The sequence below is a fragment of the Olea europaea genome, unplaced genomic scaffold, assembly GCF_002742605.1.
Source record: "Olea europaea var. sylvestris unplaced genomic scaffold, O_europaea_v1 scaffold977, whole genome shotgun sequence".
Taxonomy (NCBI): Eukaryota; Viridiplantae; Streptophyta; class Magnoliopsida; order Lamiales; family Oleaceae; genus Olea; species Olea europaea.
Window position 1 is genome coordinate 1 of NW_019268276.1, and position 64,375 is coordinate 64,375.

The 64,375-nt window shown below is 33.6% G+C and overlaps 2 protein-coding genes across 3 annotated transcripts; one reads left to right on the forward strand and one right to left on the reverse strand.

Moving 5' to 3' along the window:
• Positions 1-3,266: 3,266 nt before the first annotated feature.
• LOC111392775 (40S ribosomal protein S9-2) lies at positions 3,267-7,222 on the forward strand. Of its 2 annotated transcripts, none has more exons than XM_023018170.1 (3): positions 3,267-3,343; positions 3,929-4,310; positions 6,833-7,222. In XM_023018170.1, exons 1-3 carry the CDS (start codon positions 3,316-3,318, stop codon positions 7,014-7,016), a joined length of 594 nt encoding a protein of 197 aa, XP_022873938.1. In that variant the 5' UTR covers positions 3,267-3,315; the 3' UTR covers positions 7,017-7,222. The 2 variants fall into 2 exon arrangements, with proteins under 2 accessions (XP_022873938.1, XP_022873939.1); XM_023018171.1 differs by having other exon boundaries at positions 3,929-4,307; positions 6,830-7,219.
• A 13,215-nt stretch (positions 7,223-20,437) lies between these two features.
• On the reverse strand, positions 20,438-44,901 carry LOC111392774 (F-box/kelch-repeat protein At2g43270-like). Its single transcript, XM_023018169.1, has 2 exons — positions 44,654-44,901; positions 20,438-21,005 (listed from the first exon to the last, which is right to left on the reverse strand). Exons 1-2 carry the CDS (start codon positions 44,899-44,901, stop codon positions 20,438-20,440), a joined length of 816 nt encoding a protein of 271 aa, XP_022873937.1.
• Positions 44,902-64,375: the final 19,474 nt, after the last annotated feature.

The window sequence follows — 64,375 nt, forward strand, 5'->3', positions numbered from 1 at the left end:
ATATGAACCCATGCCTCCTCAAGTTGAGCGAAGGAAGACAAGCGGCTAAGGTTTTCTTCCTCGGTAATACACTAAAAATTGGGGGCAATTTAATGTGAAGGAGAAGCAAAAAGGGAGAAATATTTATCATCCCTAGCACCAAATTATCTTGTGTTGCAGTGATTTCTACTCAACATCTCTCTTCATACGTAAAATGTGTTTTTTTTTTTTCAGTTTCTGCCATGGACTACTAATTAAATCCAACATAACATAAATCCATTTCTCAGGGGTGGCCGTAAGCTATCGAAACAATAAGGGTGTGTTTGATAGGGTGGAGATTTCATGGAAAATGGAATTGCAATTTCATCTTTTCATTTTTTTGGTGTTTGATTGGCAAAAATTTTTTTGGAACTCATTTTCCACAATTTTATACCACATAGATATTTTCCTTGTTTTGGAGGAAAATGAATTCTAACCAAAATGGGTGATAATCCATTTTCCCGGATTACTGTAGCATTTATATTTTTTTGTTTATTTATTATTATTTGTTTTTTGACAATGAAAACAAATTCTAAGAATTATTGTAAAAAAAAATATTTCCCTTTAATTGGAAATTTTTATGTAAAACAAAGTCAAACGAACATAAAAAGATAGATGATTTTCTTGAAAAAAATTTTATTTTTTATTTTTGCAATGGAAACAAATTTTATCTCCAATACCAATAAAATATACCATTTAATTGATAATTTTCATGTAAAACAAAGTCAAACGAATACCAAAAAAACACTTTTATTTCAACAATTTTCACGTGGAAAATTATACCAATCAAATACAATAATTTACAATTTTCAGGAAAACAATTTCTAAACAATTTAATTCCACGGAATTAGTTTTTTTTACATCCAAATTCCATCTTTACAATCAAACAGACCATAAATGTTAAATGTCTCAATTTAAAAAAAAAAAAAAACGCATATAATATATACATGTTACAATTCGACCAAAAGTGTTTAAAAGCATATGCATTTATGTTCATTAGCTAGATATGATTCATGGTGTGATACAAAGTTACTTCATTCAGTATTTTTTATTTTTATTAAAAGACATCATTACATCAAATTCTATTATCTCGTTAATGAGTAAGTAAATTGGATATAGCTAGTTAACTTCTTTCAAATGTTTAAGTCCTCCACCAACTCAACGCCATTTCATCGATTCAAAACACAACACTGTTGAAAATAAATTTTAATCATGCTAAAAATCAAGAATCGCAAAATCATAAATTGATAAATCGAATTCATACCTACGGAAGCCATCGTTAATATGAATAATAGTAGCCAGATCTTCCCCTCTTTGCTCTTCACAAAAGTGTTGACCATCAATGGGGCAAACTAATAAAATCATATGGAGAGGAGAGGAGACATAGCCTTTATATAGGAATTTATTGAGTCTTCCCATTATCGACTTAAACCCTAATTAGGGTTTACGGCATATTCTCGAAATTACCATATTATATCAAATAAAGCCCGTAAGGTGTAAAACGGTCCAAGTTGATCACTTAATGTAATTGGCCTAATCATAATGTCATTGTAAGCCATACATCTAACTCGTAAAATTTACAATCGAATGTGAAGCTCATATTTGGAATTATTCCAACATTCTCCCATTTGGACAGATATTTGATTATTAAAACAAAACTTTTAACACCTAGGTTAGACTACACAGGTGGCCACTAAAGTATAGCTCCAATGTTGACACCTTACGTAACATGATCCGATCCAACAAGAATATTAACATCGAACATGGAAGTCATTAAACCAATTAAGCAATGTAAGACAATTACACAGCTACAAATACCAACATCTTTATCGACATGGATCTCCATCTTCCAACCAATGTGGTAGTATGTGGCATGAACTTAACTCCAAATGTGATAAAAAAAAAAAACTATGCTAATTCATATCGGTCATCATAATGCTTCAGATCAAAATGAAGTTATATGTCTCAAAAAGAAACTCATCTTATGTCTTTATCTAGCATATCTCTAGATCCCAATAATATCACAATAAAAAGATATAAGTCAAATACATGCTCAAAATAGTTCATGGATAGATGAAAATATATTTTATTATTAATAGAGGGGCTTTTTCCGAAAATATATGGGTTGCTTACGTACCCCCACAAAGAGATTAAGCCCAAAACATAGTTCTTTTGTAAAGCCCCGTTCTATAAACGTAGCGGGCTTCTTGAAATAATATTGAACCTGTACAAATTTAATGAAATTTCTTGAAATTGAATCGACTATACATACCATGAATAATATGAGTAGCAAAGCAGAACCAGAGTAATCGGTTCTAATGAAAAACGGAAACTGAAAAATAACTTTTGATCAATGGGATACAAAATAGTTTAATTTCCACTTTTGTCACTATCAAGTTAAAGGACTTAGTCTCTCCCACTTGGTGAAGGTTCTCTTAGCTAAATAACATGTTATAAATAACTCTCTTATAAATAAATGTAGATTATAGATTTTAGATAGATATGTTTTAACTTGTTTAGTTGTTTATTAATTGATAATTATATATCGCAAGGTAGGCTATAATTTAAAATAAAATCGGACTGTAAAATTTTAGATTTCAAAATTAGTCAAAAGTTGTCAAACTTCAAATGTGTTCGTCGTCTACCTCAAAGTGATATCACAATCCTAGTTATCAACATATAATGGAACATGTCACCATTTTGAATGAGTAGTTTGATTAAAAAAAATGCTATAGGTAGAGAAATTTTTTTACAGAAATCATACAGATGAACACTTAACAGATTATCATTGGAAGATGACAAAAATACGGAAAAAAAAGCAATTCTTTTTCCGTACTTGCAGAAAAATTCTTGATAAAAAGTAAGAAAGGAATAAATAAAAAATTAGATGAAAACACAAATGATTTATCACCCTATCAAAACATTTATTGTTGTGTATGAGTTGGGTGGCCCAATTGGAAAAGGTAAGAGAAAAATGAATTTTTTTTTGTTTTTTTTTCCCCTTCATTTTCTAATTTTCGTCTTCTAAATTTTGAGGTCAATTTTGTCTTGTTAAACGAATCTAACGGCAATGTTGATGGAAGAGTAAGTATGGACGGTGACAGTCAATTTATCAAAGATTGATGATGACAATATCAAGATACAAAGATAAAGGATCCAATTGCAAAACGAAAATAAACGTATGGTTGTGGCTGCAAATTACCCTGATAGAAAAGGGTTTAGGGTTTACCTATAAAATGAATCGTCCTCTCAATTTTGTATTTCTTCTTCTTCTTCCAGCCGACGTAGCTTGCAGCCATGGTTCATGTCAGTTTTTACCGCAACTGTGAGCCCCCCTCCCTCTCTCTCTCTCTCTCTCTCTCTCTCTCTCTCTCTCTCCGTGTTCATGTTTGCGTGGGGGTTGCGAGTGTGAGATTAAGTTCCGTGATCTTCATTGTGACATACGAATCAAGCTTCAAATTTGACTCAAATTGTTAAACTGTCTTTGTGCATCACTTATTTTGTTATACTATATATATTTGTTGGTTAATAATTCTGGGGTTTGGTTTAGAGATCCTGGGACAGTACTCAAAATAAAGAAACGTTTATCTTTTATTTTATTCAACATTTTTTCAGGTGGATTTGGTCCAGAATCTTGGCAAAAAAGAGTAATTCTACGGTCAAATGGAGCTTTTGGCTCCAATGTTCTAGTAATAAGAATCTCGACGATTAATTTTTTAGTTTAAATATGTCCTGTGTCTTTCTAACAACCAATGCCAAAGAATTGTTTCTCTTTGTCCTGTATTATTTTTATTTATTAGGTTTTATCTCTTATCAATTTGCATAAACAAATTTAAATAGTTGCTTTACGCAGTGGTAGAGTATGTTATAGAATATTTATCCTTTTTTTTGCAACTGTGGCTTGTAACAGATGGGAAAACATTTAAGAAGCCTCGTCGTCCATACGAGAAGGAGCGTTTGGATGCAGAGCTGAAGCTTGTTGGTGAATATGGTCTCCGATGCAAGAGAGAGCTCTGGAGGGTGCAGTATGCATTGAGTCGTATTCGTAATGCTGCTAGAAATCTTCTCACCCTAGATGAGAAAGACCCTCGCCGAATCTTTGAGGGTGAAGCCCTTCTACGCAGGATGAACAGGTACGGGCTTTTGGACGAGAGCCAGAATAAGCTCGATTATGTCTTGTCGCTTACTGTGGAGAACTTCCTCGAACGCCGCCTCCAAACTCTTGTGTTCAAGGCTGGTATGGCCAAGTCAATTCATCATGCCCGAGTGCTTATCAGGCAGAGGCATATTCGGTATACATTCTATTCTGCTAAATTGATAGAATGCATAGTTTATTGTGTTTCACATCTTAATTTTCCTTGCGTGTGAATGTTAACTCAAATGGTTTATTTTTATAGAGGATTATGAATGCAGCTTTTCTTAGTAGTTTGTTTTTAAATGTGATCAACAGAAAATCAACTGAACAATCACTTCCATTCTTCATATTTCAGCCTTCACTTTGTTATCCTCTGGGTTAGAAGGCTTTCTTTTTTTTAATTCATTTTGAAAACAATAATTTTTGAATTTTGTGCACTGAATTTTTAGAAAATGTACAAGATAATGAAAAATGCATTGAATTGATACTTAATTAATTAATTAAGAAATTGAAGGGCATCTGTGTTGTGTTATTTAGAGTTTATTTTATTAGTATGCTGATTTCAGAGACAAATATTGATTTTAGATATTGATTCACACTGCTACCGTGCACATGGTGATTCTGTTTTTCCTTTTTCCATAATAGTGGTTGTAGATCACTTAATTAAACACCTCCAGGCTTCAGTATCGTAGCTACAGAGGTTTCATAGACCAACACCGAACAATGAGTAGAGATACTCTTAATGTTTATTTGTATTGATTTGGCAAATGCGTTGACATGATAAACTTCATTCAATTCGTGTAATCACATCATTACTTGTTTTCACTAGTGTATTTGTCATGTTTCAAGGCACATGTTTCTCGTTTGTTTATACTTCATATCCTAAAAGCCAGCATTCAAGTATGTCAACTTTAAACTTTGATTTTCTTTAGCACTAGACTTAGGAGTGGGCGCGGGTCGATTCGGTTCTAAAGAGAACCGAACCGAACCAAAATTTTCAGGTATTTAGTAAATGGAACCGTCGTGTCCAAATATAATTATAGAACCGTTCAGGTTCGGTTCGGTTCTATACTATAATTAAATTTTTTAACATTTATAACAACATTATATAAATACAACTAATGACATATTCAATGATTTTAAAATGTCAGAGACTAGTAGACTATCTTGTTCAAATGATCGCTACGATCAAAATTTCGGTTGGCGGAGGTCACAGCGTCAGTCGACGATTGTGTAGGTTTTGGAATGTCAGCGAGGCTGCGAGAGTGGAGACAGTGTTATGCACTTTAGTGTAGGTGTTTAGGGTTATTTAGTGGGTTGGATCTTGTTGAGCTAAGAAATGAGACAAAAATGGGTAATTGGGCCAAAAATTAAAAAATTAGAAATGAAACAAATTATTGGGCCAAAAATTTGGATTTAGAAATTGTTAATTTGTTAAGAAAAAATTAAAATTAAAATTAAAATTAAAATAATTTGATTTATTCAATATAAAAAAAAAAATTAGAAAGATTCGGTTCTTATTTGATTCTTCGGTTCTTGGTCTAGAATCGAGAACCGAACCGTACCTGTCGGTTCCCAATTCAGATGCCCGTTCGGGTATTTAATTTGACAAGAACCGTCGGGTTCGGTTCGGTTCGGGAGATTTGCCTAGCCCTAACTAGACTATTCTCTTCACTTCCTTTAGCACATTAAGTGTTACAGGCTTTTCTGTTTTTTAGATGTCTCCCCTTATTCCTTTGACAAATCTTAAATGGCAGCCGTTCTTTGACTGTGCAATTTGAGATGGATTCCTGAGTTTCTAGGTTACGCAATACGTCTTTCCTGTGAACCTGCCTCCCCATCAATTGGATGCATAAGCGCTGTGCATTTTCCTTTATCTGCATGTTGTTATTAGGTAATATTTAAACCAGAGTTGATAGCTGCTGGAGATTGTGTCCCATATTTCTATGATGTGTCGAGAACTAGGAGTTGCTAGAAAGAGAAATCGAGAGGAGGGAGAAGAGGAGAAGAACCAGGGGAAGAGAGGGGAGGGAGAAAAACGGCTGCAAGCCAAACAATACTTCAATTCTAATTCATCATCGTCTATTGAAATTACAACTGAAAAACCATATAAATAGTAAAAGCATAACCCTACCAGTGATGGGCTTGGGCCAAACCAATAATACAAGCCCAATAACTAGAAAAAGTAAAATAGTGCGATAATAATATAAGTGATGTCCGCATCAAAATGTCTGGGAAATTGTTTATGATAAGGGGGCCGACTTTTACATTAGGGCAATGATATATGTATCTCCAGTTATAATTTCACCTTTGTTTAGAGCTCCATATTCAAACTAGAAATTACTGTATTTAATATCCCAGAATTCATTCTGGCAATCAGTTCTTAAAATATAAACATGGGGTCTTTTATGTTAATGCATCACAGCCTCTGTTTCTGAAGCCTAAAAATCAGATTTAAGTAAATTTTGATAAAAGTTGATGAAACGTGTTTGTGTTAAAAAGTTGTGGATCCCTATGGTTAAAATTAATTTTTGACATTATTTAATCTAGATTTTTAGTGGAACCAAACATGGCCGAAAGAGAGTTTATTCAGATAGGAGAAATGTTGACTGGTGAAGACATTTTCAACTGAATTGTTTGTATAATGATGATGATGGGTTTTACGTTCATTCCTGCCAGGGTTGGGAGGCAGGTGGTTAATGTTCCATCCTTCATGGTGAGAGTCGACTCGCAGAAGCACATTGACTTCTCCCTCACTAGTCCTTTCGGTGGTGGTCGACCTGGAAGAGTGAAGCGAAAGAACCAGAAAGCTGCTGCCAAGAAGGCATCTGGCGGTGATGGTGATGAAGATGACGAGGAATGAACATTTTCAACAATTAGAAAACTGAAGCACCATGTTCCTTGAAATGTGGTTTTCGTTCTAAACCGAAACTCTCTGAATTTTGTCTTGACAAATGGTAGCGTGTGTTTTGCTTGTGTTTCACTAATGGACTGTTTTCTCTTTTATTTTTTTGGTTGGGATTGTATGAAGATGGATTTATATAATTTCATTTCATCCACTTTTCATCATTTAGTACTTTCTTATCGTCTTTGTTATCTCTCAATTTGATTATGTGACAAATGTCATGTACATTTTCATTAACATTTGAAAATAATTCGATCACGGCAATCCTGCACAATTTTGCTACTTCAAAATGTGGATCAACTTCTGAAATCCTGAACCTAGATAAACATATAAAACACAATTATCATTGTCGTTTTAGAAAATCCATCCTTAAAATTAAGTTTCAACAGACTCTACATTTTATACTTTATAAAATAAAAAATCTCCAATCTCTATTTGTAGTTTATAACGATGTTATTTAGAGTCTATTTGACAATTATTAATTTATTTTATGATTTATTATATGGTTATTTTCAACCACACATTCAAATAGTAAAATATTTTACACGTATGTCAAAAAAAAATTCTTATTATTATTTTTTTTTACTACCCTTTCTCCTAAAAATTTCTAATCGAGACTTTTTCTACAATAATGATTGTCAAAAAGGCTCTTAATAAAGGTACAAATTTCACTGGCTCACCTCTTGGATTACTCAAACCATATGTGATTGGCCATTGACATCTTTAAATATATGTATTGAGTAAAAATGAGAAAAAAAAAAGATTAAATATTATTTATTTTTATTTTTTTGAAAAAACGTAAAATAAAGAGTTAAAAATTGAGAATTTGTAGGAGTCTGCTAAAAATTTATTCTTTAAATTTAAAGGTACTTCTTGTTGTGCCCTTATTTAAACCCAATTTTTTCCATCAAAATATATTTTTGAACAGTGATTTGACTAAATTTCACCCACATATTCTTAGTCGAATAATATTACATGCAATTTCAAAACTCTCATATATTTTAACCATACATTATTCATCATAACACTATTACAAAATGCATTTTTTTGAGGAAGGGGATTAAAAAAAAAAAAAACCCATATATAATATGCTCTTTAAATTTAAAAAGCATTCTTGAAAAATGTTCTTAGTATATTACAGATCATAGCTAATAGCTAGGACGTGCTTATTCAGGTCAATTTTATAACATTTTTGTAATTCGTTAAACAATTGGACGTGCTTGTTCTGGTGTTTTTTGCTACTCTGATAAGCCCCACAAAAAAGAGGCTGGGGTTTTCTTCCTCGTTTTACCTCTAACGTGTGAATTCGAGATGGTTTGTAGATGAATGGTTTAAAGAATTGTGAGAAAAAATGGTAGAAGATTTTTTTTTTTTTTTTTTTTTTGAAGAAAAGAGTGTCCCCATACCTAGCATGTGTATGAGGTATTTATGGGTGCTTGGCATCGTGCTAGGCAATTATCATCCACATGTCCAATACAGCACATCTACTCATCAAACGGTTCTCACCCACTTATTAAGCGGTAACCTCCGTCTACGAATTGGATAATGGACTTAATGATAACCGTCAAACGGTTTTAAATTAGTTCCAAGGAATTTTGGGAGGTTTAGGTAGTAGTGTTCAATCTAGCGTAGCAACAATCGGGCCAATATAGCAGTAGTCAGGCTAATATAACAATAGTCGAGCTATCATAGTAGTAGCAATGGTCAGGTTTGCATAGCAGCAATCGCCCTATTATAACAAAAGTCATCAGACATAGCAAGAACTCCAAGTGATTCTTCATGAAATTGATGCCGAAGGGATGATTTTGAGTGAAACTTTTCAAATGTATGCAATTATTGAAAAATTACCCCCCGCATGGGAAAATTTCGAGAATTATTTGAAACACAAGCGAAAGGAAATGAACGTCGAAGAACTAATTGTTAGATTTTAAATTGAAGAAGACAACAAGAGTTTCGAAAATAAGTGGTTCAATCCTGGTGCTGCTAAAGCTAATGTTGTGGAGCATGGTCAAAGTAGTAAGACCTACAAAAATAAGTCTGGGTCATCCATTGGCAAAAGGACCAAGCAAGGACCGAAAGGCGAAATTTCTAAGAAGAAATTTTAAGGAAAATACTTCAATTGTGACAAAGTGGGCCACAAGTCTTCGGAGTGCAGATTTCCAAAGAATAAGAAAGAAACAAATGTGGTTGACTACATGGCACAAGACGTGTCAAAGCTGAATCTCTCAGCTGTCATTTTTGAAGCGAACATGGTGGGTTCAAACCCTAAGGAGTGGTGGATTGACACCGGTGCTACTAGGCATGTGTGCTATGATAAGGAGCTGTTTGCTGCAGCGTTTGAAGTAATTGAGAATGGGGAGAAGTTGTTCATGGAAAATTCAGCAACTTCGAAAATCAAAGGTCAAGGAAAGGTGGTTTTGAAGATGACCTTGGAAAAAGAGCTGACTCTCAACAATGTGCTATATGTGCCGAAATTCGCAAAAAACTAGTGTTCGGGTCACTTTTGAATAAGCATGGCTTTCGCATTGTATTTGAGTCGGACAAAGTTATTTTATCAAAAAGTGGAATGTTTGTTGGAAAAGGATATGTTTCCGACGGTATGTTTAAGCTCAATAAAATGAATAAAGCAAACTCTTATGCTTATTTGCTTGAGTCTTCCAATTTGTAGTATGGTAGATTAGGATACGTTAAGTATGATATTTTACAAAGACTAGTTAACTTGAATTGCATACCTGAGTTCCACATTGATTCAAAACATAAGTGTGAAACTTGTATTGAGACAAAATTGACAAGGTTATCGTTTAAATCAATTGAACGGAATACAAAATCACTTGATTTAATTCACAGTGACGTATGTGACTTAAAACTTGTACAAACAAGAGGTGGCAACAAGTATTTCATTACTTTTGTCGACGATAGTACCAAATACTGTTATGTGCATTTGTTAAAAAGTAAAGATGAAGTTATAGAGAAATTTGTTCTCTATAAGAGTAAAGTTGAAACTCAATTTAATAAGAAAATTAAGGTGTTAATAAGCGATCGAGGTGGTGAGTATGAATCACCATTTGCGAAATTTTGTGCACAACTCGGAATCATACATGAAACCATCGCACCTTATTCACCACAACAAAACGGTGTTGCTGAACGGAAAATCGTACTTTAAAGGAAATGATGAATGTAATACTAGTAAGTTCTGGGTTACTTCAGAACATGTGGGGGAAAGTTGTGTTATCAGCAAATTACCTTTTAAATAAGGTGCCCCGAAAGAAAATAGAAAAGATCCCTTATGAGTTATGGAAAGGACAAAAATCTTCCTATAAATACTTACGAGTGTGGGGGTGTCTTGCTAAAGTGGCTGTTCCAACATCAAAGAAGGTAAGGATGGGGTAAAAAATGGTAGATTGCATCTTCATTTGCTATGCACACAATATTAGTGCTTATCGGTTTCTTGTGTATGATTCTAAAATCCCAGACATCCACAAAAATACGATATTGGAATCAAGAAATGTTTCATTCTTTGAACATGTATTTCCGTAGAAGTCCAAAGAGGAAGCAAGCTCCTCCAAACGAACATATGAGACTATGACTGAAAATAGTTATAAGGAAGAAATGGAAGATGAGACTGAGGTTAGACGTAGCAAACGAGAAAGGACAGAAAAATCGTATAGTCCTGATTTTCTAACCTATATGCTAGAAAGTGAACCTCAAAGTTATCAAGATGCTGTGAATTCCTTGGAAGGACTTCAATGGAAGGAGGCCATTAAAAGTGAGATAGATTCCATACTGCAAAATCATATATAAGAGCTAGTGGATCTTCCTCTATGAAGCAAACCACTAGGCTATAAATGGATTTTCAAAAGGAAAATGAGAGCAGATGGAACTATTAAAAAGTACAAGGCCAGATTAATAATAAAATGTTACAAACAAAGGGAAGGCCTTGATTACTTTGATATGTATTCTCCAGTGACGAAAATAATATCCATTAGGTTGATACTTGCGATTGTTACTTTGCGAAATCTTGAAGTACATCAAATGGATGTTAAAAGTGCTTTTCTAAATGGAGATTTTGAAGAAAAAATCTATATAGAACAACCCAAGGGGTTTTCGTCACCAGGGCAGAAAAAAAAGTTTGTAAATTGGTGAAGTCACTATATGACTTGAAACAAGCACCCAAACAATGACATGAAAATTTGATGATGTCATGATAGAGAGTGGATTTAAAATCAATGAGTGTGACAAATGTGTTTACGTTAAAGATACTAAAGATGGTTTTGTCATTTTGTATCTTTACGTTAATGACACACTTATTGTGTTAGTGACAATAAGATGATTGAATCCACTAAAAATATTTTCAATTCAAGATTTGACATGAAAGATATGAGTTTAGCTCATGTTATACTTGGAGTCAAAATCTCAAGAATATCAGATGAGCTTGTTCTAAGTCAGTCACATTATGTGGACAAAATTTTGGAAAAGTTCAATAAAGATGATAGTGGCTTGGCTAGAAAACCAATAGATATAAGTTAACATCTATCTAAAAATAAAGGTGAAAGTGTCTATCAAATATAATACTCGAGAGTTATTGGAAGTCTAATGTACTTGATGAGTTGTACAAAACCGGATATAGCCTACACAATCAGTAAACTGAGTAGATACACGAGTAATTCAAGAGCTGATCACTGGAAAGGAATAGTAAGAGTACTAAGGTACTTAAGATATACTCGTGACTATGAACTCATTATACCAAATATCCAGCGGTCATTGAAGGATACAGTGATACTAATTGGATATCTGATATAAAAGACTCAAAGTCTACCAGGGGATTTGTGTTCACATTGGGCGGTGCTGCCATATCGTGGAAATCCTCTAAGCAAACAGTTATAGCTAGATCTACGATGAAATCTGAGTTTATAGCTCTAGATAAATGTGGTGAAGAGGCCGAATGATTGCACAACTTTTCAAAGAATATTCCAAGATGGTTAAAACCTGTGCCAGCAATTTGCATATATTGTGACAGTCAATTAGCAATAGGAAGGGCACGGAGTAACATGTACAATGGTAAGTCTAGATATATACGTCATAGATACAATACCATAAGACAACTATTCTCAACTAGAGTTCTCACTATTGACTATGTAAGGTCAAAAGATAACATTGCGAATTCGCTAACCAAAGAGTTAAACAGAGAGTTAGTTGGAAAATCATTGAAAGGAATGAGACTTAAGCCCTTGAATGAATAAGTCATTACAAAAGAAACCCAACTTAGTTGACTGGAGATCCCAAGATCTAGGTTCAAAGGGACAACCTAATTGTAAAGACTTAATAAAATCACTGTGGGGGTGTCTCCTCCTATCCATTCCTATAATGTAACAATGATGCCCGTGAGGATGAAGGATAAGCAATAGGCTTTTAATGATTCTTATGTGTCGAAGTTCGAGCCAAGTAATGCTGGTTACTTGTAATAAGAAATCATCTATGTGAGAGAGAAGTGGAGTTGCTTCTAAGAGAATTGTGTAGGGCTCAATTCTTAAGAACTCTCATAGAACTAGGCATATGTTCATGGCCAAAACGAACATAATAATGAGAACTGAATTGTGTTAGGAAGAATCTTGTGTGGAGTATATCATTGTTTACATAAACGGCAGAACAGTTCAAGGACAATATGTCTACTAGTCAGCTAGTAAAGTAAATATGCTTTCACAAGGGAAGGTTCAACCGTTGAACTTTATCACCTAGTCTTTTGTCTCACGGTCACCAAGTCTCGTGTCTCACGGTCTTATATCTCTCCCAATTTTCATTCATATGGGGGATTGTTGGAAAAAATGAGTAAATGACTCACTTTTGACAAAATTTTCGGTGGGACCTGTTGGTCCAATTTGGAAGATTGAAGTTGATCCTTGTTCTCCTTCGTGAGAGCATCGAAACCATTTTATTTATTTGCCAACATTGATGAATGAGAAACTGCAGCTCAAAGATGACCATTGGAAGATGGTTATGTGGGAGAAATTGAAGTTTGTCCCACATAAGAAAAATATGAAAGTAAGAACCACTTTAAATATGGTTGCACATTGGAAGGGTGTAATCATGTGTAGCAAAGACGCTCTCTCCACATGCGCGCATAGGGGGATGCGAATCTCGGTCCGAAATTGCCTTTGAACCTTGAACTTGTATGCGGACGCGACCTGTATACAAGAATGTCCGACCAAACAGAGCAAAAATTGGCCCCTCCGGAGAGCCCACGTTTTGCCATTTTTTTTTGCTTTCTCCACTGACTTTTGAGTTTCTAAAACATCCAAAACTCTCAGAAATGGAAGTGACTCCAATGTTAATTGCCATAGAGTTAATGACAGATTTATGCTATATTAAATCTCAAGTTTTTCAGCAATAAAACATATGAAAAATCTCACCACACGAAATTCTCTCTGTACAAAAGTTCTCAGATTTTGTCGTCGTCTTCTTTCTGTCCAGTGAAGTCGTGGTGGCGGTGATACTGTTTAGATGCTAAATCGGTTTGCCGAAGTAGTTTCTGTAATGCTCAGATTTTGCTGATTTTGTCGTTGTATCCTGAAAAATAGACACTCGGACAAGACCTCAAGCACTTACAGTGAGGGGGCAAATCTATTTTAAGGAAATTGTGTTCGCATAGGTCTCGGATTGAAAATTTATCTGCTATTTATTTAGTTTACATTTTATTCTTACAGATTTATTTATTTAGCGATTTACATGTCTCATATATTGTTTGTTAAATTTATGTTAGAAATAGATTTCTAAAAGGAAAATTCGTTATATGTGTGAAAAATAGATTTCACATATCGGTATTTCTATTTGTAAGTGAAAAATTTGTGTTATTTTAGTTAGTGTATGAATAAAAACACTTTATGCAAGTTTTGTGCAAATATGATGAGCTTTGCCTACAAATACAATGAGCTGCCATAGACGATGAACTTTCTACAAATACGGTAGACACCATATACGGTAAGTTGCAAATAAGGTAAAGTGCAAATACGGTAAGTTGCCTGACATATACGGTAAGCTGTCTGGCGTATATGGTAAGCTGTCATATACGGTGAATTGAACTGCCAAATACGGTAAGCAATTGCCAAATACGGCAAGCGTGAATCCGGTGTGTAAATCACATATACAGTATATGAGAACCCGATTCCACTCCATACACTACTAATTAAACTTACTAATAAACTTAAAACAGATTCCTAAATGAAAAATTGGTTTCTTATATTGTTAATTTTAGAAATTAATTTTTTTGTTTGATTTTCAAAAATGGAAAATGAATCGATCAACATGGATGTGACCCAAACTGTGCCTACTGAAAATCAGGCTATGGGCTCAACTGTGGCTCAAGGGCCAAGCTCTGTTGTAGCTCAAACTGTGACTAGATTGCCAAGTCATGTCGTGAGTCAAACTGTGGCTCCAACAACTGGCCATATCATTAATGTTCCGGTTAATCATGGAGAAAAATTGGAGAAATTTAATGACGTGAATTTCAAAAGGTGGCAGTAGAAAATACTATTTTATCTGTCCACTTTGAATTTTGCAAGATTCTTGATTGAGACTGCTCCAAAACTCAATGAGGGTGAAGGAGATGTTCAAGGAATCAGTGCATGTTCAAGCAATCAGTGCACTCGATGCTTGGAACCACTCGAATTTTCTGTGCCGAAACTATATTATGAACAGTTTAGCAGACACGCTCTACAATGTGTATAGTACTATGAAAACTGCTAAGGAACTGTGGGAGTCTTTGGATAGAAAATATAAAATTGAGGATGCCGGGGCTAAAAAGTTCATTGTTGGTAGATTCCTAGATTATAAAATGATGGACTCCAAAACAGTTATCAGTCAAGTGCAAGAACTCGAAGTGATTTTTCACGAAATTCATGCTGAAGGAATGATTTTGAGTGAAACTTTTCAAGTGACTGCAATTATTAAAAAATTGTCCCCCGCATGGAAAGATTTCAAGAATTATTTGAAACACAAGCGAAAGGAAATGAATGTCGAAGAACTAATTGTTAGACTTCGAATTGAAGAAGACAACAAGAGTTCTGAAAAGAAGTGATTCAATCCTGGTGTTGCTAAAGCTAATGTTGTAGAGCATGGTCAAAGTAGTAAGACCTACAAAAACAAGTCTGGGTCATCAATTGACAAAAGGACCAAACAAGGACCGAAAGATGTAATTTCTAAGAAGAAATTTCAAGGAAAATACTTCAATTGTGACAAAGTGGGCCACAAGTCTTCGGAGTCCAGATTTCCAAAAAAGAAGAAAGAAGCAAATGTGGTTGACTACATGGCACAAGATGTGTCGGAGCTGAATCTCACAGCTGTCATTTCTGAAGTGAATATGGTGGGTTCAAACCCTAAGGAGTGGTGGATTGACACCGGTGCTACGAGGCATGTGTACTCTGATAAGGAGCTGTTTGCTACATTTGAAGTAATTGAGAATTGGGAAAAGTCGTTCATGGGAAATTCAGCAACTTCTGAAATCAAAGGTCAAGGAAAGGTGGTTTTGAAGATGACCTCGGAAAAAGAGCCGACTCTCAATAATATGCTATATGTGCTGAAAATTCACAAGAAACTGGTGTCTGGGTTGCTTTTGAATAAGCATGGCTTTCGCATTGTATTTGAGTCAGACAAAGTTATTTTGTCAAAAAGTGGAATGTTTGTCAGAAAAGGATATGTTTCTGATGGTATGTTTAAGCTCAATGTAATGGTTGTTAAAATAAAAATGAATAAAGTAAACTCTTCTGCTTATTTGTTTGAGTCTTCCAATTTGTGGCATGGTAGATTAGGACATATTAACTATGATACTTTACGAAGACTAGTTAACTTGAATTGTATACCCGAGTTCCACATTGATTCAAAACATAAGTGCGAAACTTGTGTTGAGACAAAATTGACAAGGTTATCGTTTAAATCAATTGAACGGAACACAAAATCACTTGATTTAATTCACAGTGGCGTATATGACTTAAGACTTATATAAACAAGAGGTGGCAACAAGTATTTCATTAATTTTGTCGACGATAGCACCAAATACTATTATGTGTATTTGTTAAAAAGTAAAGATAAAGTTATAGAGAAATTTGTTCTCTATAAGAGTGAAGTTGAAACTCAACTTAATAAGAAAATTAAGCTGTTAAGAAGCGATCGAGCTGGTGAGTATGAATTACCATTTGCGAAATTTTGTGCACAACACGGAATTATACATGAAACCACCACACCTTATTCACAACAACAAAACGGTGTTACTGAACGAAAAATCGTACTTTAAAGGAAATGATTAATGCAATGTTGTAAGTTCTGGGTTACTTCAGAACATGTGGTAGGAAGCTGTGTTATTAGCAAATTACCTTTTAAATAAGGTGCCCCAAAAGAAAATAGAAAAGACTCCTTATGAGTTATGGAAAGGAAGAAAATCTTCCTTTAAATATTTACGAGTGTGGGGGTGTCTTGCTAAAGTGGCTGTTCCAACACCAAAGAAGGTAAGGATAAGACCAAAAACGGTAGATTGCATCTTTATTGGCTATGCACACAATAGTAGTGCTTATCGGTTTCTTGTGTATGATTCTAAAACCCCAGACATACACAAAAATACGATATTGGAATCAAGAAATGCTTCATTCTTTGAACGCGTATTTTCGTACAAGTCCAAAGAGGAAGCAAACTCCTCCAAATGAACATATGAGACTATAACTGAAAATAGTCATAACGAAGAACTGGAAGAGGAGACTGAAGTCAGACGTAGCAAACGAGAAAGGACAGAAAAATCGTATAGTCCTGATTTTCTAACCTATATGCTAGAAAGTGAACCTCAAAGTTATCAAGAGGCTGTGAATTCCTCGGAAGGACTTGAATGGAAGAAGGCCATTAAAAGTGAGATAGATTCCATACTGCAAATCATACATGAGAGCTAGTGGATCTTCCTCTATGAAGCAAACCACTAGGCTATAAATGGATTTTCAAAAGGAAAATGAGAGCAGATAGAACTATTGAAAAGTATAAGGCTAGATTAGTAATAAAAGGTTACAAACAAAGAGAAGGCCTTGATTACTTTGATACGTATTCTCCAGTGACGAGAATAACATCCATTAGGTTGATATTTGCGATTGTCGCTTTGCGAAATCTTGATGTACATCAAATGAATGTTAAAATTGCCTTTCTAAATAGAGATTTAGAAGAAGAAATCTATATAGAACAATCTAAGGGGTTTTTGTCACCAAGGCAAGAAAAGAAAGTTTGTAAATTGGTGAAGTCACTATATGACTTTAAACAAGTACTTAAACAATGGTATGAAAAATTAGATAATGTCATGATAGAGAATGAATTTAAAATCAATGAGTGTTACAAATGTGTTTACGTCAAAGACACTAAAGATGGTTATGCCATTTTGTGTCTTTACATTGACGACATACTTATTGTTGGTAGTGAGAATAAGATGATTGAATTTACTAAAAATATGTTAAATTCGAGATTTGACATGAAAGATATGAGTTTAGCTCATGTTATACTTGGAGTCAAAATCTCAAGAACATCAGTTGAGCTTGTTCTAAGTTAGTCACATTATATGGACAAAATTTTGGAAAAGTTCAATAAAGATGATATTGACTTGGCTAGAACACTGATAGATGCAAGTCAACATCTATCTAAAAACAACGGTGAAATTGTCTCTCAAGTAGAATTCTCGAGAGTTATTGGAAGTCTATTGTACTTGATGAGTTGTACAAGACCGGATATAGTCTACACAGTCAGTAAACTAAGTAGATACACGAGTAATCCAAGAGATGATCACTGGAAAGGAATAGTAAGAGTACTAAGGTACTTAAAATATACTCGTGACTATGAACTCATTATACCAGATATCCAGCGGTCATTGAAGGATACAGTGATACTAATTGAATATATGATATAAAAGACTCAAAGTCCACCAGTGGATTTGTGTTCACATTGGGAGGTGTTGCTATATCAAGGAAATCCTCTAAGCAAACAGTTATAGCTAGATCTACGATGGAATCTGAGTTTATAGCTCTAGATAAATGTGGTGAAGAGGCCGAATGGTTGCGCAACTTCTTAGAGAATATTCCAAGATGGTCAAAACCTGTGCCAGCAATTTGCATATATTGTGACAGTCAATTAGCAATAGGAAGGGCATAGAGTAACATGTACAATGGTAAGTCTAGACAGAAGACAACTATTCTCAACTAGAGTTATCACTGTTGAGTATGTAAGGTCAAAAGATAACATTGCGATCCGCTAACCAAAGGGTTAAACAGAGAGTTAGTTGAAAAATCATCGAAAGGAATGAGACTTAGTCCTTGAATAAATAAGTCATTTCAAAGGAAAGCCAACTTAGTTGACTGGAGAACCCAAGATCTAGGTTCATAGGGACAACCTAATTGTAAAGGCTTAATAAAATCACTGTGGGGGTGTCTCCTTCTGTCCATTCCTATGATGTAACAGTGATACCCGTGAGGATGAAGGATAAGTAATAGGCATTTAATGATTCTTATGCATCAAAATTCGAGTCAAGTAATGCGGGTTACTTGTATAAGAAATCACCTATGTGAGAGAGAAGTGGGGTTGCTTCTAAGAGAATTGTGTGTGGCTCAATTCTTAAGAACTCTCATAGAACCAGGCATATGTTCATGGTCAAAACGAACATAATAATGAGAACTGAATTATGTTAGGAAGAATCATGTGTGGAGTATATCATCGTTTACATAAACGGCAGAATAGTTCAAGGACAACACGTCTACTGGTCAGCTAGTAAAGTAAATATGCTTTCACAAGGGAAGATTCAAAGGATAATACCTACCTATCCTATGCAAGTTTCAACCGTTGAACTTTATCACCTAGTCTTGTGTCTCACGGTCACCAAGTCTCGTGTCTCACGGTCTCATGTCTCTCCCAATTTTCATTCATGTGGGGGATTGTTGGGAAAAAATGAGTAAATGGCTCACTTTTGGCAAAATTTTCGGTGGGATCCGTTGGTTCTATTTGGAAGATCAAAGTTGATCCTTGTTCTCCTCTGTGAAAGTATCGAAACAATATATTTATTTGCCAAAATTGATGAATGGGTGAACGCGAAATTGGAGCTCAAAAATGACCATTTGAAGATGTTTATGTGGGAAAAATTGAAGTTAGTCCCACATAAGAAAAATATAAAAGCAAGAACCACTTTAAATATGGTTGCACATTGGAAGGGTGTAATCATGTGTAGCATAGAGACTCTCTCCACATGTGTGCATAGGGGGTGCAAATCTCGAATCGAAATTGCCTTCGGACTTTGAACTTGTGTGCGGGTGCGACCTGCGTACACGAATGTCGGACCGAACATAGCAAAAATTGGCACCTCCGGAGAGCCCACGTTTTGCAATTTTTTTTTGCTTTCTCCACTGACTTTTGAGTTTCTGAAACTTCCAAAATTCCTAGAAATTGAAGTGACTCCAATGTTAATTGCCATAGAGTTAATAGTAGATTTATGCTATATTAAATCTCAAGTTTTTCAGCTATAAAATATATGAAAAATCTCACCAGAAAAACACACGAAATTCTCTTTGCACGAAAATTCCCAGATTCTGTCGTCGTCTTCTTTCTGCCCAGTGAAGTCATGGTGGTGGTGATACTGTCAGATGCTAAATCGGTTCGCCGAAGTAGTTTCTGTAGTGCTTAGATTCTATTGGTTTTCCGTTGTATCTTGAAAAACAGACACTCGGACTAGACCTCAAGCACTTACGATGAGGGGGCGAATCTGTTTTAAGGAAACCGTGTTCGCACGGGCCTCGGATTGAAAATTTATTTGCTATTTATTTAATTTGCATTTTATTCTTACAGATTTATTTATTTAGCGATTTACACGTCTCATATATTGTTTGTTAAATTTATGTTAGAAATAGATTACTAAAAGGGAAAAAAAATACACATTTTTTTTTTCAATTCGTTATATGTGTGAAAAATAAATTTCACATATATGATATTTCTATTTGTAAGTGAAAAAATTTGTATTATTTTAGTTAGTGTGTGAATAAAAATACTTTATGCAAAATTTGTGCAAATACATTGAGCTTCGCCTGCAAATACAGTGAGTTGCCATATAGGTGAGCGTTCTGTAAATACGATAGGCAGCATATACGGTAAGCTATAAATACAGTAAGGTACAAATACGGCATGCTGCCTGGCATAGACGGCAAGCTGCCAAATACGGTGAGCTGCCTGATATATACGATAAGCTGCTATATACGGTGAATTGAACTGCCAACTACGGTAAGCGTGAATCCGGTGTCTAAATCACATATTCGGTAAATGAGAATCCGATTCCACTCCATACACTACCAATTAAATTTACCAACAACTTTTGCATTGATTTCTCTCTAGGAATCAGTACTTAAATTGTATATCTCATATTTGGGGCCGTTGTCGTTCCAATACTCATCCTCATCATTATTTACAACTTCCAACATTCTAAAAACTTTGTAGTCATTAGTACATGGATCGAAGCCAAACCCCATCCCGAATACTATCGGTCTAAAACCATGCGAGCAAGGAAAAGGACAATCGGGGGATAAGCAAAATTCTTGTAAGACGGGATTACACAGCATGATGGTGTAATAATTAGTAATGCAAATCAAACCATTGCATGGACCCAAAATTTGCAGTTGTGTTCGCGCATCAAAATATGGAATTCTCACATTTGTTGATACTTGGCTAAGAGAATCCTCATTTGAATGCAAGGAGATCATATGTTGGTTCTCTTTTTGCATGTAACTGCAGATGACGACTATTTCATCTTTGTCATGTTCCAAATGCATGGCAATGAACTTGGTGCTCCTTATGAGTTCTCTCCAAGTTTTAGAAACACATCTAAATCGAATCAAAGATTTCACAGACAACATGAGAAGAGTTTCTATAAGCAAATCTTCGGCAATTCTTTCCAATTTGCTATTTTTACATCACACATAATTGCACCTTCCTTAAAATTTTTCATTTCTTCATTTATTGATTTTTTTTCCCCTTTGCATTTCGTTTAAAACATTTAAAATCTTACCTTATATTACTCTTCTTATTTAATATGAAATATTCTTCTGCCTAATCATTAAATTACAATTATCTAATTTCCTAAATATTCAATATTATTCATCACGCTGAATTGCTTGTGGGAGTAAATTTCAATAGGTCCATTCTTAACTCCTAGATATTTTCATATTTTATACTACGTATTATTCATATTAAATGCTGGATTAGATCAATTTTAATCTTTATCAGATGGAATTCCAGCGCCAAACACACCCATGATGAATCGAGTATTTTAATTAACGGTAGGTATGGACAAAAATGCACAGTGTCATTAAATTCGACCAAGCCTGTTCAGAATGGAATTTTTTGAAATGGAATCAACAATACCATGACTAATATGGTATTTATTGCGTCCAATTCTCTGATTCAGTTTTCCATCTGAAAATTCTAATTTTATTTTTACAATTGGAATAGTGGTCCAACTGCAAAGGAGATTTCTTATTGTTTTAGCTTTAATTATTTATGTTGACATACCCATCCAGGGTAAAGTTAGGGTGTAACTAAAGAATAAATTTTAATAGTAAATTATGGTTTCTTAAATTTCAATACCATAAAATCCTAGAAATGATAACTGAATCATCGAAGGCGATAATTATGGATTTTCACGATTATAAGAAAAAATGTGGTTTTAGAGAGAGGATTGGTAATGTTTTGGTTGGGTATTAATGATCATGTGGTTTCTTCACGTAAATGATTACTCATACATATTTCTTTGAGATATACTAAATAAAAAGTTAATAATTGAAAAACCTTTTATATATGTTAAAATTTTGAAGGTTTTTTATTCTTACATTAATAAGTAACTTTCTTGACAACTCTATCGTCTTAATATGTGCATTTGTAATTAGCTATTTTTTTCTCCCACTTAATCTTTTACGGATATTTTTTGGCTGAAATAATTAGTGATTAAAATTCACGCTTCAATAACGTCATTGTGCACAGACATATGTTTTTTCTTCATCATTTTAAGAAGTAATTTCATTTATGGTAACTGTTAACATCATATTTAATGGGGCATTTTCTTGTTAATTTTTTCTGCATTAAAACCATCAATATCACGAGCATGCTTTATCATTAAAAGTTGAGGGGGGCAACTGCTCTTACTTTCATGTATAAGACGTGATAGTTTGGTCGAGAAGTGATTCAAATGCAACTTCAATAAATTTGAAAATTTACTAAGTTAATTTAATTAATTTGAATAGGGCTGTGGTCCAATTCGGTTGGATTTTAAAGAGAATTGAACCGGACTCGAAATTATAGGGTAGTTAGTAACTGGAACCGTCGGATCCAAATTTAATTATGAAACCGTTCAAGTTCGATTCCATTCGATTCGGTTCGGTTCGATTCGGTTCAATTCTCGAGTTCCGTACTATATTTAATTTTTTTTAATATTTACAAAGCTACATTAATTTAACAATGATATGTTCAATCTTAACTCTTAAGAAAATAACGTAATCTAATCTTAAGTGTCTTTTGCATCTCTATTTGCTAAATTCTTCATAAATTTTATTGTTTTTAAAATCACAGGCTCAGAATAATTAAAGGAGATGCTATTGAGTTTCAAGTCGATTTCTTCAAAATGATAGGAGCAACACTACAGTAGAGTAATAGATTTGGATAAAATTTAAGTCAATTTGATTATGTTGGGTTTGGATTGAAAATTAGAAATAGGAAAATCATATCTTTCGGATTTGAGCTAAATTATATTCCACTTCAGGAGTCACATACAATCATTGCACCTATTGAAGAGTTATTCCAATACATACATTTAATCGATGTGTACTGTAAATTCTAATAATCCCTCACATGAATGGAAGAAATCGACCTAGAACAATGAAGACGAGGAATAGTACTTTCTAAAAGATTATGCTTTATGACTTTTACTTTGAACTTTCTTTAGTAAAACTTTATCGAACTTGTTTAGCTAATCAATGAATGCAACATTTTGAACTATTAGCCTTTATTGCAAGCCTAGACAATAGATCAAACATATTATCTCTGATATCAAACTTTGGTACTCTATCATGTTCATTAGTTTGGCTTTTGAACCTTCTTAGGTTCAATAAGTATGTTGAAAATTCGTCAAGTGAAATTCTGAAGGGCCGGTCAAGTTCATACTAATCAGTGGAATATCCAGTCATCAGGGTAGGTTTCCATTAACTTGACTCATTAGTTTAGGCTTTAAACCAATTTCTCTTGATGTGTAGTCTTTTCTCTCTAGATAACCTATTGGTAAATCCAATAAATTATTCTTCAATAAAGCAATCGAAATTGTTCCATTTGAGAGTAACAGCTGATAGTTAATATTTAAGAAAGGTATATGTTCAGAACTACCATTATACATGACATGCTGTGTAGCTAGCTTCTTAATTAAATCACATAACAAGCATGAATTATCACCAATTAGGAAATCCTTCGAAAAATTTGAAGCTGTCGTACTTTCTTCTAGCTTTATTTAAAGCTCTAACTTAATTTGAAATTTTCAAATTGTATGGAGAATTTTCACGAAACTACTACACTCCAATGGTATGTTTATTTACTGGTAGATTTTGAATCCTTACATTGGATATCTAATTTATAACATCGTACTAGTTTTAAGTTTAACAAGGTTGTTGGTTTTCACACCTAATAAATATGGACGATGATGTTAAAATGTTATTGGATTATTTATACATCAACATCAAAATCAATTGGCTTAACCTAAGGACAAATTGGAGCAACTGGAAGCAACCATTAATTTGTGCTGCTCCTAATCCGTTGCTTAGTTCAATGACCTTTTAATTGAGTTAGACCACTTCTCTATAGTTTGTTGGCTCATATTTTATATTGTTACTTGGTCTAATAAGTCATGTCTTGGCCAATCTTTTGCCTATCCATAAAATTATAACCAGAGCCTCTTTCTTAGAAGGAAAGGTGTGCTGTAATATTGACTATTTGATATTTGATGGGGCATTTTCTTGTTTATTTTTCTGCATTAAAACCATCAATACCACGAGCATTCTTGATCATTGTTGAGGGCGCAACTGCTCTTACTTTCATGTATAAAACGTGATAGTTTGGTCGAGAAGTGATTCAAATGCAACTTCAATAAATTTGAAAATTTACTAAGTTAATTTAATTAATTTGATTAGTGTTGGGTGTGGTCCAATTCGGTTGGATTTTAAAGAGAATTGAATTGGACTCGAAAATTTCGTTTAGTTAGTAACTTGAACCGTCGGTTCAAATTTAACTACGAAACCGTTCGAGTTTGATTCCATTCGATTCGGTTCGGTTCAGATCGATTCGATTCGATTCGATTCGATTCTTGGGTTCCGTACTATATTTAATTTTTTTAATATTTACAAACCTACATTAATTCAACAATGACATGTTTGATCTTAGCTCTTACAAAAATAACGTAATCCAATCTTTAGTCTTTTGCGTCTGTCTTCGCTAAATTCTTCATAAATTTTCTTGTTTTTAAAATCACAGGCTCACAATAATTAAAAGAGGTGCTATTGAGTTTCAAGTCGATTTCTTCAAAATGGCAGGAGCGACACTATGATAGAATAATAGATTTGGATAAAATTTAGGTCAATTTGATTATGTTGGATTTGGATTGAAAATTAGAAATAGGATCATATTTTTTTGGATTTGAACTAAATCATATTCCACTTGAGGAGTCGCACACAGTCATTGCACCTATTGAAGAGTTATTCCAATACATACATTTAATTGATGTGTACTGTAAATTCTAATAATCCCCGACATGAATGGAAGAAATCGGCCTAGAACAATGAAAACGAGGAATAGTACTATCTGAAAGATTACACTTTATGACTTTTGCTTTGAACCTTCTTTAGTAAAAATTTATTGAACTCGTTTAGATAGTCAATGAACGCAACATTTTGAACTGTTAGCCGTTATTGCAAGTCTAGACAATTGATCAAACATATTATCTCTGATATCAAACTTTGGTTCTGTATCATGTTCATTAGTTTGGCCTTTGAACTTTCTTAGGTTCAATAAGTACGTTGAAAATTCGTCAATTGAAATTCTGATAGAACCGGCCAAGTTCATACTAGTCTATGGGATATCTAGTCATCAGGTTAGGTTTCCATTAACTTGACTCATTAGTTTAGGCTTTAAACCAATTTCTCTTCATGTGTAGTCTTTTCTCTCTAGATAACCTATTAGTAAATCCGGTAGATTATTCTTCAATAAAACAATCAAAGTTGTTCCATTTGAGAGTAACTGCTGATAGTTATTATATGTGAAAGGTATATGTTCAGAACTACCATTATATGTGACACGCTGTGCAATGCATATGTAGCTAGCTTCTTAATTAAATCACATAACAAGCATGAATTATCACCAATTAGAAAATCCTTTGAAATATTTGAAGCTATCATACTTTCTTCTAGTTTTATTTAAAGCTCTAAATTTGAAATTTTCAAATTGTATGAAGAATTTTCACGAAACTACTATACTCCAATGGTATGTATATCTACTAGTAGATTTTGAATCCTTACATTGGATATCTAATTTATAAAATCTTACTAGTTTTAGGTTTAACAAGGTTGTTGGTTTTCACACCTAATAAATATGGATGATAATGTTAAAACGTTATTACATCAACATCAAAATCAATTGGCTCAACCTAAGAACAAATTACAACAACTGGAAGCAACCATTAATTTGTGTTGCTCCTAATCCGTTGATTAGTTCAATGACCTTTTAATTGAGTTAGAACACTTCTCTATAGTTTCTTGGCTCATATTTTATATTGTTACTTGGTCCAATAAGTAATGTCTTGGCCAATCTTTTGCCTATCCCTAAAATTATAACTGGAGCCTCTTTCTTAGAAGGAAAAGGAGTTTTGTAATATTGACTATTTGATAGGAGGCGGTTCTCTTTTGTCCAATGTTGAAGCTTTGTGGTAAATTGCTAAGTTATTCTTCCTCGTTTGTGAGTTTGCATCCACCATTATTCTTGATCCTTTGTGGGTTAATTGTTTAGGAAAGAAGGCGACCATAGTAAAGTTTGGTTTTTGGGATGAACAATTGATTAGTTGGTGTTTGATTGTTGGTTTAAATTGAGCTCGATGTGGGCACTAATTGAAGTACTTACATGACAAATGATAGTGTGCAAAATCATCTATGTGAACAGAGGCCATATCCTAACTCAGGACAACGAGGCACACCCTGTAAGGTGATCTGTACAGTGCATGAACTGATGAAGGCCATGATGCGTAAGGCCTACACCGTGATGGTGGACAAGCATAAAAGCGCATAGAGCATTATCCGTTGATGTTCCAAAACTACAGAATGTTTATAGTGACACTGCAGACCCTACGTTTTGTTCGTTTCTGTTTTGGACAATATATTAGTTTTAACCATTTTGCCTTAGCTGTTTGGATTTCAAGCATTGGTGTTCGTGTTGCTATAGTTGCTAGAAGTTTTAAGGCGAATAGTGGTGACTCCAAAGTAGTAAATTCACATCTCTCCTTATTTACAGACCTATGGACTTGTTTTTCTCGGTAAATTGGCTTATTGCTTTTAAATATTCATACTAATAGACCATCGTATAGGTTGACCATTGGGCTTGGGTTACCAGTGTGGAGTAATACTTATTGCTAGAATTTAGAAATTATTTGCTATGTTTGAAGTGTCAAGTTTAATTTATAAAAGTTGTTTATTGATTATTTGATATAATTGTTGATTAAGTCACTATGTGAGACATGCATTAAGTGAGAAATTGATTTTATTGACATACTTCTATGTTGCATCAAATATTCGATTATAACACCTAGACTTCACTTGTTCGACCATTCTCTTGATTTAATATCGTGAATTTCACAAAACCCTAAGATTTAGAACGGTGAGCATTTTGACCCTGGGACTGCATTGTGTATTTTAGTTGTGTATTTGTGCATTCTGGTTGATATGTGTCCACAAACAACTACACATTTGAATTTGGGAAATTTCAATGAAAAATAAGATTTTTTTTATTATTTTTTTAAATTTGGCAGTAGAAAATGAGAATAATTTTGGCTTAACAAAATTTTTCAAAAGGTATTGATGTCAATTTTAAGAAAATAAGCAGAAAAAAGGTGAGAGAGAAGATGAATATTGTCATTGGTACAGTTATGACCTGAATGAGGTTTATGGATAATAAACTTGATTACTGCTTTTGCATTTGTATGAAATCCCATTTGAATTAATGATTGCTTGATTCGGTGCATTGTTCTGTGTTACATTTCATTATGTTTGATGTGTGTTTTTCTGCATGAATTTGAGAGTGATCATATTATCATGGTAATGTGTTACATGCATGATGGTTGGAATTACTATTGTGAGGGTTGATACTGGGTGTTTTCTCATTCTAGTAGGTGCATTAGAAGTATGTCAACTAGTAATATGGAGTATAGATGCCTGAGAATGCATTGGTGATATATATGGAGGTGCAAAGAGTGACATTTGGATCACGAGATGTGATGCGTTTAACTATTTAGAATACTCTATCTGTTAAGAATCCTGGTTGAGTAAAAGGGTGAGACTAATATCACCTCTATTAGGTGCAGACTCCTTAGCTACCAAGGTTGAGAGAGGTGAGGTAGTGATATAGGAACATCCCATAAACTTAGGATCTGTAGTGGTTTACCAGATAAGCATGAAGAGTGGCCAACTAATGAGCATGGTTGTCGATTAAAGGAGATGTGTATTATTGAGATACAAGTTACACGGAATGGGGTAGGATAATTATTATAAGATTTTTTGTTAGGGTCATTTGTGCATTGGTTTTATATGATTCCCATTTACTTGATTAACTTGGTGTTAGTTTGATGTTCTTTGCATGTTGAACATGTTGAAAAGATCTGTTTATTATCATATGTTGTGTATTCATCACATTATTTGTAACTTTGTGTTATTATGTGCTCTTGATTAATTATTGTAGATTTGACTATACTGGGTTCTTGACCAGTCATTGTTGAGTAATGGAATATGTATGATATGTGTTTCAACTTTGAGACACAGGAAAGATCTATTATTCCAATTTTATTTCGATACCTTGATTTGGCAAGTATAAAAATTAGTGTCATTTGCTTATTGGTTACCTTGATTAGGCAAGTATAAAATTGGCTAAACTAGAGAATAAATTGGAGCCACCAGAAGCAACCATTAACTTGTGTTGCTTGTGGCCCGTTCATTAGTTGGTTGACCGTATTAATAGAGTTAGCCTACTTCTGTTTGGTTTGTTGGCCCACTCGTATTGTAACTTGGCCAATATTTTGCCCATCCATAAAACTATAAATGGAGCCTCTTTCTTGGAAGAAAAGGTGTGTTGCAATATGTGAAATAGAGGGCTGTCGTCTTTTGCCCATTGTTGAAGCTTTGTGATAAATTGCTAAGCTATTCCTCCTTCTTTGTTAGATTGCATCACCATTATTCTCGATCCTTTGTGGGTTAGTTGTTTGAGAAAGAGAGTAACCATAGTGAAGTTTGGTTTTTTAGGGTTGACCAATTGATTTGTTGGTTTTATTTGAGATTGGGATTGCACAATTGAAGATCTTGGTGTTAATTTTTGCAACAAAGCTATTCACTACAGTACATTTATCATTCTAAATATCCTTATAATATCCCAAATTCAAATTCCATCCTTTTGAATTTTTGGTACCCAATAAATCCCGAGTTATGATGTTAACGTGTGTTAATATATTTCATAGGCACACGAGTTTCACCTGGTACAATTGTATTCCCTCTTGGATGGCTTGAATCTTGGCCTGTTTATGCTCCTTATAGGTCCAACTTAAACCCTAACCCTAAACTACATATAAGACAATAAACCCTAGCCACTTTCTTGTATGATTTACGTGATTTCTGTGTGAGAAAGGGAAAATCCCGGCTATCCATTGAAGTGTGTGAAAAACGACCCCCAGAAGTGTCCAAAATGCTTGTTTGATTTGTGTAATTAGTGATTCCTTCATAACCTACCTTTGTGGTGTTTTTCCTTGCCTTTGTGGTCACAAATTATCATCGTTTCTTGCCCTTCATTATTATTGAATAGCATTCGAGGTGAATTACATTGGTTGTAAATCAGAGCCGGTTGGTTCGGTTGTTGACAGTTGGATTGAGCCCAAAAAATCATCGATTTGAAGATCTTTTGAGAGAGCTTCCGTAACATTTGGCATCAGAGCTTCAAGGTGATGTTTTGGCTTATGAAACATAGTAAAAAATTCCAAAAAAAATCGACTGAAAGAAGGCAGAAATCAGATCGAAAAACTATCCAGAAAATTGTCCAAAATTCGAACCTATTTGTGCAATTTTCGGACAATCCAAAAGGGGTTTTGGGAAATGGAAACCACAGGTGTGACGTGTTGGTGGTGGTGGTGTCGAACGTTAGGAGGGTGAAGCTCCCTAGTGGCACATAAAGTCCATGCGCATAGAGCCTTATCGGCGCGTGAGGGCACTTGACACACTTTCTAGCGACGAGGTCTTCAGGTAATTTGCTCCTAACAATTTTTTAGACATTTTGGTGTTGTTAGTTTTCTATTTCAGGTTGTGCAGTAGAGTCTAGATGGAGTTCTTCTTTGGACATTCGGGATTTGATCGTAGTTCGTTGGTTGCTGCAGTTGCTAGAGGTTTTAGGACGAATAGTGGTGGTTCTAAAGTGATAAATTCGCATCTCGTAATTTACAGACTCAGATTGGTTCGCTTTGATATATCAACTTATCTCAATTTAAATTTCAGCATTAGCGCGTCATCTTGTGGGGTAACATTAGGTTTGTAGTTATCGTGAATGGGTAACATTGCTTGTGCTAGAAATTTAGGAGTTATTTGCCATATTTGAAATGTTTGATTTAATTGCAAGTTAATAAGTACTTCTGTGTTTAATTTACTGCATTGTGTGAGAATCCAAACTTTTGTTTACATACCTTTGCGTTGCATTGATTATTTTGTTAGAACACCTGGATTTGACCCTTTTGAACATTTCGTGGTTTTAAGATTGTGAATCATACGAAACTCTAGGGATCTAGAACGGTGTATATTGCAGCCTTAGGATTACATTGTGTGACCTATTTGTGCATTTTGTTTTATTTTCTTAAAAATGTTTTCACACTTTGAAGTTGTAATTTTTAATGGGAAAGGAGATTTTTCAATTTGATAACAAAAGATGAAGGGTATTTTGGTCTAACAAAAAGTTTCAAAAGTCATAGATGGCAAATTTTCTGCAATCTTAACAGAAGCACGAAAAGAAAAGTATGATGAACTTGCATACAATTCAATTATTTTACACCTGTCTGATACTGTTTTGAGAAAAGTTGAAAAACTCGATTCTAACAAAGAATTTTGGAAAAAGTTGAAGGACTTATATTTGCTTAAGTCCACTCGTAATAAGATGTACTTGCTTGAACGATTTTTCATTTTTAAAATAGATCCTTCAAAAGATGTTGATGAAAATCTAGATGTCTTAACAAATTAGTTCAAGACATCATTAATTGTGATGAAAATGTATCGAAAACATATAAGGCTATTATCTTGCTTAATTCCATGCGTGATTTATATGGAGAGGTTAAGAATGCAATTAAATATGGTAGGGACACCTTAACACCCGAGATTGTTATAGGCTCACTTAGGAGTAAGAAGATATAGATTAAAGCTGAAAGAGAGGATAAAAGAAATGGTGAGTTACATATGATGAGGAGTAGGATGAAATTTAAGCAAATGAATCTGGATAGAACTCAAGATGGTAATGATTCGAGTAGTAACTCGAGTGATAAAGGTAGTAAGAAGAAGGACAAGGGATATGACAAGTCTACTGGTAGAAGGTGTTACAGTTGTGGTAAGTCTGGACACTTTATTAGGGACTGTTCCAAGAAAAAGGATAAGTTGAAGGGTAAGATGAGAGTTGAGGCGAATTTAGCTTTAGGGTAGAGTGATGACCCTAGTGAGGTTTATTGAGAGTAAATATAGTTACTGCATGTGCATCTGTGTGTGATCTTTTCTGCATGTGTGTGATTGCCTAATTTGTTACATGATGATATGTTACATTTCAATGTGTTTGAAATGTGCATTTGCATGATGAGGTAGTATGATTACTTGACGTAATTGTTTGCATGCATGGTAGGTTAGGATACATTAGCAGTGTGTTAGATGTCTTTTGGTGAGGTAGAATATAGATGCTTAGAGGTACTTTGTAGTTTATACCGAGGATGTGGTGCATGACATTTGAATCATGAGTGGAGATATGATTAAATGACTAGAATCTTTTATCTGTAAAGAGACCCTGATCAGGTAAAGTGTGAGAGAGACACTTCTATCACTTTTGTAGGTGGATACCTATTATACACGTAGGTTAGGAGAAGTAATGTAGAGATAGAGGATTATTCCATGAACATAGGATCTAATGTGACCTACCAGTTAGACATGAGTAGAGTGATTAGTCTAGTGAGCATAGGGACGATGATAGGAGATATATGTGCTTGAGGTGTGAGCAATACGGAATGAAATAGGATAAGTGTAGCGAGAATTTTCGTAGGGTCATTTATGCATTTGTTGCATATGTGGTTAACCGTATATTTGATTAACTTGCTGTTAATCTTTGGTTCTGTGTGAACGTGTTTTCTGAAAAGATCTATGTATATTATCCAATAATATATCGTCATCACATCTTTATCTGCTCTTGATTGTTTACTGTTGAATATTTGCTTCTACTTGGGCGTTCTTGACTTTAGCCCCGGTGAGTACATGGAATAGGTATAGTATGTGTTTCAGGTTGGAAACACTAGATAAAGTTTGTGATCCAATTTTATTGGCTACCTTGATTATGAAAGTGCTAACTGTGTGTTTTGATTGCTTGCAGATTTATTGGACATTAAGGTGGAGATTTGTTGGGTTTTTGATACCCAATAAATCCCGAGTTATGATTTTAATGTGGATTAATATATTTCATATGCATATGCTGATGGATGAAATAAGTCCAACAACCAAGTCCATGGGCTCTACTTGGTCCAATTATATTCCTTCTTGGATTGCTTGAATTTTGGCCCATTTAAGCCCCTTATAGGTCCAATTTAAAGCCAAACCCTAAACTACATATAAAGCAATAAACCCTAGCCACTTTCTTGTATGATTTGTGTGGTTTTTGTGTGAGAAAAGGAGAATCCCGGCTATCCCTTGAAGTGTGTGAAAAAGACCCCTAGAAGTGTCCAAAACACTTGTTTACTTTGTGTAATTGGTGGTTCCTTCATAGCCTACCTTTGTGATTTTTTTCCTTGTCTTTGTGGCAACAAATTATCACCGTTTCTTGTCCCTTGTGGGTAAGATTGAATAGAAATTGAGGTGAATTACATTGGTTGTGGATTGGAGCTGACTGATATGGTTGTTGGTAGAGAAATTGTACGTTGGACTAAACTCGAAAAACCACCGATTTGAAGGTCTTTTGAGAGAGCTTCCGCAACCCCCCCCCCCCCCCCCCCCCCCCCCCCCCCCAAATCTCGGGGTACATCCAAACGTTGGTTGAGAATATAATACAATCATACCCCAATAATGCTAGGTAAGATCAAGCTTAACAGTGTTATATGCTTATACTCTTTTCAAGTTCGTTCACATCATTAATTATGTTTATCTAATAATTTTATTTCATCTATATTCAACATATAAAATGACTAGAAATGTCAATGTATCCTGAACGTCCATGCACTTTTTATTTTTAAAACTGGTAATTATAAAATAAAAACAAAAAGCAATCTCATTTTCTAATGTAAGTGACCAAACTTTAATTGAACCATCGAGATTGAAAGTCTCAATAATTTACCAAATATTTAGACCCAAAGTGTGGAAATAATCAATTAAAATCAACAAGTCACTTTTTAATTATTTCTAAATAATTAGATCAAACAAGTCAATTTTTCATATGTTTAAATACCACGGTTTGTAAATTGCAAAAAGTAAATAACATCAATATGATCACAGAGAAAACCCTTTGTAAAAGATCAAAAACGACAAATGAGATCATCAATTTATAATATTACCTTCATTTCCGTTCATCGAAACCAAAAATATTGGTTTTCAATTTAAATTCACATGAAATATCGGTATACACATTGTACATTTAAAGAAGAGACTTAAGAATGCCTCCATCTTGAATGACGTTTGATAAAAATCATATTTTATCCTCAATTTTAACACCCATAAAAGTTCGTACACTTTCATAATTAGTTGGTATATATTGGAGGTATATTACACCCAACCTATAATATATTGCAAGTCAACACATCCATATGTCTTTCTTAGTATAATAAGGAAGGGTAATGCGTCCTACCTATATAAAAGAGTGAATGAATGGACGGAACACTTGTAAAAAATATACATCATCCTGTACGGATTTCCTTCTTTTTTTTTCTTTTTTACACAAAATTAGTAAAATCACGATTTTTCAGCACAGCCATGCCTGTACGTTTTCTCAATTCACGTCAATCTGACAAAGAAACGCCTTTTCTCCATTTTCGTACACTACCGACCACGCCTCTTCAACAAATCCACCATTCCAAATGAGAAGGCTCTTAAAGAAAGCATCAACCAAATTGTCGAAAGCTTGAAGGAGAAGATTTTTTTCCGAGGCTCATCTGTAAGTTGAGTGTCCAGTGTTATGGTTCTCCAATAATTTACAGATAATAAGGAAATGCTTTTTATCAATCATTAAGTGTGTGCTGTGTGTGATTCATCTTCATCTGATTTTGAATTAGTCATCATTTTTCTTAAATTTTCTTTGATTTTTGTGTTTCGTTTTAGGTTTGCATAAATGGGCATGGTATTAGTTTGTTCAAAATAGCTTCGAAATGATGGTGAATTCTAGTTTTTAAGATAATTTTGTAAGAAATATACTACTAAAATTAATTTTTCTAGGAAATTATACAGCGACGAGAAATGCTTGTAAATTTCACACTTACTTTCGTATTAAAGGGATACATAAGGCCAATTCTGGAGATTGAATAGTGATTATTGAATGAGATAAGGAGAAAGGGATAGACTGTGCTGGTTTTGGATAGACTCAAAGAGAGAGATTCGTTTGGGTGTAAAATTCATCTTTGGAGTAATTAGTCCAATAACTAGGTCTGTGTTTTTTCCCACTTCATTTAAAATTTTAAAATCTCTTTTTTCTTGCATACTTCATGGAAAACGTGTATCTTCTTAGGTCTAGAATTAGTGGAAATTTTGTGAATTTTGTGCATGTTTTATTAGGCAGATTTGATGGACAATGTTGAGAAAGAAAAAAATAGTTTATAATCTTGTTTATGTGTAATGACTTTTTGTAGGATATAGAGAAAATGTGGTTAAAATCTGATTGGAGAGTGCACGGAGCACTGGCACTCTCCATGTTGCATGGAGTGTTCTCTCTACGTGGAAAGTGCACTCTGTGCGGCAGTTTTTGGAGAATTTTTTTTCCTTTTTTTATTTTTCCAATTTTTAAATGGATTAATTATAATTTTCATTGAAGCTTCGTCCTGGATAGAGGTTTTATCCATCCAGGATGAAGAAACTCTCCATTTTATCATAAAACGAAAATAATTAAAAAGAATTTCAAATCAAAAAAAATATTTATGAAGAAAAAGAAATTTTAGAACAATTTTCAAGAAATATGTAATAAAAACAAAACAAATTAAACAAAAGAAAGTTGTTTTGTTCATGTTATAAATAAATTTTCTTTGATTTAAAATTCTTTTTAATTTTTTTCTGATTTATTTTAGTTATTTCCATGAGATTTTCCAGTTCCAGATTTTGTGTTATATTTTTTAATGCTTTCAATTAATTAGCCTACTAATTAAAAAATTATATGCTCATCAATTTCGCCACTCGAAAGAGGGAAATTTACGTGTGATCGTGGAATAACACAACCTAAATTTTATAGGTTACGAGAGAAAATATAGAATATTTGAAGCGTGTTCCGCTTAAAAAAACATGAATTTGATAATTTCAAGATTTTAATTCGGAATAGATATATTGAAACTGAAATATGGGAATCATTTTTATTCGACACTCGAGAGTATAATTAAATTAGGGTTCTTGCTTCTAAACTTTAAAAAATTGATTAGAAACAATTATATAATTGAGAATTATATTTGATAGTTAGGTGAAATCATACACTTGGCTTTCTCATCTTGATTATTTTTCTAACTTGCATTTATTTGTTGAATTCATCCCACGTTCATCATGTTAACTTAGTTAAAACCATCGATTCAAATTTCATTCACCTAAATAGAACAAGATTTGCACAATTATATTACTCGTACAAATTAAGTACCTATCCCTGTTGGTCCAATATTCTAACTCCATTATTATATTACAAAATTTGACATCGTGAATGTAATGCCCAGAAAACTTTAGAATAAGAAAAAATTGTTTTATATGCTATATTTTATATTTTTATAGTTGAGGTACTAAAGCAAAATAGGTTTTAAAGTCCTATTTATTCGGACCGATTAATAAGATATCGATGGAGCGAGATTTAATATATCAATATTGGACTCTTTTTGAAGCTTATAATTAATTATAAGTCTTTGACTTGAAAAAAAGTTAATTTGAATAAGTTAGGCATAAAATATTGAAGCTTATAAAAGTTATTATTATTAGCATTTAATTTAAATTAAATATTACCAACATTTAAAGTTTTTGCTGTCACGTATGCTTTAGATTGGGTACAAACAAACTCTTATGTAAATAGTATATATATCCCAACAGATATAGTGTAATGATAACTTTACAAGTCGACTAGGAAAACCATTTCTTAGTCAATCCTAATACTAGTAACCTTTATAAAGAAAAACCTCTTTTCATACCAATGTATTAGCTATACGTTGCCCCCCGAGGCATAGTCCAGTAGCGTAAAGGATAGGAGTGAGGTTATCTCATGCCTTGCTAGCAGTCACAGTGGAGATGTTTGATTCCTGAAACATGAAATTGGACTCCTTGTAGGCATAGTGTACAGACAACTCTTGTTCCCTAACATGCTGAGGTACATCCCGCGATTTACCTTCTTCACAAAGCTCTAAGGGCGGGGCAGTGGAGGCTTCGAAGGTTGGGATTGAACTCCTTTTTTTTTTTGTATTAGCAATACGTTTCCTTATCTCCTAGTTGCATAGAAATACAACTATTATACTAGGTACTAGACCCTATATATATCCCATCAAGGCAGGGTACTACACCACAAAAATTTAGAGGGCTAGGGGAGAGAAGGCAGATATATTTTATGCATAGAGAAAAGGCGGATTTTACTTTTAAGGCATCCGAGAAAATTAGAAGTTTTTGAACGTGATTTTGGACTTTGTTTTTCGAAATTTTTTCTCATTAAATCAAGATAAGATACTTTTGTGCAAGTGGTTTGTTTCCATATACTTTTATATTCAATTAAATATGCATGAATTGTCAATGAATCTTCGGGTTTGACCTAATGAAATGTGAACTTTATTGGATTCTTTATGACGAAATGTGAAATCCTTCGAGAATTCAAATGACAAATGATGGATATTTCGCTTGGTCACCGATATACTATATAAGAGAAATGTGGGGTGAAGTGTTTTATTTTATTGTTGTATACTTGTCTATAAAAGTTGCACGTATCTCACTGATTACTTTTAAATACTAACTCTTATTATATTTTATAGGTTAATTCGGGTCGATTGGATCTATGACATGATGGTGACGTGGGCTGCCAAGTAAATTAAAGAAAAAGGAAAAAATACACATTAAATTTTTAAGTCTTTAAATTCTCAGTTAGTTAAAATTTATCTCGAGAAATTAATTAGTTGAACATGTTTTTTTTTTTTTTTTTTTTATACAATTTCCACATTAGTTTAAAGTTTATGGATATTTTAATTATATTATTTATTTTTATCGCTCCATAATTATTACAAAGAAAATTGAGTTTTGGTAACACTTCAAAATTTACGAAAATTTGGGACGTTACAGTGCATTTGCAATATAATTACAGTATATAAAACGTGTAACAACTCAGGTAAAATATCAAGGGTCAAGAGTTGTGTGATGAGCACACAGTCCATGAGGGCCAATGTGGTATACCAGGAGTCGGGATCTGGTATGAGGACCACGTATTCCAATAAGATCAAGAGTGACTACAAGAAAATATGGTTAGAGGGGACTAAAGGTTAGTCGGGTCTGGACCATATTAGAAGTTGTTTCATTTATAGTAGATTATTGACCGGTAAAAGTGCCGAAGCTTTTGATCCTTTGCGAAGGGTTAGTTTAGTGTTCTTTACTGCTTTTCATATTATAAATTGTGGTAATTCAGCATAGGATAAATTGACGTGATTAAAAAATCATCTAGAAATGATTAAAAAGTGCCTTGTTACCTTTAATTGTAATGTACACGTTCAAGGGTCTAAACATTATCTAAATTGATTAAAAATCTCGATTAGATTATTTTTCGAACGGTATAAGAGCATTATTTGCCATTTTTGACACTAATTGTTTAGATGAGTCCGTCATTGTCCGTTCCTCCTGCGGTAATTATGCATATGGGAAGTTTATGGATGAGCGGGTTCGGAATGGTTGGACCACCCCTAAAGAAAAAGGAAAAAAATTTGGATTTACATATAGTATTATTTTATTAAAGAATGTATGATAAAAAAAAAAAAAGAGAAAAAGTATTAAAATTAAAATGAAGCCAAAACGATGGCTAAATTTTAAAGAGCAAAGTCCCCTTGATAATTTTTTGACAAACCAATAAATCGTCTATTATTGATACGATTGTCGCTAGTGATTAGCGACGAATTTATTAGTTATGGGATTCGCAAAGACTGCGTCGATTTCTAAATCGCTGATACAATTATGATCTTTCATTGATAAATTTAACCATTTCTTTCCTCCTAAATAAATGTCCCTTCTTAAAATGCATTTTTTCATTTTTAAAAAAACATAGCACTGACTTCTATAATAATATACTCTTTACATGAATTAAAAATATTAATAATGTGAAATATTTTATGTACAGAAAACAACTAGTATGAAATTTCTAAAAAAAAAAAAAAAAAAAATAAATAAATATATATATTTTGTTTATAGATTATCGTTACATGGGGAAAAAAATATTATTATCTCTTCGGACAGTAACAAAGCTGTAGAATAGAGTAGGTTTATATTTTTAAATTTATTTGTTTTTAAGGGTATACGCCTCTCTCTCTTTCGTAAATTTTCTGTCATTTTGCTTCCGTCTACGAATTTCTTCTTAGTACACTTCATTCTCTCCTCTTGTTTCCAAAATGTAATCCTTCTGCACTTTCAGATGGTAGTCCGTATCTGTTTTTAGCTTGAGATGAAATTGGTAATATTTTGTTTCGTCAGATTAGAGTTAGACATTGATGGATGTCATGTCTTCCATGTGGATTATCCGAAAAGTTCTCATGACAATATTAAATTACTGAACCGTATGAGTTAGTTTGGCATGGCTTGTTTCGTGGTGGTCTATTTTACAACCTATTAGTAGATTAATTATTCAATGGAGAAATGATACTAGATGATTCACAAACAAATGGCTGTCTTTTACAATATTCAATACTATTTATCGAGTTTAGTGATGTGAAAATAGGCTTAGAAGATCGAGTCTGAAATGACCTTGCATGTTAAAAATTTGAACCGTAGGTAATTCATAGGTTGGTCCATATAAAAGGTTATTCGGGTCGGAGTCTATGCCAATGACCTATGAGGTCTAGTCGAGTCAGTCCAATCTATTAAAAATAAAAAAGGTAAATAAGTAAAGACAATACAAGATAAGTTGATTGGAGTCAATTTCTGAAGACTTCACTAATTCTATCACAATATATAACAAATTATCCGCCAATGTATTGTGTTATTCTATATTCTGTAAAATGGTTTATTCATTAAGCATGCTTTTTATGCTAGCTTGACACGGCTAGATAATATTAACACACAATCAAGTGAGACTTGTGTCTATAGTTAAAAAAAAGGTTGAACCCCAACCTTTAGGGCTTTCATCGCTCCGCTCCTAAAGTTTTGTGAGGGAGGTAAATCGTGAGATGTGCCCCAATAAGTCAGGGAACAAGAGCTGTCTATACACTGTGCCTACAAGAAGTCCAATTCCATGTTTTAGGAATCGAATCCCCACACTGTGGCTACCAACAAAGCGTGAGATAACCTCACTCCCGTCCTTTGCACCACTAGACTATGCCCCGGGAGGCAACTTGTGTCTATAGTTATTTCTTCTAATATTCATAAAGTGTAGCATAACAAACTTATCCTAATTTAATAGTGATTATCAAGAGTACAAGATTGATCAACAAATGGCTATTGACTCAATCCACGAGTCGGAACACACGTTACAAGTAGTGTGCACTATTACAATTTTATGAAAACATTAAATTTCAAGAACTTTAAAACATAATTTCTTTATCGTCAAGATTTTCCATGTCAAATTACCAAGAGAATTAATAAATGCGGAACATAAATCTACTCATTAAAAATGATTCTTAATTGCTGGATCTTGATTTCGATCTTAAATCTTGATTATTGGCTCTTTTGATTCTTGCCTTCTTTCTCTATAATCTTGATTGTCTCAATTCCTTCTTCTTGGTTGTTAGTTTTATGTTCTTGATTGTGAGTTTTGGATCTTCTTCTTCAATATGTTTTCTTCTGTATTCTTGTATTGATGGAATTACACAAAAAATGATAATCATGCATGAATTGATGATCATAACCGTATTTATATTTCCATTTGTATTCTGCCTATCATCAAATACAACCCTAATGGATTCGGCCTCTACATATATAGTCAGGTTCACACTTTATTTGGGTGCCCAAGCCCATAACTTTTATTCTTTATTAAGTCACTTTAATTAAGCTTGACCTTAAAATAATCTTTAATGCACGCTTAATTACATATGTAAATCCACATGACAGATTAAAACCCTACAATCTCCCTTTGGGCCGCATATATTACCTTTAGAAACGCATATAACCTTATGAGTTCAAAATTTTTGTTATCGTAATCAAAAGTATCTCCAAACAATTTCTTACATCAATTGTGTTAATATATGATCAAAGAGATCTTCATTATGAATATCATAACTAAATCCATTAATGGTCATGTATATCAACCTAATCAAATGACATTGATTAAGCGTCGATGTGTAGCACGGAAGTTACATTTAATGTGATCCAAACATCATTATTTCCAACTGGTCATACATTATTTTTTAATAAGATCAAACCAAAACTTTAATCAGAGTAAACTGAATTGAATACTTGATTTTTTTTATTTTTTATTTTTTTTTACAAAATAACCTAAATATCTATTAGCACAAAATGTGTCTGGATGAGACAACAATCAAATATAAATTTCCACTAAACTCCCATATCATCAAAAGATACAACATCCAAATGAGCGGTATGCTAGTGAATGACCTTACGTGGTAGTTCTTTAGTAAGCGAATTCGTAATCGTGAAGTTTGTCATTATATGCTCTATAGAACATTGATGACTCTGAATTCTTTCTTTAACAACTAAAAAACTTAATTTCTATTACTTTTACATCATCGAACTCTTACTGGAATACATCGCAGAATAACTTAAGTGGTTTTCCAATTCGATCCAAAATGTGATCATTTAATTTCCTGTATGTGATCATGTAATCCTTAGTTCTCTATAGATTTTGAAAAATCCGATTGACTGTTTTCAAATATCAATCCCATAGTTACATAAATATTCATCAACATTCCAACAATGAATGTTATATTTGGATGTGTGCAAGCCTAAGCCTATATTAAACTCTCAACTGCTGAAGCATAAGGATTTTTCTATATTTCATTTTTTAAAGTTTATCCTTAGAGCATTGTGTTCGTCAAAATCCCGCAAGCGTACGAGTTTGTTGTACAAGTAATAATCGTAATGAGAGAGTTATTATCCCACAGGTAACGAGGATCAATTCTAGTATATTTGATATATATAAATTCGTGTTCATAGCCGAAAGATGATTGATGAATAACTAACTAATTTTTATAACTAAAACTTATGAAATCAATGAAAGTTGGTTTAAAAATCAAGTGTGTGAACGTATTGGATTTTCGATGCCATTGATCAATTCTTAGTTCTAATTCTCAACTAGTAATAATTATCTCAAATTATGCAATTGCGACGATCGGTAATTCTACTTTTATTTATTATTCTTTCCCAAGATATAATAAACCTATGTTTACCACGAGACGATCCTATTTTTAGTTCGAATTCATATGACAAACATGCATTGAAATTTAGGATTATTACATATGATCGCACACACTATAAATATTATTCCTAACATTTATTGCCCGTGCATCCCAATAATAGTATTCTACAGATTGCGAGTTTTCCAAAACTATGAATAGGCAACTTATTGTCATAATGGTGTGCAAGCATTAAAACAATATAAATAGGCATATTAATGGAATCACAATGTAAGATTCAACACAAAAACACAAAGTCTCGAATTAGAACTAAAAATTAAACAATTGTCATCCATCTAATACATGAAAAGATTTAGCCTAGCATCATATTGGAATTAAAGATGTAAAAGAGAAAGAACATCACCGAAGATTGATAGAACGTGATTAATGCTCCAATTAGAGTTGTTGTATTCTGTCCTTTTTTTTCCTTCTAATTTTCAGCCGACTTCTGCATGTAACTACTCCCTGTGCGTGTATGTTTGTGTATATATTAATTCTAGCCAGCAGCTTTCACGTCTTTTATTTTTTATTCCCCCAAGAAGAGTAATTTTCTTCTAGGTTATTCTCCCCAGTTTGGGTCTAATTCCTCTCCTCCAAAGCTGCCCAATTCTCTGTCCAGAATCTCCAATTCAGCCCTCCACTTTCACCAGCAGCCGTCCCCTCTAGTTGCTAGGTTAATCTCCCCTTTTTTCGAAGTGCAATTCCCAACCAGTAGCCTGTGTTTTTGTTCCAAATTCAGCCCCCACGTTTTTTTTCCCAAGACTCCTTTTGAATTCAATTAAAAGTCCAACCAAAGCCCAATTCCATTTTTCTTTCTCAGCCGGTCATAGCAATTTTTTTTTGTGTAATTAGAAGTTCAATCCACTAATTAAAAATATACGGTCCAAGCCCATTTGAATCCATTCTCATTGAAGTTCCAAATTGAGGCCCATTTAATGTGATGCTTGTAAAATAGTGCAATTTAATCCTTGATGTCATCCATGTGCAACCAATGTCATCCTCAAGTTCAAATTTGTGGAATTTAATCCCAAATTATAAATTTTATTCGATTATGTCATTTTTCCTTTCCACTTGCTTCAAACAAGTCCAACACTAAAAACAGAAAGAAAATTAACCTGAGTTAAATAGAAATTAATAATGTTATGACTTAAAAGTTTAATAATGTTACATAAATAAGTGCACAAATTGTACTTATCAAACACCCCCAAACTCAAACTTTTGTTCGTCCTCGAACAAAACTATAACTTAAATAGCAACAAACACACAAGCATGAAAAAAAATTTGGTTGGACAGTTTAGCCTTTTACCTCAGGATTTGAGATTACTGTATTAAATCTTTAAACTGCTTCAAAGTCACAATATCAAACCAATATCCATTGTTGCAATACAAAGCTGACGTGTGTGTCTGAGGAACTAAATTGACAATAATGAATCCACAAGTCGCTCTAATTCCAGACCCTCTATGGTCAAATATATCATTTCATCTCTCGTAAGATTCACACACCCCCCAAATTCCTTCTTTTTCACTCTTTTTCTAGCTGTGATCTAAGATTGATTTTTTTTTATTACTATCCTCACCCTCTCCAATTTAGGTGGACGTTACTGATTGTAAGTCAACACATCAATGAACAAGGATTCTCCAATTATTTGATTGCTTCGACCGTTAATACTCAACTAAGCTAATTATCCTTCATCAAAAGTCAATTTTACTCGAACAAGTGTTGGAACTTAACAACGCAATAAGTGCGTTTGCTTTTTTCATGCACTTGCTTTTTCTAACTTTTAAAAGATTTTGTTTTTTTGTTTTTTTTTTTTGCACTCCCCTTTAAGCTTTCTAGATGACCCATGTAATAGGCTTTAGGCCGATGACTCCCAAGTCAGACGACTTTAGGGCATCAGATTTTGAAATACCCTTACAGGTTTAATAACCCGAGAAAAAAAGGCTTCGAAGAGAACAATTTTTTTAGGGCAACTTCATCTCTGATTGCTTCCTAAATGACCCCTGTAACGAGCTTTATGCCGATAACTCCCAAGTCAGACGACTTTAGGGTATCAAGTTTTAAGATACATTTGCAGGCTTAATTACTCGAGTCATATATGCCTCAGAGAGAAATTTTAAATTTTAAAATATATGCATCGACTAGTGCAATGCTCCTTATCACACACCTATTCAAGCAATCCGACCTCCAATTTAAGACTTTCACCTAATTTTATCATGTTAATCTCAGACAACCCACACAAACTTTTTCACAAAAGGAATCCACATTCACATCTTTATCTTCCTACAACTGTAAGATCTCCCCAAATTGTGCTAATTTTGGTCTAAAGATAAATAATTTGTATGGTTTAGGTAAGGCCATCTATGTCTAGCTAAATCAATCTATCAAATGCATGAATCAACTTATTTCATCACAATGTCAAACTCAATTCTAGTGTGCATATAATATCAAGTTTTGTAAGTTTAAGTTTCAATTAATCTGGCATACTTTCTATCCACAGTTCATAAATCAACACCAAATCTCAATTTAATTATTATTGTTGGCCAAACTGTGTAACCTAGACAAGCACACAACCAAAAATAAACAAATCAATAAGTAAAAAAAAAAATGTAACAATTTATTATTATTATTATTATTTTTAACTTAACACACAAAAACAAACACACAACAACATACGAAAACCAAAAACTTAAATTTTTTCCCATCCCTAAGCTTAAACCTGACATTGTCCTGAATGTCTTAAAACATAATTAAGAATATAAGGGGATGAGGGAAGAAAAGGACAAAGGTACTCGCTGAATATTTCTGTTGAGCGCAGAAGATACTATAGGTGATGGCTAGACAATTTTTCACGTCATACTTTCCCCTTGGTCTATGTTAGTTTGAGTGTTCCACGATGTCATGTTCCTATCAAATCAAATATTAGAGATTAAATAATCTAGAACATGCGTTACTTAGCCCAAACACTCGAAATAACCAACATTATATTTAAGGGCCTCAGTGAAAACATGATGGGATGATGATACCCTATAAATTTAAACGTGCCTAAATTTAATGTAAACTAATAATTAAAACAAATCTATATGAAATGCGATTAAGAAATCAAAATAAATAAGGATTAAAAAATTGGGTTGCCTCCCAATAAGCGCTTAATTTATAGTCTTTAACTATACTTTGTTGTCCTGACTACTCTGCATTGTTAAGTGACACGGTTGTTTTTTCGCTGGAGTAGTCACCTCCCCAATAAGCTTTCAACCGTTGTCCATTTACTTTGAACCTCTTTTGTTGATCTTGAGACACCACCTGTGTGGAAACACAGCTACTACTGTGAATGAACCCGACCACCTAGACTTTAGCTTTCCTGAAAAGAGCTTGAGGTGTGAATTGAACATCAATACTTGCTGACCGACCTCAATCTCCTTCTCCCTTATATGTCTGTTGTGCCATCTCTCAGTCTTTTCCTTGTAAATCTTTGCATTCTCATATGAATCCAAACAAAACTCATCTAGCTCATGAAGTTGTAGAACCCTTTTTTCTCCTGTTGCCCTCATATTGAAATTGAGCAAGTGTGTCGCCCAGTATGCTTTATGCTCTAACTCAACCGACAAATGACAAGTCTTTCCAAATACCAAACAAGATGGAGACATGCCAATTGGAGTATTAAATGTTGTTCTATATGCCTAAAGTGCGTCGTCCAATTTCTTAGCCCAATCTTTATGTGATGCACTGACTGTAGCTTCAAGAATTTTCTTTAACTCCTTGTTGGATATTTCCACTTGCCCACTAGTCTGAGAATGGTATGGAGTCGAGACACAATGTTTCACTCCATATTTGATGAACAGCGAAGCAAATAGGCGGTTACAAAAATGCTTTCCACCATCACTAATAATTGCACTCGGCATACCCTATCTCGTGAAAATGTTAGTTGGCAAAGCCATAGCTTCAACCCACTTAGACACGTAGTCCATTGCCACCAGTATGTATTGTTGACTGTAGGATAGAGGGAATAGTCTAATGAAGTCAATGTCCCAAACGTCGAATATTTCAACTTCCAAAATACTATTCAAAGGCATCCCGTTCCTCGTTGAGATGTTTTAGTCCTCTGGCACTTATCACAGTGTTTCACCATCTAATGGGCGTCCTTGAACAACGTAGGCCAATACGGTGCAAAGTGACATGATTTCAATTTTGGATGCTGCTCTACTTCTGGAACACAACGGCGTATGATATGATCTGGACTTTTTCTGTAAAGAATTGGATCATCCCAAATGTAGTGTTTTAAGTCACTGAAAAATTTATTCTTCTGATGACTCGAGTAGTCCGGTGGGATGATGGAGCGAGCCAAATAATTTACATAGTCGGCATACAATGGTGTATAATGATCTAAAAAAGCATCTCATCTGGGAAAACTTCATTGATCTCCTCTATAGGGTGTGATTCATGTGATTCAAGGCGAGATAAGTGATTTGCAAAAACCTTGTTTGTGTGAAATTCGCAAACGTACGGGATCGTTGACAAATAATAGATTTAATGAGTTAGAGTATCGTCCTACAAGGAATAAAATTTAATTGAGTGTACTAGTCCTTAATTAGATTCAAAGCGAACAAATTAAAAGTGATTTTTGTTGATTTTTAATTATTCTAATTTAATCTACGAAAACGTGTAAAATGTGAATTTAAAATGTATATGGAAAGAGTGTATTGGATTACGAATCTACCTATTATTATCTATTCCAATTCTCAACTACGTAGCTAGTTTCGTTCTTGCATTCTTGACATTGATAATTCTATTGTAATTAATTTTCTTTTTCAAGTCAAATTATATCTATCCTATTCATGACCCGATCCTATTTCTAGTCCAAATTTATGTGAATAGAATGCATTGAATTTCATAATTATCTCAAAGATTGCACGTATAATAAATCTTATTCCTAAAATTTATTGCACGTATGTTAATCATGCAGTGTTCTAAACCTATTGTGAGCTTTCCAACACTACAACAAGCAATCATATATTTAATTGGCGATCAATCAATCAAATAATAAAATTACGCATGCAAGATTAATAAAAAATTACAAGAATTTAACTAAACCACGTGTTTGAATTAAAAATAAATAATAACGGATTCCATCTTCATCCAATACATAAGAAAATTAGCCTAGCATAATGTTGAAATTAAACAAAGAAAGTTTAGACGACATCACCAAGAAATTGACGAAACGTGATTAAATCCAAACATATTCTCGGCTTTGCATGTGTTTGTATTTTTCTTCAACTTTGACCAATTGTTTTTCTTCTCAAAACTTCCTTTTTTAATTGTGTGTATAAAGAATTAATTCCACAGCAGGCAGCCCCTTCTCTTTGTCTCCAGCAGCGTGTAAGGAAAATATATCAACTCTAAGTAGCCTTCTTTTCTCTCTATATGAATTCCTACTAGTTGGCCTGTGATAATCTATGGTTTTGTCTTTCTCTCACAACAACAGCCGACATCTTCCTCAATTATTTCTTTCCTAGGCAGTCGTAATACTTTTGTAATTCCCAATAGTTGGCATGTGATAATCTCCATCAACTACCATTGTTTTTCTTCAAAACCAATTCCAATTGTTTTGTGGGCCGCCATTTTATTTCTGTAATTTTTCCAAGATTTGCAGTCACGTTCTCTCTTCTTCCCTTTTTATCTCTGATCTCCAAATCATATTCTTACAATAGGAGTACCCATCAAATAAGTCTCAGCTTTGCGTCCTTCTTGCTCATTAGATATTTTAAGGCTATATGATCTTTGTTGACAATCACTTTTGACCCAATCAAATATGATCTGAATTTATCAACGGCAAACACCACTGCCAAGAGCACTTTCTCTGTAGTAGCATAATTCATTTGAGCCTTATCCAAAGTTTTACTGGCATAGTGAATAACATGAGAAATCTTCTCCCTGCGTTAACCCAGCACCGTTCCCACGGCATGATCACTGGCATCACACATAAGCTCAAATAGATAATCCCAGTTTGGAGGAGCCAACACGGAGTAAAAACCAATTTTTCATTTAAAGTGTTGAAAGCAGTCAAGCACTCCCCAGAAAAGTGAAATAGAGCTCCTTTTTCCAAAAGATTGCATAATGTCATCGAGATTTTGGAAAAGTCTTTGATGAAGCGACGATAGAACCCATCGTGACCTAAGAAACTTCTAACTCCCTTCACTATTACCAGAGGTGGTAGTTTTTGGATGACTTGTATCTTAGCTTATCTACCTCAATATCCCGTACAGAAATCAGATGTCCTAACACAATTACTTCCTGAACCATGAAATGACATTTTTTCCAATTTAATACAAGGTTTGTGTCTTCACACCACTGCAACACTTTTCCCAAATGTTCAAGGCACTCCTTAAATTATGTTTCAAATACTGAGAAATTATCCATAAACACCTTAATGATATTTCCCACCATGTCGGAGAAAATAAACATCATACAACGCTAAAAGGTGGCAGGAGCGTTGCAAAGATCGAAAGACATTCTTCTGTAAGCAAAAGTGCCATAAGGGCATCTAAAGGTCGTCTTCTCTTGATCATCTGGCGTTATAGGAATCTAGTTGTACCCCGAATAACCATCTAAGAAATAGTAGTAAGCATGTCCAGCAAGTCTTTCTAGCATCTGGTCAATGAAAGGAAGGGAAAATGATCATTCCTTGTGGCGTTGTTGAGTTTGCGATAATCAACGCAAACTCTCCAACCCGTGACTGTGAGTGTCGGGATGAGCTCATTGTTTTCATTTGGAACCACTTTGATCCCTCCCTTTTTCGGTACGACCTGCACTGGACTCACCCAATGACTATCTGATATAGGGTAGATGATCCCTACATCCAGAAGCTTTAATACCTCTTTCTTTACCACTTCCTGCATAGTCAGATTTAATCTACATTAATGCTCAACAATCTATCCTATTGCTGTCTTGTGCTCTCGAAGTACCCTTAGCAACTGATCTTCCTCTGATTCTGTAAGATTGTTTGAGATAATTACTGAAAGTGAATTCTTTTCCCCTAATTATGCATAGCGAAGATGAGTGGACAGCTGTTTGAGTTCAAGAGTTGGAGTTTGTTGTATAGATGGTAAAGGTGTTGTGGGTCTTTCACCGAGCTCCAAACGTGGTTACTTGAAGAATGGTGGTATGGCTGCCAAATAAGGTACACATTCTTCTGCTTCCTCCTTTTCTGATGGTAAATCCTGAGAATGCACTAAACATGCCTTAAGCGGATCCTGAGGGTGATCTAGTTTGAATGTCTCCGACACCGCTTCTTTTATTACGTCAATTTGCATGCAAGAATCCGGTGCACTCTGAAATCTGAAAGCTCTAAACAAGTTGATTATCAGTTCTTCTTCCTTTAACCTTAATATCAACTGACCCTTTTGCAAATCTATCAGAGCCCTTCCCTTAGCCAAAAATGGGAGACCCAATATGAGGAGAACATCCATATCTTCTTCCATATCTAGTATAATGAAGTTCCCTGGGAAGATAAACTTGTCGACCTTTACCAAAATATCTTCACAAATACCTCGAGGGTGCTTGATCAACCTGTCAGCCAACTGCAATGAAACTGTAGTCAATTTTCCAAACCTAGTTTCTCGAAAAGAGATAAATGCATTAAATTAATGTTAGCTCCTAAATCACACAATGTTTTATCTATATATAAATTACCAATGTTATAAGGAATAGTAAAACTCCCTAGATCTTTTAACTTCGGTGGTAACTTATGTTGGAGAATTGCGCTACACTTTTTAGTAAGCATGACAGTTTCATTGTCCTCTAGCTTCCTCTTATTTGATAGAATAAATTTCATGAACTTGGCGTAGCTAGGCGTTTGAGCTAAAGTTTCAGCAAATGGTATGTTAATGTGCAGCTTCTTGAACATATCCAAAAATTTCTGGAATTGCTTGTCGAGCTTGTGTTTTTGCAATCTCTATGGAAATGGGATTGGAGGCACATATGCTTTGATAGGAGTTGCCTTCACCTGTGGACTATCTGATGACTCAACTTGATTTTCCTTTTTGGCTTTGTCTGATTCATCTACTTGCTCCTCGCCCACAGTAGGTGCCTTTTCTATGACAGTTGATGGCCACTTTACATGTATTTTTGGTAACTGGATGCTACTACGTATAGTGATTGCTTTGACCTGCTCATTAGGATTTGTTTCAGTATTGTTAGGCAATGTCCCTGGAGCTCTACCTGATAGTGCGGCTGCAATTTGTCCAACCTGTTGTTCCAAATTGTTGATTGAGGCTTGTTGGTTCTGAAAGTTGGTCTCGATTTTAGTAACTTATTGAGCTATCAAATCTTCCAACGATGTCTTTCTCCCTTGCTCTTGTTGCTGTTGGAACCCAGGTGGTTTATTCTGATTGTTTTCTCCTTGTTCTTGTACCTGATTATTGGATCGAGAAAAATTTGGATGGTTCCTCCAACCCGGATTATATGTGTTAGAGAAAGGATTATTTTGCTATCTTTGAAAGTTCTGCGCGTAGCTTACTTCTTCAGACTGATTAACATACGTAGATGCCAAAGGGCAGTGTGTACTAGCATGATATGCTCTACAGCTTCGCAAACAGGTGGCGATTGGTGTACCATGTTAACTGACTTAGACAAATTATCCTTTTTCATTGTGAGAACTTGCATTTGCATGGCTAGTGCTATCACTAGATCCACGTTGTGTAACCCTGATATTTTCCTTGGAGCTTCCCTATCGGTTGGTGACATCGATTGATTTTTAGCTATTTCTTCATATAAATCATAGGCCTTATCGACATCAAGTTTCATAACCGATCCTCCCACTGAAGTATCTATCATATTCCTGAACTCCTGTTTTAGACCGCAGTAGAAGAGATATTGCTAAGCCTACCTAGAAATGTCAAGGCTGGGGCATTTTGCCTCAAGATAGCTCTCGAGATCTTTTTGCTTGAAAGTGTGGACTTCATTCCTAATTTGGTGAACTCAAGAGGGAGGAAAGAATTTCATGGTGAATTTTTGAACCATGTCATTTCATGATTGGATGCTCCCTGGAGGTAAACAGAGGAACCATTCTCTAGCAATGTCCTTCAAGTTATGAGGAAATACCCGCATTCGGAATGCATCTGTTGACATCCCTTCGTGACTGATTACCTCACATAGCATAAGAAACGCCGAAATATGTTCATGAGGATTCTCCGTGGCTTTTCCAAAGAACCTGATGTCTTGGTGATTATGAAACAGATTGATGACATCTGGCTTGAGGTGGAAATTAGGCTATCCAAATGGAGGACAGGCCACAACGGGTTGTACTGGTGCAGGAATTGGATTTACATAATCCCCAACTAAAATAGGAGCTCCGTTCTGGATGGCTCTCTATTGATTTGGCTGTGGTATTTGCTCTTGAAGTTGAACCTGATTCTGCTGTTGATTCTGATTATTAGCCATTCTCCTTGCTTGACGTTGCACCTTTTCTACGATTTCTGAATGTCCTTTCGATTAAGGTCTATTGGAACAAGATTTGGCTGTTCAAGAGTTTGCATAAACCAAAGTTCCCCAAAAACAATTAAGACACAAGAGAATTAAGCAGTGTAATAGTCACCTAAAAACAACAACTAAAAATAAAATAAAATAAAATAAAAATAAAAATGAATCTAAAATATCTAATAACTAAAATTAAAACTGATATTCCCAGGCAACGGTGCCAAAAATTTGTTCGTCAAAATCCTACAAGAGTACGAGTTCGTTGCACAAGTAATAATCGTGATGAGGGAGTTATCGTCCCACAGGGAATGATGATCAATTCTAGTATATTTGATATATTTTTTGTGTTCGTAACTGAAAGATGATTGATGAATAACTAACTAATTTTTGTAACTAAAACTTATGAAATCAATGAAAATTGGTTTAAAAATCAAGTGTGTGAATGTATTGGATTTTCGACGCCATTGATCAATTCTTAATTTTAATTCTCAACCAGTAATAATTATCTCAAATCATACAATCGAAACGATCGATAATTTCACTTTTATTTATTATTCTTTTCCAATATATAATAAACTTATGTTTACCACGAGACGATCCTATTCTTAGTCCGAATTCATATGGTAAACATTCATTGACATTTAGGATTATCACATATAATCGCACACGCCAAAATATTATTCCTAGCATTTATTGCCCGTGCGTCCCAATAATAGTGTTTTACCTATCGTGAGTTTCCCAAAACTATGAACAAGCAACTTATTGTCCTAATGGTACGCAATCATTAAAACAATGTAAATAGGCATATCAATGGAATCACAATGCAAGATTTAACACAAAAAAACAAAGTCTCGAATTAAAACTAAAAATTAAACAATTTTGTCATCCATCCAATACATGAAATGATTTAGCCTAGCATCATATTGGAATTCAACATATAAAAGAGGAAGGACATCACCGAAGATTGATAGAACGTGATTAATGCTCCAATTAGAATTGTTGTATTATGTCCTTTTTTTCTTCCAATTTTCAGCCGACTTCTGCATGTAACTACTCCCTGTGCATGTATGTTTGTATATATATTAATTCTAGCCAGCAGCTTTCACGTCTTTTGCTTCAATTACAGATTGTCTTTGCTGTATGTATAGAAAATCAGCTGCCTAATTCTCCTCAAATTCGGCTGCCACTGTATGCATAAATTTTTGCAGCCGGCCACGCAATTATAGGTCCCTTATTCCATTCCAGCAACTGCCAATTTGTATATTAATTTTCTTCCAATTCCCATCTTTTCTTAGCTGCCTCTTTTTTTATTTTTATTCCCCCAAGAAGAGTAATTTTCTTCTAGGTTATTCTCCCCAGTTGGTGTCTAATTCCTCTCCTCCAAAGCTGCCCAATTCTCTGTCCAGAAACTCCAATTCAGCCCTCCACTTTCACCAGCAGCCGTCCCCTCTAGTTGCTGGGTAAATCTCCACTTTTTTTTTTTCGAAGTGCAATTCCCAACCAGCAGCCTGTGTTTTTGTTCCAAATTCAGCCCCCACGTTTTTTTTTCCAAGACTCCTTTTGAATCCAATTAAAAGTCCAACCAAAGCCCAGTTCCATTTTTCTTTCTCAGCCGGTCACAGCAATGTTTTTGGTGTAATTAGAAGTTCAATCCACTAATTAAAAATATATGGTCCAAGCCCATTTGAATCCATTCTCATTGAAGTTCCAAATTGAGGCCCATTTAATGTGATGCTTGCTTCAACCCGTCAACTCTTTTAAAATAGTGCAATTTAACCCTTGATGTCATCCATGTGCAACCAATGCCATCCTCAAGTTCAAATTTGTGGAATTTAATCCCAAATTATAAATTTTATTCGATTATGTCATTTTTCCTTTCCACTTGCTTCAAACGAGTCCAGAGCTAAAAACAGAAAGAAAAGTAACATAAGTTAAATAGAAATTAATAATGTTATGATTTAAAAGTTTAATAATGTGAGATAAATAAATGCGCAAATTGTATTTATCACATCAATTGAGACTATACTTGTCTCCCTTAACATCAGGGGTAGATGGCTTGTATTCTTGCATCTCAATTTTTTGAAGAACTTTATTGATATAGTTTATTGTGTAATAATCCAAAAATACCTCGAGAGCGATTTCGGTGTATCTGTATCTCTAACACAAAAGAGATGCAAAGAAAATCTTTCATTTCAAGATTCTATGATTTTAATCCCTCGGTTTCGTGCAATAAGCGTCTATCATTGTAGTCGAACGGTATGTTATCAACATACAATACTAGGAAAATATGCTTACTCCCACTGAAATTGTGATATACACAATCATTAACGGCATTTATCTCAAACGCAAACGAGAAATATTTAATGAAATTTGGGATATCATTGACGAGAAGCATGTTTAAGTCTATAGATGGATTTCTTTAGCCTCTTTAGTGAAACCACACAAAGCGTTTTTGAATTTTTATTTTTTTAAAATTCATTGGAAGTAATTACTTTATCGGATACAGCGTCCTTGAATGTTGTTGGAATTTCAAGCTTCATGATCATAAGACTCACACGGTTTGAAAAATCATTTTTATCCAAGTCCTTTTTTATTAACTAAACTTTTATCCATAAGGGTAGTGAGTTATTTAGACCTTAATGCAAGGTCTAGATTCATGCCTCCATAAACGATACAAATGTTCTCTTTTCATCCCTTAAACTTTGGTTCAAGCATAGGATTTGAAGTGATGTTGATAGATATTGCAAAAATTGATGGATTAACATAATAAAGAATTTAATACTAAGCAACATGTTCACATGAGAATCCATATTAAGCAATCAATAAATTCAAATAATGGTAGGTCACATCATCAGAGATCAGACACAATATTAATATTTAGTCTTTGGATAGAAATATCAACTTGTAAATGGTACTCTTAAGTGAGTAATCAAATATTGACAATAAATCACGTCAAATATTAACTTCATCTTAGGGCCAACTCAGTGTTTACATGAAAAGAAATTTTATAATTGTCACATATTTATTATTACAGGTGTGAATAATTTGACTAAATATTGATATTCCTTTGGGCGGGTGCTGCAGTGCTTGGATGTGACGCCTCAATGCCACGGCTGCCTTTTTGATCCAAATTTTTTTTTTTTGAAAAACTTTAAAAATAAAAAATTTTGAAATTTAAGGCTAGAAAATTAACATCCCAAACTGGAAAATCTAAATTATGACTTTCAACCCCTAAAATCCTATTTTGAAAAATTTTGAATTTCGAAATTTACAGCTAAAATTCACATTCCAAATCAAAAGATTCCAAAGTTCATTGTATACTTTTCAACCTTAAAATTCTTCATTAAATTTTAATGGTTTCATAATGACCCTGATACCACTTGTTAGAATTTTAAGAAACATTAAATTTTAAGAAATTTAAAACCTTATTGCTTTTATTGTCAAGATCCTTCATATCAAATTATTAGGAGAATTATTAAATGCGGAGCATATATTTATTCATTAAAAATGATTATTTATTGTTGAATCTTGATTTCGGATCTCGAATCTCGATTATTGGTTTTTTTTTTTTGTTTAAAGAGTTCTTGTGCTTGATTTGAGTTTTTTGCTCCATAATCTTGATTGTCTCAATTTCTTCTTCTTGATTGTTAATTTTTTTCTTGATTGTGAGTTTTAGATCTTCCGATTCAATATGTTTTTTCTTGCATTCTTGTATTAACTGGATGACAGAAAGAATGAGAATCACATTTGAATTGAAGATCAGAACTATTTAATTTTCATATGCATTCGGTGCATCGGCAAATATAATCCTAATGGATTCGGTCTCTACACATATAATTAGGCCCACAATTTATTTAGATGCTCAGGCTCATAACTTTTACTCTTTATTAAATCACTTTCATTGGGCTTAATCTTAAGATGGCCTTTAATACACACTTAATTACATATATAAGTCTACATGACAGATTAAATCCCAACATGCACAAAATCCCATTAATTGCACAATTTATTAAACATTCACAGCAATTGTTTTATTTCGTGATATAGCTAGTAAATAAGACATGATGAGGCATAACTAAAAGTTTTGAGATTTTAGGATAATCTAGCAACTTTACCATTTACTAGGAACATTGTGTTAATAATCATAATAATTAGATATATATGAGTTTTAAATGGAGTTAAATTTTAATATTACTTTGGATATTTATTAAATTATTATTGAATTATTTGATATAAAAATATTTAGATAAAACTGAAAATTTGAATTAACAAAACTATACACCCTAATATTCATAAATAATTCTAAATAAATGGAACTAAAATTTGAATTTATTAAATAAAACAAAATTACGGAGAATATGGGAAAATGTATTTTCAGAGTCCTAAATGATCAAATTTGGCCCAAATTTGTTGAACATCAAGGCAAAGTACTTAGTTTTTCTTATTGGGTTTACACTCAAAATAGACCCAAAATTCTTCGAAGGACATTCCAAAAAATTCATCTTTTGATGTCAGTCCCACTTCTTCATGAATTCATTTTCTGTATTGCATCATATTCAAAATTAGATTTTTAGTCGATTTTGATAAAAATTGACGAAATATATGATTGAAATATTGTGGGACCTATTCTACTACTGGGACTTAAACAACTTAGCCCAATTAAAATTGATGTGCATAAAATAAATAAACTATATAAAGAGTTCAAGGCGCTACCACTGCCGCTGCATCTTAACCAACCATAGTTGGCTGTTGCAGTGTTTGATACACTTCGTCGGCCAATCTATCACCGCTTCTCTATTGGTTTATTTTTTCGTCATTTTTCCCCACGTGTCGAAGACTTGGAGATATTTTGCTCTACCCCCATATTTGCATAACAACACCACTTAAGAAATTGCATAAATCTGTCCCTCGGACCTTCATCTCGTGTGTTCTCATTTTTTTCTTTTTCCTTCTGATTTTTATATAAATTTCCCTAACTTTTCTGTGAAATTGATTTTAATTGGGGTGTTTATGGGTGTTTTGGTGGTGACCAGGGTATCATTGATTTGAGGCATTTGACTTTGGAATGATGCCTAATGACAATTGCATTTGATTGCATATGAGTATAAGAAGAATTTTGCCAAATAATTACGGAATTACGTGAGCTGTTTGTCAATATTCCCCCTTTCATAGTTTTCTTGTAATTGGTTGCGTAAAGATGTCTTCATGCGTGAATAATTCAATTACAGACAGTTATCGGCCACACTTATTTGGTCGCTAAAGGTCTTTAGCAACTAAAAAATAACCTTTTGCGATCAATCTGGACCCAGTTTTTTGTTAATTAAAGCATATTTTGGATGACTTATCTTAAAGACAAGCTATAAATATGGGTTTATTTTTAATGTGAGCATACCTACAGTCGTAATAAAATAGTATTGGAGCTTATCTTTAAGATAAACCACCACAAATTAACATCCTCTTAATATGAATGCGTATTACTAGGTGTGGTATTTATGGGTATTGATAATATGGGTGGTAAATTTTAAAGAGCAAAGGAAAAGAAAATAATTAAGAAGACCTAGGGCTAGCCCAAAATACTAGGAATTTGAATAAGCTATGACAGATTCAAGCGAAGTCGTGGCCGATAGAACAATCTCACAATATATGAAAAAAAAAATCCCGATAAAGCCAGCATGGACGGTCGCCATTGGTCATCAGGTTCTGGCTCCTCCCTTGCATGTGGTACAGTTGTTAAAAGTAATTGCTAATTAATGGTTAAGACTTACCGAAACGTAAATTTTTTAAAGTTAAATATTTCTTTATTGATACCTCCAAATACAGCTTAAAATCACTGGTTATGTTTGAATTTGGATGTGACCCAAATTCATTATTGAAGTAATTGAAGAGTTCTAATTGAAGTCCATGTCAAGAGGAATTCAATTTTGGAATGCTTTTGAAATCCTATTTGAAGTGTGACATTTAGCTTTTGGGTTGGAGTACTAGATTCTCGCTGTGATTGGTTAAGATGTAAGCAGTACTTGTATAGATGGATTTAGATGATGTGTCGTTGGGAATTGACAAGATGCCTGTAACTTTGACTACAGAGGAGAATTACTGAAGGATAAGAAGGCCCATGCTACCTACATGCCTTCTACTATATATGCCCAAGTCTTAACACTTTTTGGGGGTGGTTGTTCATTATATTACTTCTCCATAACATCATTCCAAGATCCAAGAGCATATTCAAGCATTGAGATTAATCCTTTGATTATTGAAATCATTCAACTAAAACTTTGAAAAAAATATTAAATTCACATAATCCAAAATACTCACGTCCTATTCACATATAGGAAGGTGCTTTCTCTATAGCTTTCAGAGATTGTTGAAGATTGAGGGAGGTTGCACTAGAAACACATGAAGATTACAAGAATAAGGTGATCTAGGTGATCCACAGGAAATAGACAATTCTTGAAGATCGATAACAGGTTTTAGTGAAGCCCCTTTCATCGAGTCTTAGAGTGTGCAGGACTAGATCAGTGACTTTAGTGGGTTTTTTTAGGTTAGATCATACTATAAATTCATATTGTCTATAGTGGAGATTACTCGCTCGGTCCTAGAGATTTTACCCAGTTGGGTTTTTTTTTCTATCAACATATTTTGTGTTATTTATTACTCTTATGTTATTGATTGTGGCATTCAAATCATAGGATAATCTAACGTGATTAATTAACCACCTAGAAATAATTAAAAAGAACTAGTTTTTTTTAATTATATAATTCCGCATGTCAGGTCAAAATAAATTGGTTAAATCTAAACTTTCAACTAAAAAATAAATAAAAACTATTAAATTTTTTTCACACGAACGATCACATAAAATATAGTAAATTATACAAAAATATCGATGAATGTCAGTGTCATGAAAATTCTATCACCCCCAAAACTTGTACAAATCACTTTCTTCAATGTAAAAGTAAAAATAATCAAAATAAAGTAGTAAGGATCAGAAACTCCCCGAGTAGATGCGAATAGGTAGAAGGATCAAGCTGATCCGGTTAATAGATGTCATGACAACTACCACTTTTCTTTGTTGCTAGGCTTCAATTTTCTGTTTCAAGAATTCAAAATACATATTAATAATAGTAGATAATGTTAACTATTTGTAATGTATTCACACTGAGAAGAATTCTAATTTTCTAACATTAAGAAGATTGTAATCTCGTTGCAACTTTTAGAATGCATATCACATCAATGCAAGCTCAATGAAAAGCTAGAATGTTAATGATAAGACTAAATAAAATGAATTCAATAAGTAAACATGCCTAAATTACTAATGCAAGTCTTAAAATACCACCTAAAACGTGTTAAAAATTATTAAATGCATGAGTTCCTAAGCATGGCCCTAAAATGCTAATGCAACCCCTAAAAATACATCTAATGTAATAGCTAATCAAAATAAGTGAAAAGGGATAGAAAAATGGATTAAGCACTTGATTCATAGCCTAAAGCTCAACTTTAGACACAAGTGTGTTATGGTACTTTGAATATGGCTTGGGAGGTTCTGCTTAACTTGCTCAATATGAATTTATTCCATATTGCAACTTTCCTCCAAATTTTGACCTTACCCTTGTCCAAGTAGTATGACTATCTCTCACACCTGTTTCAAACTCAACAATGTAAACCTCAACTCCCTCATAAGGTTTAAACACAAAATTTTTTTCTTTTTTTTTTTTTTTGCAAACGATAAAGTCGATGGATTGCATGCTAATTTTCTCTTCTTTAAATGTCACCAGTTCTTTTTTCGCTTGTTATGATTAATTTCTCGTTCTGTTCATGCTCATCTTCCTTAATTGAAGTTTTCTCGAGTTCAACCTTCGTATTCAAAACTTTTGGCTAAGAAACAATGACATCTTCATGGAAAGTCCTCCTCTTGTTGTATTTGTAAGAAGTTCGGTTGATGTGATTTCCTTAATTGATGTTCATTAATAATCAATGGAAGAAATAACCTCTTAGGTAAATCACTGACATCAAATTTCGGTGAGAGAAATAATGCAATAGATAAGTCGCCCTGGACAGTTTTATCAAGTTCACATTCTACTTTTAAATATTGTAGTCACTGTCCTATAGTGAAATCTCCCTTAAGTATATCTCTCTCATCAATTTCTTGAGCTGCCAATTGTTGCACCCTTATGATGAAGTCATATACGAGTATCTTGTTGAAATCAACTACAATAATCTTTTATCCAGGCTTTTTTTTTCTTTGTATAGCTTGAAAATAGAAAGAGAGAAACTAAAATGGAACGAAAATAACAAGTAAATAAAATCAAACTAAAACTAGATTCCCGGCAACGATGCCAAAAACTTGTTTACGAAAATATCATTCGAATTAAAACCAGAGCAAGTGTATGGTTCATTAACAAGTAACAAAGTAGATGTAAGTCCAAGTACAATTCCACATAGATTGATTTAGTTTGATTTTTATCATCGCGATCTTAACCAAAACAAGAGTAATAAGATGTGTTTGTTGTGACGAAATTATAACTAAATTAAGCTATCTATGCAATTACAAATGAAATTTACTAAGCTAAATGCAAATTATGTTAAATAAAAGTTGATGTGTTCTAATGAATGTCAAGCACACTAGGATCACGAATTTTCGTGTAATAATCCTTTTCAACCTTAGTTATACGCTTAAACAATACGATTGAATTTTGAAGAAGAAATATTCCCATTTTATTCAACAATCTCTCTCAAGTATGTTACTATCATATATGACCCGACTATATTTTTATGATGGATGCAAATATACAAAAGTGCATAAATTTTTATGAACACTTAAAGATTCACATAGAGTATAGTGATATATTTCTATTTTACACTATATCAAGCCTATTTTCATTCTTTTGAATGCATAAAATAAGACATCACATTCAGACAACTGCCGTGCAGAATAATTGTGAAAAGAGAAATTTATTTAAATTATTCAATATTATATTAATTCAAGAATGGAAGTCAAGATTTTACTAATTCAAAATCCACATTGCATAATGAATTACAAATTGGCATTCCCAAAGTCAAAATCATCTAATTCATTCTCTCCCAATCACTATATTGTTTTGATCTTTCTAATTTCTATAGCTAAATTATTTTTCCTAAACTTCAATCCTACACTACATCAAAAGGACGTACGAGAGTTATCGATACTTGAAACTACATGATTCTTTATGCTTTTCATTAATTTTGAGGTTAGCATTCTGTATTTGTTTTATTCGAATTATTGATTTCCTCAAAGATAAATATAAATGCTTATAATTAATTGTCTATAAAATATAATTTTTATATTACATATTGGCCTTTTAGAAATCTATTGGGTTCAACGAGTTGTTCTTTACCATTCTTGATATGAAATACTTATCTTCATAACTTGACGTCCAATATCTATATATAAAATATAAAGAAAAAGAAATATAAAAATGAATCCTCATGACTGTACACATTTTGTAGTAAATTGTCGAGACTCGATATGATATGATAAGTTGAGATTTATACAAATTATTTATTAATAATATTTAGAACATGGAGACATTTTGGCTTATATGCGCTTACGTAATCTTCTAGAATAATTAATAGTGTATATTCATAATTTATTGATATTTATTATATGGTCAGTGTGAAATGATGAAGTAAACAAACCTTAGCACATAATCTTATTTTTACCACTTGCATGTGTTCATGAAATATTTTCTTTCGATTTAATTCACTGCAAGTGTACGGTTCATTAACAAGTAATATAGTGAAATATTGAGTTCCGAATATCGTCCCACAAAGATCGAGTAGTTAAACTCTATCTACCTTAACCTTAACCGGAACGAATTGATCAAATTTGAAGTTTTAACCTAAGAAGACCCTAATTTAGCAAGCCCTAATTATGGAAAACCCTAATTTGATTAGAACGATTGTCGAATGAATTGAAAATGCAAAACGATGTATCTAAACAAATTTAAATGCAATGTGATGATTGTAATGGAAGTTGATTTAATTCAATAAGAATTAAACGTACTAGGATCACAAATTCCTATGTAATGATCACTTAAAAACCCTAATTTCACAACCTGACAACACAATTGGATTATTGAAGAATCAATACGCTTAAATCTATCTAACACACTATCTCGAGCAATATCGAATCTATTCTTATATATCACCCGTCGATATCTCTATGACGGATGCATATACATAAGCATGTATGAAGTTTTATGAGCAATTAAAGATTCACGTAAAGCATAGAGGTATATTTCTGTCCCTTATCGGATCCTACGATGATTTATACCTTGTCAAATCTATTTCCCTTTTTCTCGAATGCAAGAAATAAATCACTACGTATCACATAATTACGTGCACTTAATTATGGAATAAATTAATGCATATAAACCATTTAAATAATCAAATACGCGTTTAATTGTCAAATTGCAAAAATTAAAATCCTAAGATCAATTACATAGTTCATCGATCTCCTAGTATAAGAAAATTTAGCCTATCATGGAGAACATAAAAGAATACATGAATTCTTGAAGATAAAACATCACCGAATTATAGATACACGTGAAATATTGGTAATCTTCGTGAAATCCTTCGCTAATCTCCCTCAAATTCGTCTTCAAGATGTACTTTGTTCTCTTCTAATGCGTTCTTACCCTAATGCTGACGATTCTAGATTTCTATATCCTGTCCAAATCGAGTTCCAAAAGAGTTTTCACTTAATTAGGAAACTGCAGAAATAGCCCTGAAGTTAGCCTATGCGATCGTATAGGTTTAAAAAATTTGGACTTTCATTTTCGGTGGCCTATTTTTTAAGATGATCATTTAGTCCTCGAACTTTCCTCTCTTCCATTTTGGCCTTGTTTCTTCCATCTTCTCGTTCCATCGACTAATATTAACCTCCAATTGGTATTTGGCATGATCAAATCTTCGATTTCTCCTTCGATTCAACTTTTGGATATTTGCACTTTCCCTGAACTTTTACTTTGATTCCTTTTCGTCCTTTTCGCTTCTTTTTTCTTGTGAATTCCACCATGTCCATCAATATTCCCTACAATCTAAGAATTAAATGATTTTAAGCCACAATTCAAACACTTTGATCATAATTTAGTCGTGTTTGTGAATTAAATAAATGCTTAAAAACGTACTTATCAGCATGCCACAATGATTATTACATGCTCTAGTTGAAAACTGCCTATGTAATATATTGTTAAATATGTAATTGTATATCTACGATTTATAAATAAATATGTTAAAAAATTATTGATATTTAAGGATATGCCCAAATAGTTATAAAATAAGCATGTCAGAATTTCTTATTAAATGGTAATGATTTAGGACTCTTTGATAAGTTCATTTTGGGACCGTTACAAACATCTATGTCTTATGACTCTTATCTGCTAAAAGTAAATTGTTAAGAATTGCATGTAAGTAAACCTCCAAATGTCTTCATGTTTATATTTCTTCCTTAAATGGTTAAACGTGTTACTAAATTGTTATTATGTGAACTTGACATCTGATTCATCATGCTTTATGCCATTTATGTTTTCATGACATATTCATGCACGTCAATAAATCCATAAGCCTACATGAAGTTTCAAGAGATAAAATATTTCCAAAATGTTAATGAGTTAATGAATATTTTAAATAGATACTGAAAGAGTCTAGACGGTCTACTACCACTACAATTTTTGGGATTTACTGAGTTTACATTCCAGATTACAAATTATCCAATTCAACCTTACATGTGGAATTAAGTTAACTAAAGCAACAAGTCACTTTAATTAATTGTCTAGGTGATTAATCATACAATTCAATTTGTCCAAAGTTTAAATGTCGCAGGTACAATTTGGAAAGCAGTAAAAACAATAAAGAACATCAAAGTTGTTGACGGAGAAACTCCACATGGGAAGAAACCGCCTGTTCTTGTGCTTATATCTGCACTGCAATCCACCTCTCTCAATCCTTCCAATGAGAGGGTCACTTCCTTAACAAATTAAGGAAGATGTGGTGTTTTGGGTTATGAAGTTGATTTTTTTCCCAAAACCTTGGTTGCCGGATCACAAGATGAATGTATGTGAATTCTTCAATGAATTGCAGCTTGATCACTCAATGATGTTATCAATGTTTTTGGCAATAAAAAAATAATGTAGCAACATTTAATTTCACGTCCATGACTTCTGTACTTATAGTTAAGGGCAAAAAAGTGTCATGGGCTGTTTAAAACTCTCAAGATCGCGATCTAGGGTTTGGTTGGATGACACCATCGCTCAAACGAGAGGCCGACGAGGAGTGAATGACATATCATAACTTTCTTTCTCCATGTCCAATTGAAGTGATTCAAAATGAATTAGAAAGCTAACTCAAAGTGCTACAATTCTTATAAATAGTTTTGTCCAAATTCCAATGTTTTCTATGTAAAAAATGCATTGCAAGTTACGACTGAAATTTTGAAACATAATTTGTGCGGCTCTTTGATATTCTTTAGACTTCCGATTGCATTCCAATGATCTTATGTGATCTTCTTAGACATCTTGGACTCCTTCAATGACTCGAACACTAATTTGCCTCATCCATACAAAGTTGTACCCTAAGCCCTTGAATTTTACAACAATGTTCAATTGAGTCCATGACTTTTACAGACATACAATTAAGCCAATTTTGTCTACAGAATTACCAATCGCATTTTCAGACCTAACAGATACGTATCCCAAATGTTTTTGTTACATGATATATGTTCATGCCATGAAAGGTGTGAGTAGGAAATAGGGCTTGGGAAACTGGCACACCCAACCAATGTTCAATGATAATGTTTATGTTAACCGCTTTGCGATACTACTTATAGGATCAATCGGGTACCAAATAACAATTTCTCACTGCATTCTAATTGGCTGGACGATACATCAAAGTGAGCTTACAATATTAATGTCAATGTCAATGTTATGGTTAATTTTATTTTTTATTTTTTTTAAGAAATGAATGAAAATGGGATACATATTGAGAAATGATTTTTATTTTTAAGGTTTATATATATATATATTTCATAAGCATACATCATAAGCATGAAGATTGCTTATTGAGCGTTAGCTCATTCCACGTCAACACAGGCTTAGTATTATCATGCTTAAATATCGATTTGATTTTGAAAGTAAATTTGACATATAATTTAGGGAAGAGTACGATATGTGGGCTGATTTATTTTAGAATTGGACTCTTGTGTTGGCTTTGAATTTGTGTGCGTGGATTCAAGCAGGTTGTGGGTTTGGTGTAAGTGGGCTAGGGTTAATTTGTGAATGGATTGATATGAGTGAAAGAGGGCTAATGGGTTAAGGGTTTGGGCAAATATTGGTGCTGTAATAGAGCTAATATGATGGGTAGGATAAATTTGGCAGGATTAAATAAGGGATTTGAATTTAGAGCAGCAACCACAAGATAAATTTCGACAGTTTAAACTCGAATAAAATTTTGCAATTTAAAGTCGAGTTTCTATTTTTTTTTTTTTTTTTTTTTTTTTAAAATTTTTTTTAATGGAAAAAA

Excerpts from the sequence above, each read along its gene's own strand:
- LOC111392775 (XM_023018170.1), top strand. The coding sequence starts at position 3,316 with ATGGTTCATGTCAGTTTTTACCGCAACT. Across the intron at positions 3,344-3,928 it reads TGTCAGTTTTTACCGCAACT|ATGGGAAAACATTTAAGAAG; the intron begins GTGAGCCCCCCT and ends GGCTTGTAACAG. Across the intron at positions 4,311-6,832 it reads ATCAGGCAGAGGCATATTCG|GGTTGGGAGGCAGGTGGTTA; the intron begins GTATACATTCTA and ends CATTCCTGCCAG.
- LOC111392774 (XM_023018169.1), bottom strand. The coding sequence starts at position 44,901 with ATGAGGGCAACAGGAGAAAAAAGGGTTCTACAACTTCATGAGCTAGAT. Across the intron at positions 21,006-44,653 it reads GTAGCTGTGTTTCCACACAG|CAAATTGGAAAGAATTGCCG; the intron begins GTGGTGTCTCAA and ends ATGTAAAAATAG.